This window comes from Rhodamnia argentea, chromosome 1, assembly GCF_020921035.1.
Source record: "Rhodamnia argentea isolate NSW1041297 chromosome 1, ASM2092103v1, whole genome shotgun sequence".
Lineage (NCBI taxonomy): Eukaryota > Viridiplantae > Streptophyta > Magnoliopsida > Myrtales > Myrtaceae > Rhodamnia > Rhodamnia argentea.
Window position 1 is genome coordinate 2,197,949 of NC_063150.1, and position 69,257 is coordinate 2,267,205.

The 69,257-nt window shown below is 40.2% G+C and overlaps 7 protein-coding genes and 1 pseudogene across 12 annotated transcripts; 3 read left to right on the forward strand and 5 right to left on the reverse strand.

Moving 5' to 3' along the window:
* Positions 1-669: 669 nt before the first annotated feature.
* LOC115743291 (cellulose synthase-like protein D1) lies at positions 670-5,061 on the reverse strand. Its single transcript, XM_030678014.2, has 6 exons — positions 4,238-5,061; positions 3,447-3,876; positions 2,960-3,340; positions 2,501-2,876; positions 1,988-2,387; positions 670-1,817 (listed from the first exon to the last, which is right to left on the reverse strand). The coding sequence occupies exons 1-6, from the start codon at positions 4,846-4,848 to the stop codon at positions 860-862; spliced, it is 3,156 nt and encodes a 1,051-aa protein (XP_030533874.2). The 5' UTR covers positions 4,849-5,061; the 3' UTR covers positions 670-859.
* On the forward strand, positions 4,918-7,707 carry LOC115743290 (annotated as a pseudogene).
* A 3,291-nt stretch (positions 7,708-10,998) lies between these two features.
* LOC115743413 (putative nuclease HARBI1) lies at positions 10,999-13,733 on the forward strand. 2 transcript variants are annotated; one of them, XM_048285004.1, is made up of 4 exons: positions 10,999-11,315; positions 12,206-12,732; positions 12,817-13,048; positions 13,227-13,733. In XM_048285004.1, the coding sequence occupies exons 1-4, from the start codon at positions 11,030-11,032 to the stop codon at positions 13,235-13,237; spliced, it is 1,056 nt and encodes a 351-aa protein (XP_048140961.1). In that variant the 5' UTR covers positions 10,999-11,029; the 3' UTR covers positions 13,238-13,733. The 2 variants fall into 2 exon arrangements, with proteins under 2 accessions (XP_048140961.1, XP_030534035.2); XM_030678175.2 differs by having other exon boundaries at positions 13,136-13,732.
* A 3,848-nt stretch (positions 13,734-17,581) lies between these two features.
* Positions 17,582-19,273, reverse strand: LOC115743414 (F-box protein PP2-B11-like). 2 transcript variants are annotated; one of them, XM_048285114.1, is made up of 3 exons: positions 18,970-19,273; positions 18,134-18,207; positions 17,582-18,049 (listed from the first exon to the last, which is right to left on the reverse strand). In XM_048285114.1, the coding sequence occupies exons 1-3, from the start codon at positions 19,207-19,209 to the stop codon at positions 17,656-17,658; spliced, it is 708 nt and encodes a 235-aa protein (XP_048141071.1). In that variant the 5' UTR covers positions 19,210-19,273; the 3' UTR covers positions 17,582-17,655. The 2 variants fall into 2 exon arrangements, with proteins under 2 accessions (XP_048141071.1, XP_030534037.1); XM_030678177.2 differs by having other exon boundaries at positions 17,604-18,049; positions 18,134-18,252.
* Positions 19,274-33,848: 14,575 nt separating this feature from the next.
* Positions 33,849-36,992, forward strand: LOC115743327 (putative vesicle-associated membrane protein 726). Its single transcript, XM_030678058.2, has 5 exons — positions 33,849-34,290; positions 35,676-35,817; positions 35,915-36,035; positions 36,168-36,230; positions 36,502-36,992. The coding sequence occupies exons 1-5, from the start codon at positions 34,101-34,103 to the stop codon at positions 36,643-36,645; spliced, it is 660 nt and encodes a 219-aa protein (XP_030533918.1). The 5' UTR covers positions 33,849-34,100; the 3' UTR covers positions 36,646-36,992.
* Positions 36,993-37,838: 846 nt separating this feature from the next.
* Positions 37,839-39,987, reverse strand: LOC115743326 (protein SULFUR DEFICIENCY-INDUCED 2). Of its 2 annotated transcripts, none has more exons than XM_030678057.2 (4): positions 39,800-39,987; positions 38,929-39,141; positions 38,425-38,580; positions 37,839-38,255 (listed from the first exon to the last, which is right to left on the reverse strand). In XM_030678057.2, the coding sequence occupies exons 1-4, from the start codon at positions 39,899-39,901 to the stop codon at positions 37,848-37,850; spliced, it is 879 nt and encodes a 292-aa protein (XP_030533917.1). In that variant the 5' UTR covers positions 39,902-39,987; the 3' UTR covers positions 37,839-37,847. The 2 variants fall into 2 exon arrangements, with proteins under 2 accessions (XP_030533917.1, XP_048141041.1); XM_048285084.1 differs by lacking the exon at positions 39,800-39,987 and adding an exon at positions 39,219-39,263.
* Positions 39,988-48,849: 8,862 nt separating this feature from the next.
* Positions 48,850-56,246, reverse strand: LOC115743325 (ubiquinone biosynthesis monooxygenase COQ6, mitochondrial). 3 transcript variants are annotated; one of them, XM_030678054.2, is made up of 10 exons: positions 56,184-56,246; positions 55,838-55,949; positions 55,618-55,714; positions 54,630-54,773; positions 54,084-54,142; positions 52,522-52,589; positions 52,385-52,436; positions 50,499-50,663; positions 49,775-50,374; positions 48,850-49,247 (listed from the first exon to the last, which is right to left on the reverse strand). In XM_030678054.2, exons 1-10 carry the CDS (start codon positions 56,189-56,191, stop codon positions 49,032-49,034), a joined length of 1,521 nt encoding a protein of 506 aa, XP_030533914.1. In that variant the 5' UTR covers positions 56,192-56,246; the 3' UTR covers positions 48,850-49,031. The 3 variants fall into 3 exon arrangements, with proteins under 3 accessions (XP_030533914.1, XP_030533915.1, XP_030533916.1); XM_030678055.2 differs by lacking the exon at positions 56,184-56,246 and adding an exon at positions 56,033-56,057; XM_030678056.2 differs by lacking the exon at positions 56,184-56,246 and having other exon boundaries at positions 55,861-55,949.
* A 3,253-nt stretch (positions 56,247-59,499) lies between these two features.
* Positions 59,500-61,337, reverse strand: LOC115743393 (chalcone synthase 2-like). The gene is made up of 2 exons (XM_030678152.2): positions 61,034-61,337; positions 59,500-60,564 (listed from the first exon to the last, which is right to left on the reverse strand). Exons 1-2 carry the CDS (start codon positions 61,209-61,211, stop codon positions 59,567-59,569), a joined length of 1,176 nt encoding a protein of 391 aa, XP_030534012.1. The 5' UTR covers positions 61,212-61,337; the 3' UTR covers positions 59,500-59,566.
* Between the last annotated feature and the right edge of the window lie 7,920 nt (positions 61,338-69,257).

The following is a 69,257-nucleotide window of genomic DNA, read 5'->3' on the forward strand; positions in this document are numbered from 1 at the left end:
GTTTTAACATTTAACCCACTTAGGACTTCCTTGCATAAACAGAGATGCATCACCACCGATCTTGGCCGGCAAGCAACCGAAGCACTTGTTGTCCAGCCTTGCTCACCCGTCTTCCCCTTACTCAGCTCTGATCTAAGTAAAGCCATCTCCATCTCTTTGTCTTCGTTTTTTTCCTTGTCTCGGTCTTCATCGTCTCCCTCTAGCCTCGACCGTGGATCCTCCCTGCCTTCTGCTTCAATGCCGTGCCTCTGCGACCTCGATTTGAGGCCAACCAAAGTGCTTGACCAACGAACGAGCTCGATTCATGGTCACCGGAGCCCAAAATAGGTTTGAGGTGCTTCGGTAGCCTCTGCGACCTTCCTTCATCTTCTTTTTTTTTTTAGTTGCAATTGATTTCTGCTTAACTTACAATCACAACAAAGGGAAGATTACAATGAATTCCAACAGATCAGGCGGCATATTAGCAAATATTTCGAAACAAAGGGGGTAAATTTGTAACTGTCCAACAAAGGCCAAAACTTGAGAAGGTGATTAGAATTCTGGGCCCTGTTCAGCATCTCCATACAGACCAGATGATATACCTCATCGTATATATACTGTTTATCTACTTCGACTACTTCATTTACACACCAAAGAGACGAAAGTTTTTTTTTTTTGGTAAGGACCAAAGAGACAAAAGTTGAACACTACATTTTGCTAAACAATGAATCATACAAATCCTCTCACTTCCGATCCGCCTCGGTCGCGATTGAGCCTCTTCCAATCGATCGCCGAGGACCCCATCCGAGAAATGCCCGTTCTTTCCGGTAATGTACAAGTAACTAAGTTTCAAATCCTTTCCTTTTCCTTCCTATTGCGACTAGATTTGTATATTACCACCAGAAGCAGTTGGTGAATTATCAGGAGGGTTGATTGAGATCCAGAGCAGGGAGACTGTGATTGAGACCAGGCCTGACCAGACATAGACAATGGTCGGGACTCGCCCTCTCCTGCCCATCAGCCCCTTGGCGAATGGATACATGTGAGCCAACACCCAGAAGCTGAAGAACACCCCTCCTAGGAGCTTGCTCCACTGCGGGATCTCGCTGTAGACCGTTCTCGAGAACCCGATCACAACCGACACGATATTGACCACCATGATGGTCAGGGGCATGATGAAGAGGCTTGTCCACTTGACGACGTAGAGGTCGGCATAGATGTCGTCCTCATCCTCGGCGGTGGATTTGCTTGTCAACGTGAAGGAGATCTCGATGCCGGCTACCACCTTGAGCAGGCCCTGGAGGACGGCGGCAAGGTGGGCGCTCGTGCCACCTATTACCCAGAACTGCTCATTCCGCCACCATTCCTCCAGGCCCACCCCAGACCACTTCACTTCGAGGAGGGAGATGAGGCAGAGTGTGATTGTGATGATGAGCAGATATGAGAGGAAAGAGATATTGAGGCTTTGGACAATGAATTGGCCCGAGAAGAGGGAAAGCGCGGGGAGGAAGCAATAGACCGAGAGGAAGACCGAGGTGAATGGGTATATGCCGACGTTTAGGTACGCAATGCGTTGCAGGAACTTGAGGCGGCGGCTCCCGAGCAAAGCATTGTTCCGAGAGAAGAAGATCTCTACGGATCCTGTGGCCCATCGGAGCACCTGGTGGAGGCGGTCCGTGAGGTTGATCGGTGCAGAGCCACGGAACGCGTCGCGCTTTGTGATGCAATACACGGACCGCCACCCGCGGTTGTGCATACGATATCCAGTGACCACGTCTTCCGTCACCGACCCGTAAATCCATCCTATCCTCGAACCCCATTCAGTCTTGTCTTCATACCTGTTAAAGCAAAAAGAGCAAGGTTACTACAAGAGGCAGATGACAGTAACAGTTTCTTAAAAAGTCAATTGGAATTGAGTCTTGACTTAAATACAGTTATTGCCTAGTTTCAGATTATTGGAAAGCTTATCACATTATTGCAATGACGAACCAATATTGAAAGCAACTACCAGCAGGAGATGACAGCCACTGCCTCAGCAACTGTAGGCGCGTCCAATGGCGGGCGAGGAAGGAGAAGGGCTCCAGGAGGCCTGCCGTTCTTTATCGAGATATGATCAGCGAGCGGTCGCCCCTGAAACTCCGCAATGGGAATCGATTCGGTGAGCATGGATGAGTTTCCAAATTTCTTCGGCAAACTTAAGTCGGGGTGCGACGTCAGGGGCTGCGTGTCGGAGTCCTCATCCTCACTTTGCATCTGAACATTCTGAGCCGGAGTCTTGATTTGTCCAAAGAGACCTTCATATTCGTTTGCTCTAGGAGGTAGAAACCCATAAAGTGCAAATCGCCGGAACATACAACCGGTTCCCACGTATACTGGCCCTTGGAGACCATCGAGCGCTCGCATATTACCTGTCACGGTCAAGATCAAAGATAAAACTTCACATGTAGATCTGCAGCAATGCTCATAGTTCGGTATGTCACTGGATTAAGTGATTCTGTCAACCCCACAAGACTGACATTACCATCAAAGAAGACGGTGTTGTGATTCGCATATCGATCCGATGGATCGATCCCTTCGAATCTCTGTGGAAACTGAATGTAGCAAATCCGATCTCCACCACGGTCCATCATGAAACACATGCCCTCCTTTATAGCTTTCGAATTGTAAATATAGTGGTCGCAATCCAAATTGAGTATGAAGGGTCCGTTGGATAGGATCGCGGAGGCTCTAACCAAGGCGTTCATGGCTCCAGCCTTCTTGTTGTGGTCGTACCCAGGTCTTTTCTCCCTCGACACATATGCAAACATTGGCAACCGAATGTCGATACCTGAGAAATCCAATTTCTTCTCGTCCGGATGGCCCAACACAGGTTCGTTCTCAGGGACCTTACTCATTATCTACATTGTGGGCAAGAAGAGAAATGGGAATTGTGTTCAGTGCTGAATCGAAATGCTCAGTGATTTGATAATTAGATCGTTACCTGCAATATCCCAGCATGGTCTCCTTTAGTGTGATCGGTGCCCGGATTGAACCATGTCCCTGGCCAATGAGTCCCGTCGGCCATCCAGGTAGCCTTGGTGACCTTGATCGGTTCCTCCGGCAAGACTCCTCCATTCTTTTCCCGGGCTAGCTGCTTCGCTTTTTTTTCTTCTCTCGAATTGTACGAATCGCAGCGTCTTCGTATCACCTCGGGAAGGCCATTGATTCTGACCTTAAATTCATCATACTCCCTCTTGATCCAACGGCGGTCTTTTACGAAATCGGACCGCTTCTTGTTTTTCGTGGGGTCGGATTTCAAACTGAAGTAACTTTCTGGATTTCTAGGCTCGATGTTGTGCTTTCTGCAAAAGGGCACCCATACCTGTTGCATTGGGAAAAAATGGGGGACACAATGTTCTGTAACTTTGTCTTACTTCATTGAATGGATTTGAGCACTGTCGAAATAGTTTATCCAAGTAGAGAAGTACCTGAGCGAAGTTGATGGCTTCAGCCATTGCCTCGAAGGTGAGAATCGCCCCACCGTCATCTGAAATGTAGCATGAAAGCTTCTCGACGGGATAATCAACTGCGAGAATGGAGAGGATCGTGTTGGCGGTGACAAGAGGCGGTTCTTTTTCTGGGTCGGCTGTTGAAACCATCACGTCGACGCCGGGCAAGTCCGACCGGCCATGGGGATTGGACGGGGAAGGCCTATCGAACTTATCGGTGAGGGCCGCGAGATCGGTCGCTCGGTTTATGGGATTGAACTTCGGCAATATGTCCAACAGCCATGAGAAGGCGAACCAAAGCTCGCAGACGATGGACATGCCCCATAGCCACATCGCGTCTTGATTCGGATTCGCGACTCTCCAGTAAAGAAACAGCGACAATGCCACCATCCGCAGCACTATCAGTAGCCTGTTTCCAAACACAGAAAATGGCACAACTCATATTGCATGATCTTCATCTTGATCAACTCTAGCCGAGACATCCAGGAATATCCAGAAATGCATTAGGGGGAAGATCAGATGTACCGTGCTACGGAAAGTGGGGATCTTTTTCTATGTTAGCTATCGGGAATGGGCTCTAACTAGTAGTCGAAAGTGTATATCATGATTTTTCTGCCTATCAGTAAAATAATATGGTGTCGCGACTCATGTTGCTTGCTAGTATGCTTCTGTTGAGATCTCTTCAGGACTAACGAAGCGACATTTCTAGAGCTACCTATGATGTTTCAAAATATGAGTTCATGTCTGAGAGTTTCAGTAAGCATATGAACCTGTAAGGGCTAAGAACGCCTGGTGGAACCTTGACCTTCCTGGTGAGAGGCTTCCAAGGTTTGTCCATGAAGTCCTCCATGCTCATCCCACCATCATACTCATCCTCCAGGTCCTCTTGCCAGTATGCATTCCCAATTCCATACTTCCCTTTGCTTTCAAACAGCCACCGCGTGTGGTCGAAGTCCGAGGTCTGGCTCCTCAGGAGCATTGACTTGTTGTTCGACTTCATCAGGGACAGCCCGCGGTCAATTTTCGCCCCGCCGCTCCCCCCGCCCCCGCCGCCCCCGTCTCCCGGCCGCTGAGTGTCGGAGCCGAACCGGGTCGATTTGTACCCCCTCGAGGTGTCCCTTTTGGAGTCCGCGGACGTGCTCGGCCCCGTCGACTCCGCCATCGGCTGGTTGTCCGGCGTGGGCGGCATGAGCACCGTGTAGTTGATGTAATCGTTCTGGCCCGAGAACTCGCCGGACATGTCCAGCTCGTCGTCCCGGGACAGGCTGACGATGCGACCGCTGGACGTCCGTCTCGAGAACTTGACCGCCTGGGGCGGTCGGCCCGCGGCCGGTGACGATATGGAGGACGATCTTTTCGTGGGACTTGTCGGGGTTGCCATCGTCTGGTTCGCCTCGCCTTTGTTTATTCAATCTTCATCGGTGTGAATGCAAGCCATCTGTGGGATTTCATGGGGATTGTAAGGAGCAATACAAAGTCCTGGGTCATGAAAGTTGTTTCAGTTGCTAAAAGAATTGTGTTGAATGGATGGAAAGGAAGAGTGAGAAGGCCAAGTTTGTTTCCCAATTTAGTGGCTTGCATCTTGTTACTATACTTAGGTTCCTTTAAGAGAAGTTTTCTACCTGATTTCAAGGTTGGCCTCTCTTTTACATTGCCATCATCAACCTCCCTTAAGATTACACTTTTAAGTGCTCCAATCATCTCCCGTTTTCGCTGCAGGGCCACCCCATCTCGAACTTTAACCATCCGCTGCCTCGCTTGAGGACTGCTCGGGGCTCAATCGGCGCTTGAGCTCGCTCATAGTGTCGGGTGGCGTCGAGCAGGTCGGAGGCAGTGCCAGTAATCCTGGGCCGATCGGCGTTAGTAATGGCGATATAACTCAACCAGCACTGAAAGAGCTGAACCACTTGATCAAAACCCGTAGAAAGAAGAGTGATGGAAAAGTGCCGGGAGAAAGATAGTTCATAGAACATGGAGGGTATCCATGTAGAAAGAGGGGTGAAAAATAAAAATTGATGGAACCCGCAGAGGAATTATGAAATGAGGTGAAAGGAATGCGGCAAAATTCTTTCTAAAGATTCCCTTGCTTCAAGAAAAATGAATAATTTGAATGATCACTAATATCGATTGAAATAATTGATCAATGAAGATTGTCAACGAAAATTTATGTCTAAAGGTTTTCAAAAACATTATGAAAATTGTCTGCCTTAGAGCCGACCGCACCATGTAGGGCGGCACCTGCGCACATCAGCAGTTTGCTGTTAAAATTGGCCGAGATAATTATATTGACAAAATTGTAAAAAAGCTTTTGACTAGAATGGCCTCTTCGTAAGACTCGCACAAGCAGTTATTCGAATACACAACCGATCTGTACACCCCGTGTTCGAACCGAGCTTGACATGTTTCAATTGCTGTCGCCGGAGATCAGATGATCGCGGAGATGGAGATAGAGGGTCTTCTTCGGTGATATTTGCAGGTCGAGGATTACTGTAGTCAAGTGGCAAGAAACTGAGCCCCCATACTTGATCTGAATCTGCAATTGATCTGAAGCGGGTTGAGGCCGATGATATCCTAACAAGCATCTTGTGCTGTTGTGAGAGAGATGATTATTGGGAGATGAAATCTCCGGGCAACCTTGAAAGTTGCCATCTTTTGTGTCGCTCTTTGATTTTTCTTTTCCTTGCCATGGCTGTCTTTAACTTAGAAAGTTCAATTGTTTATGCTTGCCAATAGAGCAAGAGGCAGCATTTGACAATGGAAATCCAGCTTGATCGCTCGAGATCGGTCACCATAATGATCTCTTAGTGAGCGCCTGTGGCTGATCACTGTCTTCATGACGGCGAAGATATGATTATTCTTGGGATTCAAGGTAATGATCGTCCGTTCAAACCACGTAAATCTGGTGTCCACAAACCTAGTGCTTACATTGCATTCACGGGTGAAAGAGTAACTGAATAAACATCGAATAAGAAGGTGGCGAAGCTGGTTTCGACGTCGATTGAGGAGAATTCGACTACTTGGAAGGAGAAGAAATGGGGGAATGTTCCTAGAATAGTTTTGGTGGTGACCAAGATTGATTTGTTGCCCAGTAGCATATCTCCCACCAGCTTCGAGCATTGGGTGAGGCAGAGAGCGAGAGAAAATGGGGTGATCAAAATCACAAGTTTGCATTTGGTGAGCGCAGTGAGGAATTGGGGGTTAAAGAATCTTGTAGATGATGTCATTGCTTTGGCTGGGGCTAGAGGGAATGTCTGGGCGATCGGCGTGCAAAATGCAGGGAAGAGCACCTTGATTAATGCAATCGGGAAGCATGTAGAAGGGGGCGAAAGTTACCCACTTGACAGAGGCACCGGTGCCCGGTACCACGCTGGGAATAATTAGTGTCGAGGGGATTTTGCCGGGTAAGGCGAAGTTGCTTGATACGCCAGGGCTTTTGAATCCGCATCAGATCACGCCGAGGCTGATCAGGGAAGAGCAGAAGCTTGTTTATGTCAGTAAGTAGCTCAGGCCAAGGACTTACAGAACTAAGGTAAGCGTGCTTAGACAGGTAGTATTATGCGGCTCGTGCTAGATTTCATTCTCTGCAGTGAGAAGGAAACAAGTAGGATTATGTAGCTACTGCTAGATTTCATTCTCTCTGCAATGAGAAGGAAACATGCATCCATGTGAATGCGAACATATTCTCGCAGCAATCAACTAAGTGGTCAGGCAAGTGTCAACCCTCATTCTGGATAATGTTAGGTTGGGAATTCTTTTGAGCTTCTTTAAAGGGCTGGTTACTAAGGTCGATGTTTGCTACGTTGGAGAAGTCAGTGTAGCGTGATGAATCTACCCTTTTTCACCCATACGAATTTAATTTTTTTGTCAACTGGTTGAAGGTGCCGGTGGGATAATGCTTACCCTTGTCGTTGCCGATTGATTGAAGGTGCTTAGGATTTCTGCGCCATTGAATTAAACAAAGTAAGCAGAAACAATCCGCTTACTCGGGGCCGAGGCATGACACTCGATCAAGTTTGCGTCGTGCGTGTAAGCTTCACGCGTTCCTCTTTTGTCATGACAGGCAGGTCATTCGATTCATATTGCGGGGCTCATGAGGCTGGACATTGAAGAATCATCCGTGGATTCAGTTTAGGTTGCTGTATGGCCGTCTCCCTATCTCCCATTGCACATGGGGAAAACAGAAAATGCGTGTATGATGGTGGAACGCCATTTAGGTCTTGCTGGCCCGACTGCAAATTGAAAAATTGTCAGATGGTTTCAGAAGCAGAGCTCTTAGAGCCAGTTTAAACGTGTCCGGATTTGATTTGTTCGGACTATTATCGTCTTCTTCGTCTTTGCTTCCTTGTTTGAAACAAAAATCACACGAACGAGTTTAAGCCCATTTTAATCTGACCTCGCTTCATGTTCTTTGCATTTTGGCTAGATTGCTTCGAATTCTTCATCTCAGCCCATACATCTTCCGTTATCTCGTTATCATATTGCAGAGGCAATGTTGATTTTCGTCTTTGAGTGCACTGTTTGTTTTGGAAATATAATGAACTCAGAGTCTGTTTTCCTCTTGCCTACCTCGCATGCTAGTGTCAAGCTCATGTGGCAGCAGCAGCTCCAGTATTTTGGACGAGGGATCCTCTACGCACCACGGCGCTCCCACGGATGCCCCGGTGTATCTCAACCATCGATGCATATCTATGTTTGCATACATCAATGATCGAGAATTGGTTGAGATGCCAATGGGAGCGCCGTGCGCGACCAGTCTATGAATAAGTCGAAGAGTCAGAGTGAAAAGAAAGCGAAACCAAGTGATCCTGAAAAGGCTGTTCCTGTTGAGTTATCATCATCGACCACCGATACCATCTCAAATGCTCACGGTAAGTTAGTGTAACAGCAAACTTTTTTGAAAGGTTTTGGAAGGACCAGCTGAGAATACTTTCTCGACCTGGGGTCTTCAAGCAGGGACATAGGCTCAAGCAGCCCAGCAAGACTCGGGTCGCCGGAGTTCAGTTGTGTCTTCTCACTCGAAGTGGCATTTGTGGTGAATAGAAGCGAATTTCGCAGAGAATTCAATGTCAGCGGAATAGAGGAATCCGCTGTTTCAACAGACGTATCGTGCCGCTTTAACTTGTTGGCTGAAGCAACCTGCCGATAGAAAATCCATTCATGAAGTCAATGGCCAACTGCCGGTAAGATCAATGCTTCGACCGAAGTCGGCACCGTCTGGTCGAGCAGCAAAGGCGCTCTTCTGATGCATCTGTTTCGTTTCGAGGACTTGTGTGACGGAAATTACAAGTACATATAGAAGGACAATCTTCTTGTTTCTTCAAAACGATAACCTTTTCGTTTCTTCTGCGCAAGCTTGGTTTTTAGGTGATTCGGTTTTGTTTGATTTGCCTGCCAATCCAAACGGATCAGGCAAAAAACAAGTTTGGTACTTTTCCTTATGTCGGACCGTGTAAAACAGGATTTGCCTGGAAAGTACCAAACACATGAAATAATGAAAAGACTTCATTTAACATTTGAATTAAGACAATCAACGTCCGTGTCGTTGATTAAGCCCTTCTTGCCTAGACAAGATTGTAGCATCCCTTCAATCTGTTTTTAAAAAGAAAGTGTAATAGCCACTTGGACGGAACTGCATTACACTTCTAAGATTACGATCATAACAAAATAATGGATAATAATGATACAAATGGTCTCCGACGTGTAATGTGATCCGTAAACTTTAAATTTATTCAATGCGGTCCATAAATTTTAACCTAATTCGCAATATTGTTCCTAAACTTTTTAATCGTCTCAACGCGATTCCTGTGTTTTTTTGTACATTTTTAATTTAGTTCCCGGACTGTATGAAAATATTCAATGTTATCCATGAACTTGAATTGATGGAATGGCAACATTGAACGGTTTCATACAATCGATGGATTAAATCGAACATATATCAAAAGTCCAAATATCATATTGAACAAATTAAAAGTTCAATGATAACATTACACATTGGCTAAACTTCATGGGCCACATCAAACAAATTTAAAGTTCAGGAATCACATGGCACATTGGGCAAAATCTCAAAGACTACTTGTGTCGGTTTGCGTAAATTCGGTGTGGGATATTTTTTTTTTTTCAAGAAATGTACGTGAAAGGTTAAAATGATGCAACTTCTCCATTCCATCAAACTCACCAAGCCAACCGTGCAAGAAGCCACCCTCAAAACGATCACTTATTCATCGACAAGCAACAAGGCTCTTCAATGATATAAGATTGTTTGTTATTGATGTGTGTTTTTACTACCCATAATTTACTAGTTTTACCTAAGAACGAGCGGCTTTTACTAGAGCAATAGGCAACCCGGCCGGCAGGCCATAAAATGAACGGTCCAGATTGCTTGTAAAATTTTGCAGCGGTAAAAGATTTAACTGTATGGTTAGAACCCTCCACCGTACAAGTTTCCTATTGGCCATTAGACGAACGGCGGTGTGTAAAACTACGGTAACTCGCGAAAATTACCACAACATAATAAAGCCGGGAAAATTAATCGTGAGGCGGAAAAGTAAAACCCCAACAGTAAAAAGACATGTTAATCAAATCTATTCTGTTGGTGAAAGTATTGTTACCTCCTTTCTGGCATGCGACAATTGAGATTAGCACGTTTAAACGTCCAATTTGCACCGGTATGTCACAAGAGTCGTGATTTTCTTTTTATGTTCAAGGGACTTGAAGAATGCTGAAAATGTAAGCAGTAAATTTTTAAATGCTGATAACCTTAAGCGCTGAAAATAGATACAAAAAAAAGTCGTTCGATGATAATTGCGTATTAATAGTTGAATATTAATATGTTTTTTTTTTTTTTGCCAAAGATAGGAGAATGATTAGTATCATCGATTTTTAACATATTGACAAAACCTATCGATAATGATCCTTTTCTAGATTTGGTAAGAAATTGACAATATTCAACTATCAATTTTTAATATCATCGAAATGGCTTCTTAATTCTATTTTCGACGCCTAAGATTGTTCATGCACAATGTCCGGTATTTAGATTTCCAGCACTTAATTTTCAATTTTGCTAAATAGGGCCTAACGCTACATGCCGATTAAGGTTATGAAAGAGGTTTAATATCGCTAATTGATGAATTTTCAATTTTAAGCAATTAATCGGGCCCTTAATTTTGGCTAACTTAAGTTATATAATTTTTTTAATCAAATCTTTAATATATATTGGAAAGATAGCTGTGGTTGAGTAACGGGATATATGTTCTTCTTAGTTTGAAGTTCATTGGATTTTTCAGTCGAATAACCAAAAATAATTAAATGAAATTAATTAGAATTTTCTCAATCCTAATTTTAGATAAATCTACAAAAAAAAAAAAATTCCACAGCTGGCCCCACCAACCAGTTCCCTCCTCCCGGGAAAGAATTTTCGGATTCCCGCTCATCTTTCAAACTCGCCTGAGATTTCACCAAAATTGAGAACGGAGAAGAAATCCCTTTCCTCGTCCCTTCCTGCATCGCTTCCGCTCGCCACCCGATTTCTCTCTGTCTCGCGTCCGTCCTGTTCACCCGAGGTGATGCCCAGCAAGCGGAAATCTGGGGCCGGAGCAGCTTCCGCCTCCGCCCAGAGGGGGAAGGCAAAGAAGCCGAAGGAGGCGCCCGCGGAGGCGCAGGAGCAGCAGCTCAATAGTGAGTTCAGCGAGAGATTAAGTGATGCCTCATCCAATAATGTCGTCCCTTCGAATAGGGCCTGTGCTGGCGACAGGAGACGACGAGGAGCCGGAGTGCCGGTTCGTCGGGGCTCCGATCACCAGGGAGGAAGCTCGCCGGAAATGGCCAAGACGGTATCTGGGTTTGGGCAAGGTAGTCTTTCGTGTCTTTTTTTTTTCCTTTTCTTTTTAGTCATTTTCTCTCGAATATGATTAAGCTCAGTGACTTGTCATTGGGTTTTGGGGCTGGTTTATTTTGCTTGTTAAAAAGTGCTGCTTTAGGCAGAATTTGGTTTTAGTTAGCTTGATGTGAACTGTCATGTGACTCGCAATGGTAGATGAGTTCTTTGCACATAGGGTGGGTTTGGGAATTATTGGTAGGTCCATTGGAGTGAGCAGAGCTTTATGGATGTTTCGAGCTGAGTTCATTGGGAAACTAATGGGTATCTACACCAAGTCTTGTTTAGAAATGCTGTCGATCTAATTGTGAATAAAAGACATGTGGGTTGAGTTAGAAATGATAACACTGCAGCTAATACCTTGAGCTCAATGTAGTGCCTGGAAGTGAGCATTTTTTTTGTTGCAAGTGTGTTGGAGACTTACCTACAGCCATATCCTTTTGGTTCGTACTAGTGAAAATAGCAGAGATAGATAAGGGAAATGTGTCCAAATCAGTAGCTAGAGTTTTTGCTTGAGCCTCAATGGTACTAGTGGTTGCCGTCCTAAATGGCATGCTTGACTGGAAGCAGAATCTGTACAACAAAGCTGTGAACCAACCATGCCTTAATGCCACTTGCATAGAGGCTTTCATCATATCTCTACCTAAAAGGAGACGCAGACTGCTTGAATCTCTTTAAGTAGATTTTAGGAAACATGCTATGGATTTATAGTTGGCTTAATTTCACTCTATGACTTTTGTATTTGAGACTGTGGTTTTTTGTTTTATGATGCAACTATGATGACGTTGTGGCTATTGTTGGTTGTTATTGGATTCCTTACTTATCCGTTGTGTTTATGTTTTTTTCTTTTCGTGTGATGTCATAGGTAATATGGAGGGGGATGAAAGTGGCGTATATAATTGTCGGGTAACACCAGTTGAACAAGACTTTGATGATTTTCATCTTGATATACTGATAGCATGGTTGTGCATTGTTATGCTGGATATGTCCATGCACACGAGAGAACCTATTAGGGACAATGTATTGTCGGGACCCGAATGGGTAAGGGAGGTTCTTTATGGACATCCTCGTAGGGTATATGAAGCTTTTCGAATGGAGAGGCATGTCTTTCTCAATCTCTGTGATTTGATGAAGGCGAGAGGTTGGTTGAAAGATAGTCGATATATTCGGGTAGATGAACAAATTGGGATCTTCTTATCTATGATTTGTCACAAGAACTCCAATAGAGATTTATGTGAGAGATTTCAACGTTCGGGACAAACTATTAGCAAGTACTTCACTATAGTGTTGAAAGCAGTTGTCAAACCGGCAAAAGAGGTTATTGTACCACCTTCCTTTGATGTTGTCCCAAAGGAGATTCTTATGGATCCTAACCATACACGTTACTTCAAGGTAGGATTTTCGTACGTTCCTTTATACCATCGGTTTCATTTTGTCGATAATCTTGTATAATACTAGTTTTTGATAAAATGACGGGGTTGCATAGGTGCTATTGATGGCACCCATGTTCCTACTTCTGTACCTGTGTCAAAGCAGATTCCATTTACAAGCAAGAAAGGAATTACCACTCAAAATGTGATGTGCGTTTGTTCATTTGATATGACATTTTCTTTTGTGTATGCTGGTTGGGAAGGATGCGCCAACGATCGTCGGGTGCTCTCGACAGCACTCGAGACTCCTCGCTTGAAATTTCCTCGACCACCACTAGGTATTTGCTTGTTCTATGAAGAATAACTTACCTTAAGATTGTATCGCAGTTACATATCATGACCAATTTATGAATACCTTATTATAGGCAAATACTACTTGGCAGATTCTGGTTATGCAGCAATTCCGGGATTTTTAACTCCTTTTAAAGATGAACGGTATCTTCTAAGCGATTATAGGGGTAGATTGATACAGCCAAGAACAACAAAAGAATTGTTCAACTATAGGCATTCTTCACTAAGGAATGTCATTGAGAGATCATTTGCCGCATTAAAGAATCGTTTCTTCATTTTGAGACACATGCCTTCTTTTACTATTCGAAAGCAAGCATTTATTGTAATTGCATGTTGTGCTATCCATAATTACATCCGTAATCAAGATAGGAGGGATAAGAACTTTTCCCTTTATGAAGATCTGGAGGATTTGTTTGGACCTACACAAGATGAAGTTACAAACGATACATTGACTGAGGAGGGTACCGAGATGAATATGCTTAGGAAAAGTATTGCCAACATGATGGCGAAGGATCACAATATGCCGGAGATTCCCTGAAATAGTGTTTTTGACTTTTGTAATGTATTTCCGTTTTTTGTATTTGAGGATTTCCTATGTTGGCTCTTGTAATGTGATGTTGTACTTGAGGATTTCCATTATATGCATTTGTGGACTTCCTATTAGTTTCAAAAGATCATTTGCGGTATTAAAGAATTGTTTCTTAAGGGTCGCATATCTTTTGGTGCTGATCTTTTGCAGTGTTGTTGGATGGTATAGTCAAGCAAGGAAGTGGAATTAGGTATTGAATGCAATTCTCTGTTTGGCATTATCATCTCTTTTTTATCTACAAATTAATCCATTTTCCATCAAACGAATTTTTATTCCAAGAAATAGAAATTTTATGTTGTTGTCAAACGAATTTATGTTTTGGGAATAGAAATTTGTGTCGATATCAAATGTATTTCTCTGCTCAGAAACTCGTCCAGGAAATAGAAATAGAAAAAGAAAAATCTATTTCTAGCTAGAAATTGTTTCGGGGAACAGAATGGTTATCATTTGTGCCCTTAGATTCTGCACCTTCAAAATGTGATGTCCTTATCTTTTGGTCACTAGCACTTGTTTTTTTAGTATTTCAAAGTAGGCTCAAATTGACTTGATCATTTTTCAGAATGCTCTCATTTATAGTTAATTAAACTGTTAAGACTCGAATCATTAGACGTACAAGGCACCTATCATTTGTGGGAGGTATTGAAGCTTATTTTTCTATGAAGTTTTGTGCTCCTAAGTAGTTCATTAAGGTGCTTACTCATCAGTTCTTTGGTGCAAGTATTGATCCTTTAATTTGGAAGATAATTATCTAAACTAAACTAGCTAATTAAGTGATGGCATTTGTTCATGGCTGGAGAGTCAGTGAAGACAGAAAACGTTTGCACTTGTTTTAGAAATAATTAGTCTCAAGCCAATGACTTTTACCATGTCGAGTTCACATTCCAGCTCTCTAGTGTGTGGACAAATAATGCAAACGTCATACAAGTTCATCTACTTAAAGGCAATGAACCCTTACTACCATTCTACATTATCGCACATGAGATTATTGACATGCAGTTTCTTTTGTTGCTTTGAATATCCTCTTGTGCTCCCTTTCCTATCTTGCAGAAGCAAAAGGTGGTCAATGGAAACAATAATAAATAGTAAGATTAGATTTGAATATCTGCTTATTTTTTTAGAGATAGGTTCATCTTCTTTTCCTTGTAAACAATATTATTTCCCAGACATTCTAGTACAACATTTCATCTGTAGAGGGGATAACTCTAAAGAAATTATCCAAGCCAAGCGCCACTACACGAAGGCTAGTGTGGATGGGGAGCTTGCTATGATATTGGTGATGATGCCTATGTGAAGGTTAGTTATTAAGATTTTTCTGTCCAAAATTGAAACTATACATATTTTTGCAAATATAAAACATCAGGCCAACGGGATAAAAGGTTTATCTATAGAAGTGAATTTTGATCTAGCACTGGTGTTATTATAGCTTCAATGACTACTTATTTCTTGCTAGTTTAAAATGGCACTATTGTGAAATGATTTAAAGGATTCTACTTATGGTCGTATTGTATAACTTGAAATATGCTTGAACATTTTATGCACCAATCCCATACTTGATACGCATGTAAGTAATGTGGTTTAGTTTGAAGAGTCATTCAAATATCATCTGAATCAAGGGAGTAATATGGCAAACTTTGTGACAATTGACATGACGATCAGGGTGTGCTAGTCTTATGCAAAGATGAGGTAGATCTCTAGTATAACATAGATTACCACCATCATCCCAGTAGCATGAAGCTTGCATACTCTAAATCTAAATTGTCAAGATTGTATTCCATTTTTTGTGTTATTTGTACCATGAAAGACGAGATATAGCACTTTTGTTTGGTGTAAACCTTTCAACGCATGTTGCTCGTACTTTTCTTTTTCGGGATAAATAAAAGGGTGGGAGGGGGGGGTGACCAGTGTGTGTTGCTCATGCTTAATCTCTATTAATAGGTATGCAACATCAAAATCCCAAGTTTGTTCATAGGTGACCTAAGCTTTTCAGTAAAATTATATTTTGATGTGATTAGAGTGTTTGAAAGGTACTTATCTAAATTGTCTCATGAATTGTACAAGACGTATGGTAACATATGGAAAAAAAAAGTGTGAATGCCACATGGCTATGATGATTTCTTGTCTGTGTTTCTACTTTGGCTAATTAAAGTGTAAGGCTCCACAATCCTTTGGCTTGGAAGATGATGTACTTTCTAGTTGAAGATCTATCTAGGTTTTGACTGTCTTTCTTCCTCATCATTTTCCCTTGGATTTTGTTAAGGAGGCTAGAATCTAAGGACTGTCTCACATACTTGGGGAGTTAGGCAGTTGCGAAGTCGTTTTCTAGCTCTTGTTGAGCTGAATGTCACCATTGAAGTGCATTAAACTTCCAAGCGCTTAGCCGTGATTATAGTACACGTTTCTTGATACTCCGATTCCATTTTCCAGGAATGTATTGTTTTGTATGAATTTCAAATTGCGATTGTTAATTTATTTGTCAGAATATTTCATGTATTCTTTATATTTTGGTGCATTTGAGGGAGCTTTAAACCAAGGTACTCCAACTATGTGAAAAAATGTCGTGATTGACAATTTACTAGACAATGGCTTCACAACTAATTGTGAATCGCCATTTATGAATTGCGATGGGACCATATGAACTTCATTGATCACCTTTTTGCCCACTCAAGGGCTGGGGAAGGGGAGGACAACTGTAATTGTAAGATCGTGGAATTGTTTGAGGCAGTTGGCGGCTTAAATTAAGTTTTTGCGCAATGGGATTACAGAGCTCAAGACTGTAAATATGTTAAAGTATGTTCATAATATTTGTTATGCTCTTATCAGCTTTACGATTATCTTATGCTAAGTTCTCTATTTGTCTGTTGACACTGAACAGCAGAATAGTAGTGGCTCGGGACAAGGTTACAATATATACTTATGTGTACCCATCATTTTTCTTGTTAGCACAAGAAGTTTGGATCAGATTATCACACTTAATGTAGGTGGTCTAGGAATGCAAGCAGGCATTCCACTAGAAAAAAGTCTTAGTGATGATCTACTTCACAATTATATGTCCATCTGAGTATTTCTACGTTTCTGCTCTTTCATTTATTCTCCGACATTTACCAGATACATTCAAGTTTGGAAATGCAGTTACAGTTCCTACAGCTAGAGCTTTGGAATGCGCATTGGCTCAAGCTTTCCAAAAAAGTGCCGATGAAGATCCATTGTTTCGGTTGTATGATATATTAGTCTACAAATCTGAGCAACATTCTTCTGCATGTCGTAGAAGTGAACTGTAGGTTTTTGAGAATAAATCACAATGCTTTGGAGTGGAAGCTTTACTCCCAGCTAAAGAGGTGTTATCCTTGAAGAGACTGCAAAGCTGAGGTCGAAGGATTGGTTGTTCGGCACCACGACTTGGAGTGGCGCTCGAGTGCTATCATCCAAGATACAGGAAAAAAAGCTGCACATGAATTAGCTTTTAGAAACCCTTATGTGATTAATTAGCTCTGTACTCTTATGCGGTCGGAGGGTGTGTCTCAGCTTTCTTTTTTGGTTGCTTATGTGAGGACCCTCCGCAGAGTCTTGGCTGTATTTTGTTTGGAAGTACTTCAATGAATGACTTAGTCTACACAGCAAGAATCAAGGTTCTTGCACCCAACTCCTCTTCAATGTATTATTTCCCCTTGTCTCAGTAAATTTCGTCAACGTTCTTGGAGAATAACATTTGGACATTAGGAGGCAACAAGTTGGCCCGCACTTGACCTGAATCTGCAATTGATCTGAAGGAGGTAGAGACCGATGACATGGTGCAAGCATCTTGTAGAGTTGTAACCAAGGATCTAACAGAGTAAATGACAAAACTTGTAGTGCAATTTTTGGTATGATTCCTTAGGATTCTTTAGATAGATTACCTTGGATCGGAGCGAAGCCAGTGTATATTGTTGATACAAGTATACACCTAAATGACTAGCATCAATAAATACGACATCCATGCAACAAAAAGACCCGTGTTTGTCCGGTGATCTAGCGTGTTTCTTTAGGCCTAAGTTCGATCCCTTCAACAATGAGGCCGCTCTTGGGTCTGACAACCTCCCTGAGACTACACACCAGTGTTCCATCATCCCCATTTTCATTGTGGAACTCCCCCATCTCGATCTCCATCCATCCGTCTGCACGCTCGCGGATTGCCCTAGCCTCTCCTCCTCCAGGATCCAGCGTCACGGATCGCCCTTCATCGAGCTCGTCGCTGTCGATGCAGACGTGGGACTTTACCGGCCAATTGAACCCGTCCCCTTGGCCATCGAACCGGAATACGAAATAAGCTGCATAATTTGTTCCGGATGAGAGCATAAAGGTCTCAATTCTTCCTATGATGTGAAACCACCACACGTACTGGAGCCGAGCTACTTCGTCAAACCTGTCGAAAGATTTATCGTTAGGATTATGTTAACGAGTGTCCCAAAACAACTTCTGAGTCGATTTCCGAAAAGCAATATAAGACCTGGATTCTGGTGTAGCCATCCATCTCCAATATCTCCGGTCATCTCCCCATGCGATTGTCAGGTCTCTTGCTCCCAACATAAAACATTTCTTTCCACTCTTCTTATCCAATGAAAGACTCTACTTGACAAATGAACGAATTCACAGATTACTCACTTGCAAGTTGCAAATTTGTTCAATCCCACCATTTGTCTGAAACCAACCTCCACTGTGGATATACTTCATGATACAAAATTAACTTTCCTATCTACTGAATGAAAATTGAGCTTATGCTATATGTCGACAATCGACATCAGGACATGCTACATACAAATCAATTTTGCTTTACAATTCCATCGAACAGAAGTTACGCAAACACGCTCTGTACTTGGCCGGTGAAATTCAATGGAGAATCCTTATCTTACATTGTGAGTATTTTTGTATGAACCCTAGTTCGATTGAGGCCTCATCAATATTCGTCGATCGGTCTTCTTCTTAAACTAGATTTCTCAAAAAAGAAAAAGAAAAACTAGACTTCTCAAGTGTCTGCTAAAATCTATGACATGGTCAATGATGTTTGAACTACTACATTGCTCAATTCATCGTCGATATGGCGACTTCATGGCCTTTACTTTGATAGTTGATCAAATCAAATGGCACCAGTCAGACCACACCACACTCCAATTCTCTGAGAAACCAGAGAAGAATAAAATGACCCACTTAGACTTATACCAGGTAGAAATTTCTCCAAACTTTTTTCTATGCAAAATCATTCAAAAATCGAATAGTTCGACTACGGTAACCAACAATAACACGCTAGGTGCACACGAGCCGTCAATCTCTTGAAACCGAGCTTACCATGTTCCGGCCATCGATCGGGACCGGATGATCGCAGAGATAGCGATAGAGAGACTTCTTGGGTGATATCTGAGGGATCAAGTTCTCGCAGCCAGGAGGCAAGAAATTGGACCACACTTGATCAGAATCTGCAATCGATCTGCAGTTGGTGGAGACGGAGGACATGGTGCAAGCATCTTGCGGAGTGGTGAGAGAGATGATTTGAGCGATCACATCTCCGGACAACATTGTAAACGCCATCTGCTTTTGCTGTTGGTTTTCTCTTCCCTACCCTCGGCCTTGAACGACTTTCTCGAGGGAAAAAGTAAAGCAGCCGTTTGAGGCTGCGTTTGGAACCGCCTTCCCAAGTGGTTTTAGACACCCACAGTCTTTTGGGTCAAGGATAAGATGTTTGGTAAAATTTTTGAAAATATCTTTGGCTCAAAGTGAACCTTCACAAGGCTGAAAGCCCAAGGTAGCTTGAAGGCTGCCTTGGCATTTCAACATTTTCGGCAAGCAACAGTACCGGGTAAGTAAAAAATATTTTTTCGAAACTATCCTCATCTATTTTTTTGATTTTCCGATTTTGGCCTTGTCTATCACTGTTCATCATCTTCTTCGCTTACACCTTGGCCGGAGTGGCCGTGAGGGGACGACCGACCGACCGATCGGAGGGGGGCCGGCGTTGTCATGCAACCTAGCAACCTCGCATGGGCTTGCACGACCGCCACAAGGGGCCATGCGACCCAAGCGAGGGCCGGTCACGCGGCTAGCGTGAAACCCGAGCAAGGCGGCCGTTGTTTTGGGTCCTCGGCGCAGATCCGGGTCGCCGACGCGAAACCTAGGAGAGGTGGCCCTCTTCGGTGGTCAAATCTGGGTCGCCGACACAAAACCCAGGCGAGGTGGCCCTTTGCGATGGTCAAATTTAGGTTCTCGGCGCAGATCGGGGGGGTCGACGCAAAACCCAAGCGAGGCGGCCGACCGGCGGTGGAATGATGGTGGACTTGACGCCGTAGGAGGAGAGGGCGTTGTTAGGGGCCGACCCGAGTCCCGGTCGCGGGTGACGGAGCATTGGAAGGAGAGGGCGTTGTTAGGTGGCAACAATGGTGGACTTGACGTCGTGGGAGGCGAAGAGGCGAGCAACGTCAATCATGGGCTTGCAAGGTCGACCGGGCGGCGGCAACGAGGTCGAGCCCCACCATGGCCGGACGAGGCTCGGCCTCGCCAGCTGCTCCCCTGGCTAATCGCCGGACGGGCTGGAGGTAGGGGAGGGGTTGGGGGAGGAAAAAGAAAAAGAAAAGAAACAAATAAAAATTATACAAAAATCATTAAAAAAAAATACTAAAATACTCAGCCAAAGGTATTTGTCAATTTATGTTTACTAAACAGCATTTTCCCAAATTTTCTTTTGAAGGCACTTTTTAATTACAATTTACCAAATAGCTTTTGAATTTTACAAAATCCTTTCAGACCAAAAGTATTTACATTTTTTCAAAGGCTTTCTCCAAAAGCCTTTCCAAATGCAGCTTGAGTCCATGTCAAAGAAATTGGAAGAACCAGGCCGAGGTCGAGCCAGCCAATCATGGGGGAGGGCTCCTTTCTTTCCTACGGGTCTTTACTACCCAATCTGTAACGCTATTGGAGGAACTGTTACAATAGGCAAATTTTTGAAGCGGCCCACGGGCCTCAATGATAAGTTCTCGGTCTTCCCACGGTAACTGATCTAAAGTCTTCAAGCTGTTAACTAAGTTAAGACTATCTGGCTCAACCAAGAGTCTTTCAGAGTTTCTACCAAAGCCAAGGTTTCCCGCTTGCTCGGCCGAAGAGACGAGGACTGTCTTCGCAAACCCATCTATTAGATTTCCAGAGGAGTTTCGGCACACACAAGCAATTGATCCCTCGTTTGAGCCTGGTACATACGCAGCATCTGTGTTTACATTGAGTTCTCCTTGTTCTGGTGGAACCCAACATCCCTTCGCCTCTGTCCTTAAAGTTGTATTCTTTTTGCTCTGGTCACCCCCATTTAGCAAAATTTCTGAGCATTCCTTTCGCTTTATCCGCGAGGGAATTTGGGTCAAGGTTACATCTTTCTGAAGACGAGGTGATTTCTCGAGTTCCAAATGTTGTGGAACACTGTTGACACTAGTTCAAGATTTGGTGCGCTCTGTTCTTTCCTTATGAACTTACTTAGCCACCTATCAATTCTGGAGACTCGGTATTCTGAGATTTTTACTTTGAGCGCAGGATCCTCCCACACTGGCTTCACCCACTGACAAAGAAGGAATAAGGTTGCATTTGGTCGTCCGGATTTCTAGTCATGATAGAATTGGATAGGATATGATATGAAATTCAAAGATTGTGGCATATCCTATCCACTATTTGATGAATCACAGTAATAAAGCTGGATATGATCATATCCTATATTGTTTATTGTTCGGTATTTACGAAATATCGATATAAATGAATATGAAAATTCATAGACGAAGACTATAAGAATCTCTTATAGTTCATTCTTGAACCTAGTGAGAGAGAAAATATAATCATTTACATTTGCAATTATGAAAAGTTTTGCATCCCTCGCTACTCTCGTTAAACTTCAACATGAACCACAAAACTATGAAGAAGAAGGAGTTTTGACTCTCTTTCTGCTTTCATAGACTTTTGACGTAAACCAAAAAGCTAAGAAGGATAATAAGTTTCGACTCTCTCACTATTTCGTAGAGTTTTGTCGAGAATTAAAAATCTATAAAAGAGTCATGAAACTTCAACATACTCTAGAGATATAGATTAGAAGGAGATAGAGATGCTAGTGTTTTTTTTTTTTTTAGAAATTTCATTACCCCTCATTTTTCGAGAATTAGAAAGATCATTTTCAAGTTTGAATATGTTCACTTAAAATCTAGGTTCTTTAGCTTCATATTTTTTCATTTAAAATATTTTTTTATCATTATTTTTATTCCCTTCCACAATTTCTTAATAAATTTTTTATTAAGTAATAAACTATACCATTGTACTTAAAATAAGTAATGTATATAGACACTAGGGGTGGGTGTGTGTGTGTGTGTGTGTGTGTATGTATGTATGTATGTATGTATGTATGAACTATATATTATAAAGTAGAAATAAATTAATATATAAATTAAAAATAGAATAAATAAAAATGAATATTTTTTATTTTGAGTTTTTTTTTTACATTAGAATTCAAATATAATTTAAATATAATTATTAGTCTAATTTTCCAATTCAAGAAGTTTGTTATCTAGAAAAATAGTTTTTATACCAAGAAGAGAATAAATCATATCCACCTCTATCCCACCTCCCCCGTGAGATAATTTAGCCAAGCTATATCCCCTTTATATCCCACTTTATCATGTCCTGGGTAGGTACCAAATACGGGATAGGATAATTTATCATGATTTTTTTATCCCGACTATCAAACATAACTTAAGTGTTCTGGGGTTCGACATGTACTCCGCAAGCTGGACACACAGGATCAGGTGTGATCTTTCTTCTGAAGAGGTTCTCCTTACTTGGGAGCGCGTTTTGGCATACGCTCCAAATAAAGTTTCAGACTTTGTGGGGGGTATTCATACTCCATATCCTATTCCATAGTTTTCTTGGAGTCTGATATGATGAGGAGCCTGATCAATTTCTGGCTCGCTTGCTATATCTTGGTTATACCAACTCTTTACTAAGTATTGCCCTATTTTTGTTCCAGTCCAGACTAATTGGTCCTTCATCAATTGTGGTCTTATATGGATAGTAAGGATTTCTCTGACAAGTTCTTCGTCAAACATGCACCACAAGGTTGGCTTTTTCCAGGAGTTCTCTTCTCGATTTATCAATTCGGACACTTTTGTTGGTTCGCCTCTATTTTCTGGTCCCCCAATTAGCCCCCTCTTCAGCCATTTATCCTTTCTAATGTCAATGTTTTCACCTTTTCCCACCGACTACTTCACTGAGTCTGCTATTGATGCTTTCCCCATTAAGATACTCTGCCATCCCCAAGAAGGTCCGGATCCCCTCTCTGCTTTCCTCAAGCTTGTGTGAGGATAGTAGATTCCTTTTAAAATCTGACTTCAAAGGTTAGATGGGAGTTGTGCTGGCCTCCAGGCTTGTTTGCCAAGCATGGCCTTGTTAAAGGTAATCAAATCTCTGAATCCGAGGCCTTCCTTATCTTTTCTGTGCTTTAGCATCTCCCACTTCTTCCAGTGTACTCCTGTTTTGGAGCTTTGGTTTTTACACCATAATGCTGCTATTCTTTTCTCAATTGCTTGACAAACAGAAACTGGGATCTTAAAAATGGGCATCACATATTGTGGTAAGGCTTGAACCCCTGTTTTTATGAGGATCTCTTTTCCTGCCTTAGACATTAGGTTTTCTTTCCAGCCTTCCAACTTCATGTTTACCCTTGCCAATATCCAGGCAAACATTTGCTTCTTAGATGCTCTCCAATCAAAGGGAATGCCCAAGTACTTCCCTGTCTTGTCTATTTCCAGGACTCTTAGTTCGTTGGCCATGTTTCTTCGTAAAGTGCTTGGGCAGTTGTGATAGACTGGATCTTCGTCAGTCTGTTTAGTAAATAAGATGGATTATGTAATAAAACTTATGTTTGGAATATGAGATATATGAATTTAAGCGAAGTATTGCTTGATGTCCAGTTCGAAGGTTTGAATTATTGAGGTTTCGATCAGTTAAGTTGGTCTTGGGCTTTGAGCGTGAATGGAACTCCACACCCTTTGACCGACCCCCTCACCCCCTATATAAACCCCCTCTCTCTCTCTCTCCCTCTCTCTCTCATGCGAGACATCCTCCCCATCTCCCTCATTGGTTCCGCCCGCAAGACCACGCTGCGATATCGCTTCCTCCGCTCATTCGAGCTCTTTGATGGCGACAACGGCGGCCACCACTCTTCGAGCTCACTCCCTTGGCCCTCGCTCTCGCTCGATCTCACTTTGGCACCACTTGTTTCCCTCTCTTGCGCTCTCGGTGCTGCACGACAAGGACGAAGACCCAAGCCCATTTTGACGCGATTTGACTCCGGTTTTCTTTGTACGTCGACTCTTAAGCAATTGAAGCCTCTAACTCTTCTGCTTGCTTCCCGATTTGTCGCTGGTTGGGTGCGACTCGATGTTTTGGTTTATGGGAATGAACGAGCATAGATCGTCTTGCATGAGCTAGAAAATGGGTTTGCATGTACGATCCATTGCTTGAATCGAAGTTTGTGAGTCTTGGTGTGTCAATTCTGTGGGCTGATCGTGTTGGTTGTCGTCGAAATGGCGTGAAATTGAATGGTCTTACCTATGGGTTTCGGTCGAGAGGCCCTTATGTGCGTGAGGAGTTGGGTGCTTTGTGAATTGTTTTTTGTCAAAGGAAATCCTGAACTGTGGCTAAGATAGTTAGGTCGAGGTGTGGGTTTGCATTGCATCTAAGATGTAAGCACGAGTTGCGTCTCTGGATTGAAAAGAGGCGTTGAGTTTGGATGGATGAGTTGTCTTGTCTAATTACGTATGGCTGAGTTTGGTCGGGGTGGTTGTCCTGCCTATCGAGTTCTGAGTCGGTTGGTCTGCATTTGAATCTAAGTAATGAATTGAATATTCGTAGGCCAGCATCCCGACATGATTAATTGATATCCGCCTGTTTCCGGATGGTACCCCCTAGGAGCATGAGTGGAAATCGAGAAGCCATCAGCCTGTGTCCTATTGAAATGGAATGCCTGAGGCATGTGTCCCTCAGAAGCCCTGGAGTAGGGGAGAATTGAGATCTATATCCTTCATTAATCTTATGGTCGGTGTTCTATGGACGAAAAGCTGAGGTATTTATCCCTCGGAATCGAGGCCTGTGACCCTTGGAGACGAAATTGAGGCCCGTGTCCTCAAGAATTGGAAAATAATTGAAAACTGAAAAGTACACATCAAGTCTTATGCATGCCCATGTGCTTGTGTGTTTGTGTTATGTGGAGTTGTCATCGAGTTTCATTCTTGCATATTCTGGATGTCGAGTCCTGCTTGATTGAGTGATGAATTGCTAGTTAGCTATTGAGTTAATTGTTTAACTACCGAGCTATTAGCTCACTTTTGTGGTTAAACTGTTTTTCAGATAGCTAGGTATGTCGATTTCTCTTGCCATTCCCACCATTTGTTATGGTGAACCTATTGACTTTGTACATACATGGGAAGAGTATTATGATCATAGACGTAGAGTTGCCCGAGGTGTTGATTCCGCTACGTTTTGTATCACTGATCATGATGGACTCATCCGGTCATCTGTCTTGTCCGTTGCCGTTTGTGCCCCGATGACGACAGTGACAACCACCATGGAGTGGAGCAATGGAGTTATTGGACGGCGAGTTTGTACAGGCAGGTTTTTGGCGGTAGTGTTGTGGTAGACACTTTTTGGTTTGGCCGCTGAATAGTATGGTTATGGATGGGGGTAATGGCGGTGGAGGAAGTAGTTAGTGTTGAGTGATGGTTATCTTTTGCTAGTATCCCAGTTGTTCTCGGAAAACTTTGATGTAAATATAAATGGGATATACATATATATATATACATATATACATATATACATATACTGTATATATATGTATACTTGTTATATATACAGTATATATATGTGTAGATGTTATAATAGCATGACATGTGTGTAGTAAACCCTAAAAGGGCCTAACCTTGTGGTGTGCGTGCTTGCGTTTGATTGTATTGTATTGTTCTGTAGGGATGCTTTCCACGGCGTTTCTCGCATGCGCCTTTGATTCTACACTTAATATCTTCTTAAAGTGGAACCCATTAGAAATACGACGGCATGGGACGTCGTGGGGCCCTCATAGCAGTAAGTGAATGAAACGTGATGATCTGATTGTGGACACTGTATTTTCTCAATATGAATGAAAGGTGATGTGTTTAGACCAAAAAAAAATAAAAACATTGGAAGAAGATTAATTAATTTGCTACGCACCTATTTCTAGATTTTGTAATACATTTCAAGGCTATTCCTTTGCGCCGGCTAACGGTTCTAGAGTTTTCAAGGGAAGGACCGTATTGAAGAAAAGAACCAAAAAAAAAAAAGTCATAAACATATTGTATTTGAGCCAATTCATTCATACAAATATTAAAATACTCTTAAAATTTATCTACATCATCGCTGACTGTGCCATGTAGGACTGTCGGCATTCACATCAACGTTTTATGCCAAAAATGGCCGCATGAATTTAATTGAAAAAATGTGAAAAGATTTAGGACTCAATTGACAAAATTGGCTAGTTAGACTCAATTGACAAAATGTAAAAATATTTATGACTCAATTGGCAAAATTAAAAGATTTAAGATTGAATTGATAAAAGTGCAATGGATTTAGGATTTTTTGGACAACTTCTTGTAAATGTATATTTTAAAATCCGTTGACGGTGACGAAATATTCCTCATATCAACGTCACTCGAAACGAAATAACATTTGCGTTTGTCAATTAATGATGAGAAATAGATGGTTTTGTCGTTAAGGAGGTTTTTCCAACATCATGATATCCTACAAGCATCTTGTGAGAGATGACATGAGAGAATAAATATCTTGGCAAACTTGGAAGTCATTTTTTTAGGAAAAATTACACAAATGATCTCTGAATTTTGATCCAAAGTGTAAAGTTATCCCTAAACTTTTAATTTATTCATTATAGTCCTTAAACTTTAGCACAATGTGTAATATGATATTTGAACTTTTAATTTATTCAATGTATTCCTGAATTTCTGGTGCTTGTTCAATTTAGTCCCTAAACTATAAGAAAATATTCAATATTGTCCCCGGTCTTAAATTAATGGAATGACTATATTAAATATTTCGATATTGTTTGGGGACTACATTGAATATGCACAAAAAATTTAAGGCATATATTGAACAAATTAAAGGTTCAAAGACTAAATCGAACAATAGGTTAGGATTTAAGAACCTCATTGAATAAATTAAAAGTATAGGGCACATTGGATCAAAATTTAGAGATTATTTATGTCATTATCTCTCGTTTTTACATTTCCTTTGATTTTCTCTTCCTTGCCTTGGCTTCTCTAACTTTCTTGACAAGATCAAGGTGATAAGTCAATTGTTTATGCTTGCTCTAGCTCTCTAAGATGTAGTGTGATTGGCAAAACCAATTAACATATGTCGGGAAAAGTACACTAGAAGTACCATAACTTTTGTACAGCGTTCACTTGAGTCTCATAACTTTCAAAACGTTCATTTAAGTGCCATAACTTTCAAAAATCGTTCACTTAAGTACCAATGCTTACGTGGATGCCGGAAAAGCTGACGTGAAAGTCGAAAAAGCTAATGTGGCACCGGCAAACCAATTTTTTGAATATTTTAATGTACATAATGGAAATTTTCATTAGTTTTTATTTTTTTTTACAGATTTTATTTTTCTGGATTTTTTTAATTATTGAATATTTTCAAAAAAAAAAAAAAAGGCAAAACCCTTGCTTTCTATATGGTAGCCGGCGAGGGTCACCACCGGCTAGCCCAAGGGCCAGGGTCGGCTTGCCTTGGGCCGGTGCGGCCACGATGGCTATGGGCAATGGCCATCATGGCCTCGGATCGCCGCGAGCCGGGCGCGTAGCCCTCGCCGGATTTGGGTGAGGGTCTCGCGACCTCGCCGGCCAAAGGCCCCCCACAACAACCGAGGTTGCGAGGGCTGTCGCTCGGGGCCGGGGTTGGCTCGCCTTGGGCCGACGGGGCCCGGACGATCGTCGCAGCCTCGGTTGCCTCGGGGGGCCTTTGGTCGGTGGGGCGCGAGGCCCTCACCCACATCTGGTGAGGGCTTCACGCCCTCGCTCGCGGCAAGCGTCGCCCGGGGCTGTCGTGGCCTCGCCGACCTAGGACGAGCCGACCCCGGCCCCTAGGCTAGTCGGTGGTGGTCGGCGGCGACCCTCGCCGGCCACCACCAAGAAACCGAAGGGTTTTCTCTTGTTTTTTTTTTTTTTGAAATATTAAATAACTAAAATTAAAATAAAAACATTAAAATGAATAAAAAATTTAAAGAAACTTTTAGAAAATATTAAAAAATGTAAAGAAAATTCACATGACACCGATAATTTAACAAAATAATATTGAAAAGTCCATGTCAGCTTTTCCGGCAAAAATAGCACCCAAGTGAATGTTTTTACTCCGATATGGCACTCAAGTGAACGTTTTGAAAGTTATGGCACTCAAGTGAACGTCGTACAAAAGTTATGACACTTCTAGTGTACTTTTCCTAACATATGTCTATCATATATATGAGTGTTGTTCATGCTACATCAGGTACAATCAAATTCACATCATTTCCATTGAATTCCAAAAGGAAATTCCGGCGCTTTGGTTAGGATTTAGCCTAAGGGTCCTAAAATTTTGACTTAAGACCACTCTCATGTGGATTTTAGTAGGGTCAAAGTCAATCGATTTAAAAGCTTAAACTAATAAATGAAAAAATGATTCACTATTCTAATGCTGCAACACTTAAGAAGTGAGTCATTCTTGGTTTTGCAAGAAAGAAGCAAATCTTGAGTTATCTTCCAATATTTTGCAATGAGATCAAGAGAAACCTGGTAGACTCACACAATCGGATCGCGAGAATGGAAATTTTCGATAGATATCTAGTCATCGTACAATATTTTCTTTGTCAAAATCATGCCATAGTTGACTTACTTAGAAATGTCACATTTGATTGCATATGTTAGTTTGTCTACTTGTAATAGGGTATAAGTTGAAAAATATAGAAGCCGGAGACAAAGTTGGAGAAAACCTTAGACTAGAGAATTTGGGATAATTTTCAAAAAAATTTTAAATTAATTGTATGGATATCAATTCAATTTAGTTGAAAATCTTTTGATAATTTGCTAATGTAATCATTCTGGCTAATTTTGGCCGGAAATAATGAACATTGACATCGGCTATCCTATGTGACACGGTCGGTGTTGACGTGAACAATTTTTACAATCTTTTAATAATTTTTATGAGTTTTTTTCCTTTTTTTTTTATTGAGGGCCGGCAACCTTCCCCGGCACTAAGCAAGGGCGTCGTGGCCCTTGCCTAATCTTGCAAGGGCTTAGGCGAGGGTGGGTGAGGGCATCCCAGCCACCGTCAAGGCTACGAACCGGCGGAGAGAAATAAAGAAAAAGGAAGAAAAAGAGAAAAAAATCAGAAAATTTTGTAAAAATTAATCACGTCAATACCGGTCATGCCAGGTAGAATGGTTGGTTTTCACACCAGCAATTTTAGGCTAAAATTGACCAGTATGACATTGGAAAATCTTTAAAAGGCTTAGGACTAAGTTCGTCATCTTGAAAGATTTACGACCGAATTGGCATCCGTACAATATGCTTATCACTTTTTTGGTAATTTTCCCTAAGAGAATTCTTTTTGTGTAATCAAACAGTGAATCAATGATAATAGAGTCAAATGCAAACTTTTTATTACAATTTAGTGTGATTATCCAAGATTCTTCACACATAGATTAGCATGTATCAAAGCTCAGCCATTGAATATTTGTTGATACAAGGGCACTCATAAAAGACTTGCATCAACAATCACCACAGCCCTCCGGCAATGTGATGTAGTACATTTTCTCGTCTAAGTTCGATCCCTTCAACAATAAGACCATATTTGCATCGGACAACATCCCCAAGACAGACACACCAATGCTCCATCATCTCCATTTTTACTGTAGAACTCTCCCGTCTCAATCTCCAACCATCCCGTATGCCTTTCGCTAGTTGTTCTAGTCTTGCCTTCTTTAGGGTCTAGCGTCGCGGTTCGCCGTTCGTCAAGCTCGTCGTTTCCGGTATAGACACGCATCTTTACCGGCCGATCAAATCTGTCCTTGTCGCCTCCAAACTGGAATACGAAATGAGCCGCGTACTTTGTTAGGGATAAGAGCATAAAGGTCTCGATTCTTCGTATGACGTGAAGCCACCACATCACTCGGAGCTGAGACATTGCATTAAACCTGTCCAAGAATTTCTCGTCTCGAAATATGTTTCGATCTGAACTATACTAAGAACAATTATTGAGGTTAAGAGAAACTGCTTCATCTTGGCAAATGATTTTACTCATTTTCTTTGGCCTGGGCACCAGTTTAGCATTGCCTGGATTTTGGTGTAACAATCGGTTTCGAATACCTCTGGTCATCTCCCAATGCTTTCCGCTCTTCTTATTCAAAAGACTCCACTTGACAACATAAAAAAAATTTACAAATGACTCACTCGCAAGTGGCAAATAAATTCGATTTCACCCTTTACCTTACTCTTAAGCTCTGTTTGTTTCGCAAAAAATATAACATTTCTGATCAAGATTTGCTGGAATGATTAAGATATTATTTAAAAAAAATCCATATCGGTGCCGGTTGTGCCACATATGATGGTCAACATCCACTTGAACAATTTTCAATCAAAATTGACCGGATAAACTGAATTGACATAAATGCAAAAAGTTAAGAGTAAATTGGCACTATATATATATTCTATCCGCAACACGGAACTTTCCAAAGCGATTAGTATGTTTTTTTATTTTATTTTATAGAATGTACTGATTAGTATGTTTCGCAAACCAAAATTAATTTCCACTTATTCATGTGCTTTTGTTTTGGCCAAATAAATTAATTTTCATGTTGCAAAAGTGAATTTTGTACTTATTTGTGACTATGGTTTTTCAAGATGACTATTCAGTAAATTTCAATGAGGAGAAGTAAGATCCCATAGTTAATAACGTACTTACAAAAAAGTAAGTTTTAATATGCTAAATAATTAGAAGGGTCAATATCACGAAAAATCCAAAACCGGTACACACGTGACAAATTTTTTGAACTAATTTTTTGACCACCAAAATCCCAAACTGGTACATACGTGACAAAATTACGGCACGTTAATTTCCGCTAAATTGAGTCTAATATCACGAAAAATTTCAAACTAATATAGCGTTGACAAATGAAGGGTAAAAATCTTAAATTGGTACACCCATAAACTATCACGTGTAATCTAATTCAGCAATTTGATGGTAAAATTTAACGAAAATTAACAGAGTGTAAATTTGTGCATACAGGTTTAGGATTTTTGATGGTCAAAAATTAACTTTGAATAAATTTATCACAGGCATATCAATCTGAGATTTTCGGTAATATTAGCCTTAATTAGAATAAGTGGCTTTCAAGTAAAATCAGTTAACCATACTACTTTTTAAGCCGGAGATTTTTAATCTGGTGTCATAACAGATGCAGCTCTTGACAAATCATTTTCAATATCAATTTTGCAGAGAGAAAAGATTGCCTACCAGCGCCATCTCTCTTAAAAAAAAGAGACAATGCCTTTCTTTGCCTTTAGATTCTCGAAGGAAATCGAGGAAAATCTTTCTTATTGAGATTTTGATTAATCCCATTGTGAGATTCCTTAAGTGAGAATATATGCAATTGAATATTTCCTCAAATGGTCCATTTAGATTTCATGAATGGTTGAGCAAACGTCAAGCATACCTGCGTCCCTTTTGAATTGTTGGACAGCGTCCTCCGTGGAGAATGCTCACTCTTTGTTTCAAAATTGCAAAAGACGGCTCACGGGGAAGAGAAAAAAATGGAACCTTATCGGCAATCCCATCTCGACTTTGGCGATCACAGGAGACGGCAACATACACGGTGCTCACTTGGAAGGATCGAACGAAGGGTCCGTCGCAGCTGTTTGTTGAGATGATCAAGGGCGCCTAATCGACGGTTTTCGGCGGTCAATTAAAGGTTCATCGGCGGCAATGGCGGAGGCAACAGCCTTGGTCGACACCCTAAGACACGTTCTCGCTTGTGCTGGAGAAGAATTGGATATAGAAACAGATCACTTAGATCCGGTACGTGGCCCTACAGATCAAGCTCAATTCAGCTAGAGTCTCCATGTGCTTATTAGCGAAGCCCATCTCCTTTGTGGGTCTTACTCGAAGCTAAAGATGGCTCATATCAATAGAGCATCAAATATGATGTATGATTGGGTTGCTACAGCCTAAAAGAAGAAATAGTCAATTTAGTAATTGAGTTAGTTATTCCCCGGGGTCTTTTGGATTTACCGTATTCCGAAGCCCATGGGTCTTGAACTTATTTTGATTAATTTAAAGAGCAATATTATGACCAAAAACAAATGATAACCAATTGATCGACCAAAAGCTCAAATCGAGCAACCATGGCCACAAGCTCGACAACCGGAAGCTCAAGTTGCCATGGCCGCCACGAGCTCAAAACTCGAGCGATCATGCGGCCTCAAGTTTCGTGGCTCATAAAGATCCCGTAGACATGACCACCGTGAGTTTCACAACTCGAAAAATCCCGCACCCGTGACTGTTGCGAGTTCAATGTGAGTGGTCGTGGCTCCAAGCTCGAGTGATTAAGTATGGCGTCCGCGAACTTGAGCTTGAACGTACATGATCGCCCCAAGCTAGAGCTTGAGCCTGCGATTATGGCAGCTGCAATGGATCCATCCATCTCTCTCTCTCTCTCTCTCAACGTTGTCTTCATTTATGTCTTTTTAATATGGCGCCTATTTGGCGTCTTATATAAGTTTGAGCGATTTCGACGTTTGTGTTAGCAATTTTGCAATATATGTCAACAAAACTCGACCAACAAGAAAAAAGTACAGCAAGAACTCAATCTTGCGTCGGCAATTCAGCACGACATCACCGTCATGTTAGCAGCACCTAGAGATGGCCAAAAAGAATCGTGGGCCCGGAATCGGCCCATTGACCGGCCCGTTGACCGAGCCCACAGTTCCGACCCGGTTTTAAAAAAAAAAAAAGAGGAGGCCCGGGGAAAAATAACCATTGGGCCTAGGAATAGGAACTAGCGGTTCCAAACCGGAATTGGAACCGGCGGTTCCAAGAAACCGGCCACCTATAGCAGCGCCCTTTGACAAAACCCTTCCTCTGCACTCCTTCACATAACCATCGTGCTTTTCCTTTCTCAATGCACATATTAATTTATGAAAGGAGTCAATCCTCTGTTGGTCTCCTTGCCAAAGTGGGGTTTACGCGGCCCGATCTTGGTAGGAGATTTATGTTTAAATATTTTCGTAATCATGAAAAATATTTTTCGTTCGTTTATCTTTTTGTAAACTATACAAAAATAATATTTTTCATATCGTTCGTTTTTCGCGAAATAAATGAAGCCAAAATTTTTCTAAATGGACTTCCTTTAATCATGTTCTTTATTGCTGCTTTAAAGATGGAAGTCCTTGCACGTTTTGAAATGAAATATCTCTTAAGAAAATTCCAAGCAATTTCCCCAAAGATTAAAGAAATAAAAAAAAATACGATGTGAAAATCGCTTTAAATCAAGAGATTCCCAACAACAACAAAAATTCGGAGGTCGCATGTTTAATCTCGCTAACTACGTGGAAACTGCTCTATACGAGAGCCGTTACGTATGGGCCAAAGATCTGAACTCGATCGGTTCACGAGGCTTGCATGACGGTGCTTGTTTTCGTTCTTTGTGATAAGGAGAAATGAGGCTCGCGGACCGCCACGAAGTCGAATTTCTACGCTCATGCCCTCGAAGTACCAAAAATCAAATGGCGAATGATGCAAACCTACTCGACATTTTTTTTTTCTGCCTAATATGACAATCAATTATCTTTGTTTCTTGAAAATGAATGATTTGATAAATACCGTCCGAAAATTGATCGGATTATTTAGTCAAAGGTTTGAAAAAATTGAAGAGGACCGCGTGAGCCTCACCTCATGGATGCTTCCTCCCCAAAGTGTGATTCCGTCCCCTCATTTTTCAATTCAAACCGACTAATTTTCAAACAAAAAATCAATAAAATAAAAGGATTCAAAGCCGAAAGTTTTTCCCTCTTCCCATTTTGCCCTCCAACTATAAATATCATGAATACCAGCCCCACCGTCCGCGTCGGTCTCTTTCTCTCTCTCTCTCTCTCTCCATTTCCGAGAGAAATCGTTTTCATTCTCGCCTGCCTCTCCCTCTGTTTCTCTCTCAGATCGAACCAAAATCTCTGCTCAATTCGTCTCCGATCCAATCGCGCGTTCACCTTCGAAAGGGCTTCCATCTTCTCTTCCGCCGCGGGACTACCGGCGATCGGCTTTGGGGCGCGCATTTGGCTAGGGTTCTTGCTGAGGCGATCTGTGGGATTGGATTCGCGAGGATCATGGGTCAACAGTCGCTGATCTACAGCTTCGTGGCTCGAGGGACGGTGATCCTCGCCGAGTACACGGAGTTCACCGGGAATTTCACCTCCATCGCCTCCCAGTGCCTCCAGAAGCTCCCCGCCACCAACAACAAGTTCACCTACAACTGCGATGGCCACACCTTCAACTACCTCGTCGAGAACGGTTTCAGTACGTCTCCCCCTTTTACCTGTTGCGTCTCGTGGCGTCGCGTGTTTGGATCGTCCCTCCCGTGTCTAGTTACGGCGGATTGGTGATGCTGTCGGTTTTGGTTGGTTAGATTGAGGCTTTGACAGGGGGATCTGTGTGTGATCTGACGGTTTTTTAAGGTTTCCGGTGTCTGGATACGGGTCTCGAGGTTGATCTCGCGGGGTTTTTTGTGATTTGACTCGGATTCGGCAGCTGATTCTCTTTGATCCGTTGTGCGCCGCCGGATCTTTGGAATTTGGTTGTTTTTTTTTTTTTTTCTGTCTGGAGTTCAAATTTGGATGGAGTGGTCCGAGGTGTGATCTTTTCATTTGTTTTGAGAGAAGAAGTTGATGCCTACGTTTTGTTGTGTTTTGTGTTTTGGCTGTTTTGAATTCAAAAGATCGAAAAATTGTTCAAATAAGACGATAACCTAGGTTGATTTTTATGTTAATACCATATGGCTCGTGCTCCTACTGGCTAAACCTCGAGACAGCTTTAAAGTAATATTGGGAAATGAATCTCGATTTCAATATGGAAGGAAATTTACTGAAATTAAATTGCATGTAAAATGCCTTTGTTTGAACTGGTATTTCTGCAAGGCATTGATAAAAGTGAAAACGGGGCCGAGGGAGGAAATTTGGAATGGAGAGGTTTAGATTCTAGCCAATAAAAATGATCCTGCCATGAGGAAACCAAGATGACATAGAATACTAGTTTAATAATCTCTTAATTTTCCTTTTTTAGCTGCATACTGTATGTATTACAAATTGACTGCTGGATCAAGACAACATAAATGCAACTTTTGTATTGCCTTAATGACAATACTTGTAGATTAATTATTTTTCTGTTTGACATTTGAGGATTATAGCCTTTACTCTTTCTGGATTTTTCTTTTGTTTTCCTTCTGGATTGCGCTTTTTGTTCCCTTTTTTTTTTTTTTTTTTTTTTTGGGGGGGGGGAAGCTGATTTGCAGCCTCTGGGTTGTCAAGTTTTTTTTCCACTTTTTTTCCACAGATATAGCAAAATGATGCTTAATTGTTGGAGAAGCTGCTTTACCTAGTGTCCGAGGGTGAAAATTTTCAAATTTAAGCTAGTATATTCATGTGTTCTCTCCTATTCTGTGTGAATTATAATGTGATTTTTTTTTTAATATTCTATTATCTTTGCTTATGAACTTGCTATATTCTGTCAGAATCTGTACTGGTGTTATACTGTTCTGGATCTTATTTTCTGCAAGTCTCGTTTAACTAAAGTTTGTAGGATTTCTGGACATAGCTTCTTATATTCTCATAGAAGCTGCGACATCTACATAATCCTATATTGTGCTATTAATCTTTGTAAATTAACTTTTATGTGGGTACTTGCAGCTTATTGTGTAGTTGCTGCTGAATCTGCTGGCAGACAGATTCCCATTGCTTTTTTGGAAAGAGTCAAGGATGACTTCAACAAAAGATATGGTGGGGGAAAAGCTGCAACAGCTGCTGCCAACAGCCTGAAGAGAGAATTTGGGTATGCACTTCTATCTTGCTTTCTTTAAATTTAGAAATTTGGTTTTTGACCTTCTTGTGTGATTAGATGTACTTCTTACCCAATGATACCTTCTCAGTCCCAAGTTGAAGGAGCACATGCAATACTGTGTTGATCATCCTGAAGAAATCAGCAAGCTTGCGAAAGTGAAAGCTCAAGTTTCTGAAGTTAAAGGTGTTATGATGGAAAATATCGAAAAGGCATGGAGCTTCTATTTGTTTGCGAAGAAAAATTAATCGGATGCTTTTTGCCTCTTTGATGGTAATATCTTAGGTGATGGTCTGATGATTAATTTTGGTGATTTGATGTTCGTAAATCATTATTTGTTTCAGGTTCTTGACCGGGGTGAGAAGATTGAGCTGCTGGTTGATAAAACTGAGAACCTTCGCTCTCAGGTTAGTAGGATCGAATTTATGGCTTGTGTTTATATTTTGCAGAAGCGATCCCTGTGTTTGTGTGGCCTCTAGATGTTGTGGGGTTCCGTTTGGAGGTAACTTTTGTTGGTGTTCTGAAGAATGCCGGCAAACAGAGGGCTTCGTCATATGGTTGTGTTTGCTTTGTCTGCATGTCCCATTATTTGCTATTCTTTGGGTGCAAAGTTAACTGCTGTTTCCTATTAAAAAAATGATTCCATGTTTGCGTATTCTAATGATGGATGTGATGCAGGCACAAGATTTCAGGCAACAGGGAACAAAGATAAGGAGGAAGATGTGGATCCAGAATATGAAGATTAAGTTGATCGTCTTGGGGATCATCATTGCCTTGATACTCATCATTATCCTGTCCGTTTGCCATGGATTCAAATGTTAGTCTCCAGAATTTCACGGGTACTTCCCATCTTGCTGATTATGGCTGTTTCTGGTTTGACTGCGCTTCACTTGCTGAGGTCATGGGCCATCTCGTTCGCTCTGCTTCCCTCCCTCTCGCTCACTCTCAATTTTTGGTTTTTTTTTATCCTTCTGTCTTTTTTGCTCTTTAGCCTTTCTCCCTTTGCCCCAATGGTAGCCTTTTCTTCTGGGGTAAGGTCTTGTATCGTGGATTTGGTTGTAAGTGGCAGTAGTTGATTTCAGGTAGATAATTTCCTACATATGGACATATTCTCCTCAACTTTTATTTCGTGTAGTAATTGAAAATCTTGAAATGCTTTGATGATCGGACACTGTTTGTCCATAGCGAAGCTCCTCTTTTTGCCTCATCACTGTTACCTATTGGTTGGGATTTCTTAATGAATAGCTCGGCTACGCATGAATGATACTTTTTTTCTATGTAAAATCTCTTTTCTCTTAAGCGTCGTCTGCTCCTGCAAACTAGAGGTTGCTATCCAATTTGCGCTTGTTTAAATTGGTGGAGTACCACCCCTGTCAAGGCGGAAGCTGCATGTCAAGATAAACTGAACACAAGTAGAATTGCGCCATTTTGAGGTGGCTTGGCTTGGTAGTTTGTCCCAACTGGTTAGGTTTTTCCTCTTGTCAATGAGTCACCGGTTCGACCAAAAAAAAAATATGAGTCGCCTGTACCTAATAGCTTTTAAGTGGGGCCAATAATGAGCAGCCAAAGGGACAATCTTAGGTAAGATGCGGCTCTCTTGACACCAAGGTAATTAATTCCTGCGGTTTTGTAGATATTGGTCCGTTCTATGTAGAATGTTCACCCTGAGAATTGTGTCGATGGCAAGAAGCTCAGACCAAAGGCTTAGGCCAGGGCAAAGAGCTGTTCTAGTAGGATCATTGCAAGGCTTTGGCTACTGACAATAATTTCATCTGCAACCGTATACCCCTTTTAAAGCACTGATTTTCCTTGACCCTCTGGAAAATAATGCAATCAAGCAATGCAGGCTTTTCTAGCGCCAGCAGAGAAATGTAGAAAGAAAGAAGCTATGATTCACTAATGACAGGTAACCTCTGCACATTTTATTTAGACTGAGCGTCATTCCCATCATATGCATTTCAAAAGAGAGAAAAAAGAGGGGGTGGTGGTGGTTGGGGTTGGTGGTGTTTAAGTACAATATGAAATCAGCACGCCACCTGATCCCGAAAGGGAGAGATCTCTTCGAAGACAGGAAGTCTCTTCGACCGAAATGGTGTCCACTGTTTCATCAAATGGTCCAGCCCCTGCACGAGAGCTTCTTCTACGCTTGATGCCGACTCTTGTGCAGACAAAGGCGATACGTGCGATGATTCTAGTTCTATGAGTAGTTCTTGAGCTTGGGCTTTTGACTTGGGATCATTGGATCCAACCATGTCGCCCTGCAATATGGTGCTCAAGATTGAACGTGCCTCGGTGGTTCGTGTTTGCTTGATCAGGCAATGGCACAAGTTGCAGGCCTTGTTGGCGTCGGGGTCGATGATTTGAGCTTTACGGTAGACGACTTCGGCTGCCATATAATTCCCTCGCTGCATGTAGGCCCAGCCCAAGTTCCCCTGCATTGAAGCAGAGCATGTAGCGTGCAGAGCATTACTAGGAGACCAACGTGGAATGAATGCAATCACCAAGAACGAACAAGTTCCCCTGCATTGCCTGTGGGAAGAGTTCTTTTCGCACTAAATCGGAAACAAAAGTCCGAGGGAAATGAATGGAAAAGTTGAATACCAGTATCCTGGAGATCTCTTGCTTGATGGTGACCTGAAACTTCTTTCCATGAGAACGTGCGGTCTTTGTCGGCTTCCCGTTAAAGGCCTCTCCGTGGTATATTGTCCAAAGCTTTTGCTTAAATAGTTCTATCTGCTCTTCGAGTCTTCCGCATTTCTGGTGGAATTGTCATGGTTAACTTTAGAAAGCGAAGAATCGAGAAAGGGAATGCAATGGAAAGGCAGATGGTCCACAGAAGATCAGCTGTGAAGATAAGAGCTAATTCATAGTTTAATATGAACTTGAAGTTTGCCCCAAAAATCTCACTTTTAAAAGTAACGGAGAGAACGCAGTCGAACGAGTGACACTATTCGAGAAGCACTTTGACTGTAGAGATCTAGAGGAGAAAAATATTAGCTCTGCAAAACTCTAGTAACACTATCCCAGGTCTTGGAAAATGCGCGATCTAGCGACTTAATTCCACCAGCCAATGCACAGTTTATGCATCGGATCGGTCTAAAGTACCTTGTACAAGTCGATGAGAATGTTGTCCAGTGACTCTTGAGCTTGTTCCGAACACCGGCCTCTACAAGATTTGATCGCTTCAATGGCTTCTTCTGTTCGATCTTGCTGTTTCATCACAACTGCCATGTCCTTAAGAGCGCTATCGACCCTGTCTCCTTCATTGATAGCCTTCCAGAACAAAGCGATCGCCGCATCCGGATCTTTCTCCACCAACTGTTCAGCAGATATGAAAAAACCGGTAAATGCGAAATTATCAATCCAAGAACAATAGCTTCACATGCTCATCCAACAATTTCAACATTAGCAATAGTAATAGCTTCAACCATTCTCGAATGACATGGCATAACAATAGATAACAGACAATGCAGTCGACTCATCAAGTGATTTACAAGGGTGCTCAACAAATTTCCGTAAGTTGCACAGTTCTAGTAGAACTGTAATTACACTTATAACTTCGAGGATCGGCTGAGTGGCTAAGAAATTAACTTTCGGATGCGGAGATCACATGCTCGAATCATTGCGTCTCCCGTCTCCCACTCGAAGTAACCTTGAGGTCTATGTCCACCCCTTTGCAGGTGCCGCCTAACTCGATCCTCCGTCTCGATGGGGTGATTCACATTTCGTCGGCAAAGATTAGTAAACTCCAAGGTTTGGATATCCATATTGCAAAAAATATATGTCATCATAAGCTACGCTCGAGTTTGGATCTTTCAGGTTTTGAATTCACAGAGTTATTTCAACAGGAAAAAATTCATGAAAAGATCAAGCACACGACCGCGCTAAGTGATTCCAATCGCTGGGAAGGCGAAAACGACGAATCCCAGGATTCGAAAGAAGGAAGAGAAGGAAGAAACGACACACGAAGACGGACCTGGACGTGCTTGGCTCGGACGTAAGGAGTGTCGCCAGGAGGGAGCTTGTGAATCACGTGGTATGGAGGTTGTTCTTGCTTCTCGCCTTTGCGTCGCCCCATTCTCTGAAACTCTGTTTCCGGGCAGAGCTTTCTTCTTCGATCTTCAATGGAGGGGGAGGAGAGAGAGAGGGGTTGACGACGAACATGAACCAGAAGAAAGGCTCCATTGGAGATGAAATGAACCTGGACATCGTGGTTGACCAGGTTCATCGACCGGATCCGACGGGGGTTTCGCTTGGCTTTGCTCATCTACACAAAAACGTCATGCCGTTGACACGTGGCTCGACCTTATTCCACTTCCACGCTTGGCGTCGTTTTTAGAGGTGGCAGATGAGCCAACGCGGCGCGACAATGTGAGCTTGAATTCCTCGCGGCCGTTAATTAGTCCTGGGTCCCTTACACAATCCAACGGCTGACATGATGTTGGAACTCCGTGTGTATTGACCAATGCAGGTTTGCGGTGGGCAGCTACGAGATGATCATTGGTTGATGGTGGTCACGGGTGGCGATGGGCGGTGGCAAGCAATGGTCAATGGTGGGTGGCGGCGGAGGCTGGCGATGTAAAAAAGAGGATGAGGCGAGAAGAAGTAACTTTTTTTAACTTCTCAAATTGAGGAAAAAATAACTTTAGAAGTGAAAATTCACTTCAGAAGTAGAAATTTTTTTCAAAAGTAAATGGTTTTACCAAATGGATTTCTATTTCGGAAGTTAAATTACCAAACGGATTTTTACTCCAGAATTGCTTACGGTGTTGAAATCCACTTCCATAAGTGTTATCATGTGCACCCTTAAGCTCCGTCTGATTCATGAATTTTTTTTATTTCTATTTTTTGATGTTTGGTTCTTTGAAAATATTTTCTTAATTAACAGAAAACTTTTTTCTACCAAAACTTGAACTCAGGAAATTGATTTCTTCTATAAAAAAATCAAATTTTATTTTTAAAAATATGAATAGGTATCAAAGCATGGACGTTGAGGAAAACTCTCTCTTTCTCCCATTTAGCTCTCTCGCCGCTAAAATGTTTGGGTTTTTTTTTTTTTTTTTGGAAATAACGCCCTCCCTCACTCCCCACTGCAATCTTTCGGGTATTTTCCTTCTTTTTAACTCCTCATTCATCAAAGCATTTGTACCTTGCACCCTCCAGCCCCCTTGCTTGCTTCCGCTGCCACCCCCTCACCTGCTTCCTCACTATCATGTTCAACTCCAATCAAATATACAGTGCAGTGTCCGCCATTGTTATCCAACAAATTGTCGGAGTGGCAAGTAATGACGTCCAAATTGATTTTGGATCGCATTTACTCTTCTATAATTCCACCAAGTTTAGAGCCAATATCGGGGTCGCCCTTCGAGATAACCAAGATATATGGTACGGTTATGTAACGATCCTCCACCAATCCTCCTTCCTATAGCAATTGAGTCATTAACCCGTAATGGCTTTAATATTGTTTAACAACATTATTAAAAAGAGACATGGATTGAAGATGAGCAATGAATAACCTATAATTATAACAAAGGGAGCATTAAGCGAGTGAGAGTTACCTAATCTTGAATGACTCATGCTTCATATTCTCAAATTGAATCATGCAAGTTGAGATATTTCTTTAAATGTGATGTACCTGTTTTCATTGGGGATAAGACAGACCAAATAGTCTCCAGTAGAAATAGAAAATATGGAATGACAGGGTAAGGTCAGATGAAGATGAAGGGTTTGGGGCTTGCCTTATTTTGGTTGCCGGATGGTTGTTTTTCACATGGATTATTTGATTTGCTACATTTTGTACAAGCTGAATCGGACTATATGCCCTTCGTGAAAATTGTCGAGCATGATCTTGTTTATAACATATTAAAATTTCGTTGAATTTTTAAATTAATTTACTTGAGTAATAGTCACGATTTCGATCGATACTTAAAACTGTTTCCGTAAGTAAGAGTTAGTTTAGGAAATTGGTTGAAACTTCCCTTTCTGTATGTCTAATGAAAATAGTTCTTTAAGGAAAGTTGTTCCTCACATCAAGAACTACTATCTTCATGTTTACACAACTTTTCATGTCCGTTTAGTAATTTTGCTTACTGCTCGAATTTGTGTAGTAATATGTCATGTTTTATATGAAGATTGAAAATGGGAGATTACATTCGTTACTAGTGTGAAGTTAGTAAGAAATTATTGTACTTACTTATTTGAAGTGCATGAAACACATATCTAAAATTTTGAAGTAATTTGTTTGATATCGAAGTGGGTGTGAGTATGTGATACTAATGTGTTGGGGGCAAAAATGTTAGATCACCTCCTCTCGCAAAAATAAACACGTAACTTGCTGAATAAGCTCTTTCCGATTTAAGTCTTTCTTTATCTCCATTTAGAAAAACTCTCTGCTCACTGAGGAAAACTCTTTCTTTCTCTTATTTTTCTCTATCGCCTCTCTCTCACCCTTGCAACATTGAGGATTTTTTTTTCAAAAATACCACCCCCTCCCTCCTCTACAAAGCACCCTCCGATTGTCGCTTCCCCTCGCTTGCCTCCGCCACCAACCCCGCTCCTACCTCTTTACCTCCCTGTTCTTTTTAACTCCAATCAAATATACAGTATAGCGTCCACCATTGTTGCCCAACAAATTGTCGAAGCGACAAGTGTTGATGTCCAAATTGATTTTGGATCGCATTTTCTCGTCTCTAATTTCACAAAGTTTAGAGTCAATATCACGATCGCCCTCCGAGTTGATCGAGATACAAGGCACGGTCATGTAACGATCCTCCAAATTGCGTACCCAATCCTCCATCTTGTAGCGGTTGAGTCATTAATCTGTAATGATTTTAATATTGTTTAACAACAATATTAAATAGAGACATGGACTTAAGATGAGCAATTAATAACTTATAATTACAATAGAGGAGCCAGCTTTCATGATCAAAGAGAGCATTAAGCGAGTGAGAGTTACCTAATCCTAAATGACTCATGCTTCATATTCGAAAATTGAATTATGTAAGTTGAGATGTTTCTTTAAATATGATGTACTTATTTTCATTGGGGATAAGGTAGGTCAAATAGTCTCCAGTAGAGATAAGAAACATCGAATGGTAGGTAAGGCGAGATGAAGATGAAGAGTTCGGGGTTGCCTTATTTTGGTTAACTATTTTTTACTCGGATTGTTTGATTTGTTGCGCTCTGTACAAGCCAAGTTAGACTTTATACCCTTCGTGAAAATTGTCGAGTATGATCTTCTTTATATCATATTAAATTTTGTGAATTTTTAAATTGATTTACTTGGGTAATAATCACGATTTCAATCAATACTCAAAGTCATTTTCGTAAGAGTCGGTTTAGGAAATCGGTTAAAATTTCTCTTTCTGTATTTCAAATGAAAATAATTCCTTCGGGAAAGTTGTTCCTCACATCATGAATTACTGATTTTCGTGTTTGTACAATTGTTCATATTCATTTAGTAATTTTGCTTAGTGCTTGAATTTGGATAGTAATATGTCTTGTTTTGTATGAAGATTGAAAACGTAAGATTACCGTCATTCGTTACTCGTGTGAAGTTTGTAAGAATTCATTATGCTTGGTGAATTGAAGTGGTATTGTGTGAAACACGTGTCTAAAACTTTTAAGTATTTTGCTTGATATCAGGTTGGGTGTGAGTATGCCACACTAAAGTGTTCAGGGTAAGAATGTTAGATCACCTCCTCTTGCAAAACAAGTAAGTAACTTGTTGAACAAGCACTTTTCGATTTAGGTTTTTTTTTTCTCTCCTTTCATAAAAACTTTCTATCGGTTAAGAAAACTTTCTCTTTCTCTTAATTTCCTTTCTCTTCTCTCTCGCCACTGCAATGTTTGGGATTTTTTTTTTCCGAAAATACCTCCCCTCTCTCCTCTACTACGCACCCTCCAGCATCCACCCCCTTGCTTGCCTCTTACATTAACGTCCTATAAAACTCCAATCAAATATACAGTACAATATCCATCATTGTTGCCCAACAAATTGTCGGAGCGGCAAGTAATGACGTCCAAATTGATTTTGGATTACATTTCCTCTTCTATAATTCCAGTAAGTGTAGAGTTAATATCACGGTCGCCCTCCTAAATAACCAAGATATAAGGCACGGTCATGTAATGATACTCCAATTTGAGCTCCCAATCGTCCTTCTTGCAACATTTGAGTCATTAACCCGTAATGACATTAATATTGTTTAATGACAATATTAAACAAAGGCATGGACTAAAGAGGAGCAATTAATAATCTATAATTATAATAAAGGAGCCAGCTTTCATAGTCAAAGAGAGCATTAAGCGGGTGAGAGGGACCTAATCCTACATAAATCATGCTTCATATTCAAAAATTAAATCGTGCAAGTTGAGATGTTTATTTAAATGTGATGTACTTATTTTCATTGGAGAAAAGATAGATCAAATAGTTTTCAATAGAGATAGGAAACATCCGATGACAGGGTAAGTCCGGATGAAGATGAAGAGGGTTATCTTATTTTAGTTACCGGATGGTTGTTTTTCACTCAAATTGTTCGTTTTGTTGCGTTACGTACTAGTCAAATCAGACTTTATGCACTTCGTGAAAATTGCCGAGCATGATCTTATTTATAACATATTAAAATTTCATGAGTTTTTAAATTAACTTACTTGGGTAATAGTCATAATTTCAATCGAAACTCAAAGCTGTTTCTGTAAGAGTCAATTTAGGAAATCGGTTAAAATGTCCCTTCTGTATATCTAATGAAAATAGTTCCTTTTGGAAAAGTTGTTCCCCACATCATGAACTACTGATCTTCGTGTTTACACAATTTTTCTTATTTGTTCAGTAATTTTGCTTTGTGCTCGAATTTGGTTAGTAAAATGTCTTGTTTTGCGTGAACATTGAAAACGGGAGATTACCATCGTTCATTACTCATGTGAAATTAGTAAGAAATCATTATACTTGCTAAGTTAAAGTGGTCTTGTGTGAAACATGTATAAAAATTTTGTTAAGTATTTTGCTTGATATTAGGTTGGGTGTGAATATGCCACACTTGTTGGAGGCAAAAATGTTTGATCATCTCATCTTGTAAAAACAAGCAAGTAACTTGTTGAATAAGCTCTTTCCAATTTACATTTTTCTTTTTCTCTATTTAGAAAAACTCTCTACCTGCTAAGGAAAACTCTCTCTTTCAGCCGTTTTCCTCTCTTGTCCCTCTCTCACTACTGCAAATGTTTGGAATTTTTTTTCCGAAAATACCGTCCCCTCCCTCCTCTACTACACACCCTCCAGCATTTGGCCCCCTCACGTACGTACGCCAACACCCCATCACTTGCCTCTTTACCTCGATGTCCTGTTCGACTCCAATCAAATATATTGTTCATCGTCCATCATGGTTGCCCAATAAATTGTCGGAGCGGCAAGTAATGACGTCCAAATTGATTTTGAATCTCATTTCCTCTTCTATAATTCCTCTAAGTATAGAGTCAATATCACCGCCGCTCTCGAGATGAGCCGAGATATAAGGCACGATCATGTAACAATCCTCCAAATTGCGCTCATAATCCTTCTTCCTGCAGCATTTGAGTCATTAACCTGTAATGACTTTAATATTGTTTAACGACAATATTAAACAGAAATATGAACTGAAGATGAGCAATTAATAACCTATAATTACAACAGAGGAGTCAACTTCCATAATCAAAAAGAGTATTAAGCGAGTGAGAATTACATAATCTTGAATAACTCATGCTTCATATTTGACAATTAAATCATTCAAGTTGAGATATTTCTTTAAATGTGATGTACTTGTTTTAATTGGGGATGAGATAGATCAAATAGTTTTCAGTAGAGATAAGAAACATCGAACATTAGGGTAAGGTCATATGAAGATGAAGAGTTTGGGAGTTGCCTTATTTTGATTAGGGGATGGTTGTTTTTCACTCAAATTGTTTGATTTGCTGTGTTCTGTACAAGCCAAATCAAACTTTATAAACTCAGTGAAAATTGTAGAGCATGATTTTGTTTAAGACATATAAAATTTATCGAATTTTTAAATTGATTTACTTAGGTAATAGTCACGATTTCGATCGATACTCAAAACTATTTCCATAAGAGTCGGTTTAGGAAATCGGTTAAAATTTCATTTTCTTTATGTCTAATAAAAATAGTTTCTTCTGAAAAGTTGTTCCTCATATCATGAACAATTGATCTTCGTGTTTGTACAATTTTTCATGTCCATTCAGTAATTTTCCTTAGTGCTCGAATTTGGATAGTAATATGTAATTTTTGCATGAAGATTGAAAAATGGAGATTCCCATAGTTCGTTACTCGTGTGAAGTTAGTAAGAAATTATTATACTTGCTGAGTTGAAGTAGTTTTGTGTGAAGCACGTAGCTAAAGTCTTAATTATTTTGTTTGATATCAAGTTCGAGTGTGAGTATGCCACATTGAAGTGTTAAAGGCCAAAAATGTTAAATCACCTCCTCTTGCAAAAACAACCAAGTAACTTGCTGAACAAGCTCTTTTTGATTTAGGCCTTTCTTGCTTTCCATTTAGGAAAAGTCTTTGTCTGCTGAGAAAAACTCTCTCTTTCTCTCATTTTCCTCTCTCACCACTATAATGTTTGAGATTTTTTTCAAGAAATGCGGCCCGCTCCCTCCTCTGCTACGCACCCTTTAGCGTTTGCCCCTCGCTTGCCTCCACCACCACCCCTTGCCTACCTCCTTACCTTGTTGTCATGTTCAACTCCAATCAAATATATAGTACAACGTCTGCCATGGTTGCCCAACAAATTGTTGGAGCGGTAAGTAATGACGTCCAAATTGATTTTGGATTGCATTTTCTCTTCTATAATTCCACCAAGTCTAGAGTCCATATCACGATCACCACCCTCCGAGATGACTGAGTTGTAAGGCACGGTCATGTAACAATTCTTCAAATTGTGCTTCCAATTCTCCTTCCTACAGCAGTTGAGTCATTAACCCATATTGACTTTAATATTGTTTAATAACAATATTAAACAAAGACATGGACGGAAGAGAAGCAACTAATAACCTATAGTTGCAATAGAGGAGCCGACTTCGACGATCAAATATAGCATTAAGCGAGTGAGAGTTACCTAATCCTAAATGATTCATGCTTCATATTCAAAAATTGAATCATGCAAGTTGAGATGTTTATTTACATATGATGTACTTATATTCATTAAGGATAAGATAGATCAAATAGCTTCCAGTAGAGATATGAAACATCAAATGGCGGGGTAAGGCCGGATGAAGATGAAGAGCTTTGGGGTTGTCATGAGTGTGTAAGAAGTGCTTGATGAACCCTAAAAAAAGTACCTGGAGCAGGCTCTGATAAAAAAGAACCTAGAATGATTTGAGTTATCACACCATATTAAAAGTGGAAAGAGCTAATGCATTAATTCATGAATGTTGCGGCTAATCATTAGAGGATATAAATAGGACTAACAAATCAAATATTGACACAATGATATGATGATAATGATAGTACCGAATCAGAACTTTCTATTTATATCTTTAAATGTGATGTACTTATTTTCATGGGGATAAGATAGATCAAATAATCTCCAGTAGAGATAGGAAACATCGAATGGCGGGTAAAGCCAGATGAAGATGAAGAATTTGGGGATTGCCATGAGTGTATAAGAAGTTCTCGATGGACCCTAAAAAGAAGAACCTGAAGTGGGCTCTAATACAATAAAAGAAAATGTTAAATGCAGCCCTAAGATTTTTGTTGAGAGCCATTAATTATGTCTTTAAGACATAAAACTTGTCTATTTAAAGCACATGTGTTTACAAATATGTTCATTTTCAATTTTTCAAAAGGTAATGAACACAAATTGTTTGTGGACAGAAGGGGTAATGGAGGGATCAATCGCATGCATTTGTCGCGACTCGAGTGGCTTATTAGTTGCTGGGTTCGCGAAACAGGTTTAGTGGTCCTCGGTTGTGCTCGCAGAAGCCCTAGCCATGAAGAACTCGATATTGTACTTGCAAATGAGAAGTGATCTGCGGAAAAATGGTGAGCTGAGCTTGGAGTTGGAGTTAGATAACTTATCACTTGTGAATTTGATCCAGTCGGTCCATGATTCCAAGGACATTCGGTCTGGTCCACGGTTCTAGAAATTGAGAACTGGTACCAACAGTCTAGTCCAAGGTTCTTGAGAGAATCGGACCAATCTGGACCATGCTCACCTCTAGCGTTGGCCGACCAAATGGACTGAATTGACACAATTACATAAGTTAAGACTTAATAGCAAAAAAAATAAAAAGAGACTGAATTGGCATAATTGCAATATATTTATGATTTTTTGAGTAATTTTCCCCATATTAAGTGAGCCCGATGAAAGTTTGTCTCTCTCTTTGAGCTCGCAATACAGAAGTGAGCCAAGCTATATATGCAGAAAATTTCGAAGAGGTGAACACTGGTAGCTGAGGTGAGACCGTACCGTGACATGGACCTAACTTGTTATCCAAATCCGTCCATCACCAACATATTTGAGTGGGCGGGTCTGATGGGGTCTCCACTAAGGCCGGACTTCTATCTAAACTGCCTTGTCCGAACCCGCCCGCCCTTGATGCTCGTCAAGTCTATATGGCCTGAATTGACCATCGGCTGCTCCGCCATGATCAAGAGTGTAGGTAGAGTCTATCGATAAGAAATGGTTCACTGCCCTTGCACCAAAGAGATCCAAGCGGGCAGTCAATCTTCCTTCAAATTGAATATATATAAATAGCTAAATAGAACAGATGAAGGGTTGGTTTGTCTGGATTTCTAAGAAGCCAAAAGTAACTTCCCTACCAAACTATATGATAATTCTTCAATTTCAAAATATTCAGAGAAATTTATGTGTATATTCACATCTCAATACAAAAGAATTTCAAGTATTTCACATTGAAAAGAGTTGGAAATTGCACTCCACAAGATTATAATAAGCCGCTGGAGAGTTATATGTGCACCTATCAAAAAGTATTTTTCAAGATAGCAAATAAGTTGGCATCCGACTTGTCAAGAGAATATTGGCCACAAGAAATTTGGCTTCCGAAGCATTATATATACACCGAAGGAGAGTTGCACAACCGTTGTTAAGAAACTGAGAAAAAATTTTAAGCCTATCTCAGACTTGCAGTGACTGATAAGAGGAGGGATTTCTGGTACTCACAGAAGTTAAAAATGTATCTTTTCAAAAACAGCTTAAGCCTCATGTGAAAAGCGGCAGTCTTTGCTCGCCCGAGGCATATGATATAATGCTCCTTTTGAGAGGTGAGATATAGTTGGCAGCATGGAAACCAGCAGCTCGTAGTATGTTTAAAGGTCCAAAATCAACAGAGTAAGCCTTTTGAAACCCATCAAGGATCGCCATCATAGCAATGTTAGCTGGCTTCCTCTCTGCTTCATATTTCTTTAACAAAGACGCCTGCAAGATATTTAACCCTACCAATCAAATTTGCCTTAACCAATATCAGTTCACTCTTATCTGCAAATTTCGCACGCCCATGCACAGATGAAAATCCCAATTTTCAGCCAAAGAGGAGCAGATTAACAGCAACACTTTTCCACTGTCTATGCATGAGATCTCAGCACTAGAACCCTGTTTACTGGTGCTATAAAACAAGAAATTTTGTGATATCCATGAGAGCAATTCTAACTCATGCATCAGAAAAGATTACTTTTTGGTGGACCAAGGTGGGTAATAACATCAACACAAGGGAATGAATTTATCAATGGAATTTTTCATACTCCCTGTAAGTATGAGCATTGGCTTGTTCTGACTGCTAAAGAAGCAATGAGCATAATAAGCTAAATGAGGTCGACAGTTTTTTCTTATGCCATTCATTCCGAAAAATGAGATGCTCGATTGAATTTCGTGCAGGATGTTCAAGAAAGGTCTTCCCAAAGATGAAGCAAAACTTTTAAGCAACAATTGAGCAAGAGATTACTAACCTCCCCTATGTCCATACCAACAGCAATGGCCTCGCCAATTACTCTTGAAAGAGCAAATGCATCTCCAAAGCCCAAATTGACTCCCTGACCAGCCAAAGGATGAACAGTATGTGCTGCATCTCCAATTAAAGCAACATGCTTTGACACATAGTCATTAGCATGCCTCAGGGACAAAGGGAACACCATTCTTTCAGATGCCAACTTGACCACTTTCGGGGGAATTTCAAATCCCCCATTGCCAGATGTGGGCACACCTGCTCCGAACCAAGAAAATATATTTCCTTTCCCTAACAAGCTTGATGTGGGGTGAGGACCAAATCCATGATCAAGAGCATGATTCACTGTCTTCACAAAATCAATTTCAGTCATTGATTTTCGATCCAAGGCTTCTTTTGGGTTCATGGTCCATACAATATTGCTAAAATTATCGCCCATTGGCAAAAGGGCAATTGGACCAGCAGGAAGAAACCTTTGCCAAGCACATTGGTTTTCTGAAGCATGTTCTACTGTACAGATGACTGCATTTTGTGAGTAATTCCAACCAGTAGTCTTAAATCCAGCTAATTCCCGCACTTGTGACTTGGACCCATCAGCACCAACCTGCAGTCAATGTCATTTAACTTGATCAATCTGTAGATGCCTACATATCCCAATAACTAATCATTTGGACAGTACTTAAACTATTCTGATAAAATATATTATAAAAGATGACAACTAATATTACCACCAACTTCGCATATAGGCAAGTTCCATCACTCAAATGCAGCTTTGCGAGGTCCGCCCTAGAAATCTCTGAAGAGATACCATCCATCTGTTTAGACTTCAAACCTGGATTTAAGCTCATCGAAACTAGTCTGGAAGGAAAGATTCTCTTCTGAAAATCTGCATTCTGCCATGCTTTATCTCTTAGTTTCGCGTGCCAAACATAAAATATTATTCTAAATTGCATTTAAGGATATAAAATTGACAGCAACTCTGATTCATCTTCTGATTTATCCACTTAAAGTAAAATGACTGGTCAACTTCAAATATGTTACCAGGTGCGCCAAAAAGTCAATTAAAAGCTCAATTTTACATATAAGGAGATAATAAGCTGGTCTTCTAGAAAGGCAGACCCAAGGAAGATAAGAAAGATCCCAATAACTGGAAGCGCTAATCCAACAACTGAGATATGAGTCACTAAAAGAAAGGACTAAATTACATGACATTAAGCTGGTCTTTTAGAAAGGCAGACCGAAGGAAGATAAGAAAGATCCCGATAACTGGAAGCGCTAATCCAACAACTGAAATATGAGTCACTAAAAGAAAGGACTAAATTACATGACATTCTTGACAAGCCAATGATTGTGCCAGTAGCATGTGCCATTCTTTTGAGATTGGTTTCAGGACAAGCGAAGTAACTGATTCACTCCCTCTCAGAATTCCCTAAAATCAGTCAATTAACAAATTAGCACTCATAAGTTGGATCTTACGTGTATTCACCGTACTGTACTTTGACCAAACTATTATTTTAGTGCAATACATGATATTACGAACTTCAATATAACCTTGATTGGCTATAGTGTATGAGTAAGCATCACATATGATATTACATATAAAACGTGACAGGTGAACACTATCACAGTCTAAGACGCAAAAAAAAAAAAAAAAAAAAAAAAACACTCTCACAGTCATCCTATACGAGATTACATCTAATTTTCTAACATGACATTTCAAGGATGGTAAAAACTATCAATGCATTGGGTCCCTGCCTCTTTCTATGTGTCCAATCAAGTCCTTTTCTCTCGAGCTATTTACTTTTAACACCTGCGATGTAGCATTTATGACGTGGCAAATTCTCACACTGTCACACATATCCCAATACGGCACCTGCTGCCTAGTGGGTGTATATAGAAAATGAGTTAGGAGATTGAAAGTGTGCTTAAACCATTTTATATTCATTGTTGTATATGGACATAGATCAGTTGTACAAGTGAACATCATTCAGTGCATCTCTTTAATATGGTTAATGGCGCTGGCATGTGACATATATTGAATAATAGTTTTGTCATTATTTAAGGTTCCCAACATTAATATGGGTTCGACCAAAAACAAAAAGAAAAAAACATTAGTCTGGGTTGAAGGCATTACAGTGCTTACTGAGATTATACTAATGTAAAGGGACATTGGATAGCTAACTAAGGTGTTACTGCGCATACATAGAACAGCTAATCAAGACATTACCCCAAAATTATGATTACCAGCATGTATTTAATTCCTCAACTTACAACAAACGATTGTTAATCATTAGAGTAATAAAGAGGTCTCATAAATGGGATAGAGCACCAAACAATATGATCTCCAATACCAAACAATTCATGCAAAATAAGTATGCAAATAGTAGGAGAATTTATCTGTTCTGGTTTTCTGGTAATAGTCCACTAAAGAATGGTTTTTCTTTAATTTTTTTTTTAGTAAAAGAATTTTGAATTAGTAGATACGAAGGTGTAACAACCCATCAATGTGAAAGCTCTCAACTCTCTCTCTCTCTCTCTCTCAGTTTAGGGTATACAGTAGACACATGTGAGTGAGAGTAACTTGAATTCTAAGAGCAGTGATGGTGGTGAGTACCTGTATACACAGCAGTAGAGAACTTTGAAGCACCTTATTCTCAACCACGCACCTGTCATTCATAAAAGCAGCAGCATCAACTAAATTGTCTCTGAAAAACAAAATGTCGCAGCTCACTATATACACTTGATGCTCACCCTAGTGAATCTTTATCCACATCTCTTGCATGGTATCGAGTATATCCCAAGCCAGTATAATCCCATACCTAAGGAAAAAGCAGGGCATTAGCCCAGAAGCATGAATTTTCATGCAACAAGCGGCATAGTTTACAAAAAAGCAATGCCAATATCAACGTGAAAATGAAATGGCAAGCCATAATTCGTAGTTCATTTAACATACTACAACTACAAGAACCACCAACACCACCAAGCCTTATCCCACTAAGGGGTCGACTATAGTACAGGTTTGACTCAGATTTAAGTATTCCTCAATTGACACGAGAATATTATGACAATAAGGAAAAGGAGAAACCCAAAAGTCAAAGTATAGTGAAGAGATCAACAGGTTGAAGAAGTTTCTTGGACAAGAGCTCGAGAGAAAATATCTTGGGAAGCTTCAATACTTTCTTGGGATTGAAGTTGCCGGATCTTCAAAAGGAATTATTCTATCCCAAAGGAATTATGTCCTTGATCTTTTGACTGAAGTTGGATTATTGGGATATCATCGGAGGGATGACACCTATCGAGGCCAATGCTCGTCTTCAAGCAAAGGAGGATGATCCAGTGGATAAGGGTCGTTATTAGCAATTATTGGGCAAGTTGATTTATTTGTCTCACACCCGACCCGATATTGCTTTTCTTGAGTCCGGTGAATTAGTTTATGCATGATCCATATTCTACTCATATGGATGTTGTACGTCATATCCTTCAATTTTTGAAGTCTACTCCTAGGAAAGGGATTACTCTGTCTCTTCATCATGGCTTGAAAGTTGAAGCCTATACAAATGCTAATTGGGTTGGATCTCTTGATCGGAAGTCTATTTCAGCGTAATATACTTTCTTAGGAAGGGATCTTGTGACTTGGCGCGTCAAAAAGTAGAATGTGGTCGCTCGATCTAGTTGGTCCGGGGAGTTTGTGAGCTATTATGGGTTAAAAGACTACTTGAAGATCTTGGTGCATTTTTTCCTATTCCTATGATGCTATCTTGTGATAGGAAGGCCGCCATTAGTAATGCTCATAATCCTACACACCACGACCGTACAAAACATGTGGAGATTGAAAAGCACTTTATCAATGAGAAGTTGGAGAGTAGTTTAATTTGTACGCCCTTTGTTCAGTCTAGTGATCAACTTGTCGATTTGTTTAGTAAAGGATTAAGGGGTAAATCGTTTCATTATGTTTTAGTCAAGTTGGGCATGTGTGACATCTATGCTCCAACTTGAGGGGGAGTATTGAGATTATATGGCCGTTGAGGCTATTTATCTATTTCCTTTACTACTTCATATATGGCAGCAATAAGGGTGATATTGTAATTTTGGCCTCTTGGCTTTATACACATTGACCCAACCAAGCACGCAGTTCAGTTTTTTTGTCTCTCAACACATAGCTTACTGATTCATAGCAAGATAAAAGGAAAACAAAAAAATTGCAAGAAAATAGGTGAAATAATAGAGTGAGCACATCATTATATCAATTAACTGCAGGAAATCTTTGAAATGCCACGGGAGAAGGGGTTTTACAAATAAAGTAGGAGAAATACCTGCATTTGATCAAAATATGCATGTCGATATGGCTGAAGATATTGCCAAGCACCAATATCTACAAAGTTCACCATGTTACTAACGTATACATATCTTACAATGGCATTATCGCCTTCAAAAAGAACTATAACCTCTTCCTTGTTCACCCCATAATAAAAGGTAGAATTAGATATTCACTGACTCATCTACAGCATGAGAAATTAAAGCACATTATTAGTATGACAACTCCAGAAAACGAGGAAAACTTCCGATCATAACACTCATCTATCTGGCTCTATCTCAAGCCCTAATCCAATATAAAACAGCTTTGCTTTGCATGAGCAGGAAAGGAAGAAACTCCTATACAACAAACAAAACAAGAGAAAAGTTCGACCAATACTGACCAAAAGAATAGACAGAGTAACAAGCTTGACCGAGGGACTCCTACTTGACATCATTAAGCAAAAGTGATGGTAGATAGACAGAAGGACCAAAGAAATGAAGCGCGAAAGATGAGAATGAGAAACCTGCAAAAGATCCTAAATTTTACAGCAATATTACTCTACCTCTGAACATTGATGTTGTTGCAGGCGTTATTGTACTGACCCTAGGATCTGGAGGATCCTGTTTGTTGATGCGAATTCCATTGACCAATGCTGGATTGCTATCAATGATGGCAACATTTAAATGCTTTGTCAATGGCATGCTTGCTGCAGATAATCAACATTGACTGCATGAAGTCAGTTGAATGTACAGACAGGGAGGGTCACTAAACATAGATGAGCAAATGGTTTTCTTTTCCCGTGTATATGCCACAAACATTTCAGGATTGTGACATCTTGAACGGATGACATAAGTAGATTTGTCATCATTCTTCACCACCATCAGCCTTCAATACCAAAAATATATTAACGATCTAAAACTAAGACTCAAATAGTCTGTGGAGAAATACATGTCAAAATCCATTTTCCAAATTTTCCAAGGCCTGAAAGATTGGAAAAGACAGGTCAACAAGAATTATGTTTAATTCAGATTAACAAAAAAGGCATACTGAAATTTTGAAAGTCACCTCATTTTTACCCAAGAAAGAAAAACATAACACGTTTTTCAGACTTAACGTAGGACTGCAAATCCACCAACTCATTCAACCACACCATCACCTTCAGCTACGACTGAGAAGCACCACCTTCAACCTTTGCCACGTTCAAGGATCCCACTTTCACTACCACTAGTGCCACCAACCACCTCCACCTCAAAGACACCGTCCCTATTGCTGCACAGCACTGCCTCTACCACATCACTTAGTAAACAAATTCAATAGATGAGTCTTAGCATATCTACCCTCATCATACATAGAATTGGCGAACAGAAAGCTAAGTCATAGGGACAACAATCTTGAAAAACTGTGGGCCCAGATATCAATACTCCACTGGCCGAAATATATATAGCTTAACACTGTAACATCAATAGGCTCAGACTCAGATTATCTGTCTAGCGCTACAAAAATCGGGATACAGACATAAACTCAAGAAGATTAAACAAGCCAAAGCTCACCTAAGGAACAAGCAAGAGACATGCCAACCATTCCCCCTCCAACAATAGCGATGTCATATTGGGCAATGCTGGTTCCACTACATTGCTGCTCTTGACCCTAGAATTTTCAAGCACATTCCAGCACCAAGCATCATAAACAAGCTAGAAACAAAGAGGCATGCCGTTGAACTAAAAGAAAAAAAAAACCCACAAATATGGCTAAAGAAAAAGAAACAAATACATGATTGGATTGGCGAATCGAACCGGATGGGCCAGCAGCGGCAGCTCCACACAGGCATCTCGATCGGACTCGTATGCCACCTAAATTTACAGCAAAGCTCTTCCGAATGAACCTGAGACCCAGCCGCACGAGAAATCAAAGCAAACCCTTAATCGAGCAATGCCCAGAATCATCGGAAACGGTTAATTCAAGGACATTTTAGCGTGACGCAGCAGCCAGAATCAACAGAAACAGATTGATCGAGCAGACATTTCTGTGACATCTCTAGGGACAACATTACTTGACAAGTATCAGAATGGCGAGCGAAAATGAGTGATTCGATTTCAAGGGAGATGAGGAATGATACCTGTTCATGCTTAGAGTGCAGGACGCGCGCTGAGAGAGGGACTCCGTTCCCCTTCATTTTCTAGTTTTGTGTACGTACTGCGCAGCAGTGACGATTGTGAGGCACGTGCAATACGCGTGCGTGGCCGTGGGAAGGTGAAATGGTCTATCCCGCCCTCACTACCACTAGATCATTTTCTGAGCTAAATTTATCGCGGATGTATCAATTTAAAATTTTTCGTGGTATTAATCCTTAAAAAATAATTTATTTGTACCAAAAAATATACAATGAGAGCCACCAAAATTACATTATAAAGTTAAAATAGAGATAACAATAGCAAGAGAGTTATAATGACGTTTACTTGAATGTCATAATTTTTTCCTCTCACTTAAATATAACAAATTTGAAAAAAAAAAATTGACCAGTTAAGGGTCATCGCCAATTTGCCTTGCTGGAAAATCCGAAATGCACGTTGGTCATCCTACGTTACACCGGTAGCGTTGACGTAGATAATTTTTGTATATTTTTCTCAATTTGAATTATTCTATTATTTTTTAGTTTTTCATTTTCCTCGTTTTCTATGCTGGCGACGGTCAATGGCGACCCTCGCTGGTTGCAAAGGCCTCGCCCACCACTACTTGGGCTGTGAGGCCCTTACCGACAATCGCCCAAGGCCTCTGCGGCCCCGCATATCGAGGGCAAAGCGGCCCTCGCCTAGTTTGAGCAAGGCCTTCACTACTAGCGAGAGTCGCTGGTGACTCTCAATGGCACAGAATAAACAAAGAAAAATGACGTTGTTTAATGTTAGACAAAAATTTCTATATAGAATTTTCGTTTATTTTTCAAAATTTCATGTCATAATGGGAAATTTAGTAAAAAAAATCCACATGGAATGGTTTGCCAAAAATGGCACTCAAAAGATCAATTTCACTATAATATGGCACTCAAGTGAGCAAAAAAAAAAAATATTATTACACTCAAGTAAGCGTTATACAAGAACTATGATATTCCTAATGTTCTTATCTTAAAATACAAGCAAAAGGTGTTTGTAATTGATGGGTTTTATGGGTTACGGTGGGCCGCCCATGTTGGGTTAACCCAGCCCAAGCCCACAGCCTGCACAAGTAGTTACATGGTTTTTTTTTTTTTTTTTGGGTCTAATAGTTACATGGTTTTGAACATGATAAATTTCACACGTTTGTACTTCTTCAAAAGAAGTTCTTCTCTGATTGAGAAAAAGAACAGAAGGAAAACAGAACGTTTCCTCTTGCAAAAACAGAAGACGAAAACTCTCTTGAGGCTGCGAAGGAAAGCATTTAATATGTGGAAATCAAGATAAGTTCCGTCACGTGATATACTTGTTTCAATCGGTGATTCAAGATGTTCCTGGACATGTTTTTCATACTTTCTTCTGTTGTTTCGGGAATTCATTTCCAACAATAATAATTCAATAAAGGATAATATCAACATTGCCCTACGTATGTTTCATACTCATTAACTGTTTTTTGAAGTTTTACATTTTAAAGTTCGGATGAAGCGGTTTAAGAACTTACTTAGGTCCAATTTACATGACGTTTACATGTCGTAATGTAATTCGTGATATTCTGGTAAAATGGTCGGCACAACACGCGGGATCATCAGTTTTATTTTGCTGTAAAGTTTATCGTCTATGAATCTTCCTCTTTTTATGTGTTCGGAGTCCAAACTTTGGACCGAGAGAAGCGAAAGGTAATGAGTGGATGGTAACAACTTTAAAAGAATATTCCCTTCATTGATATTATATATCCACACTGTTAGTTAAAATTATGCAAAAAAAAAAAGTTCCATAAAATAATCATACATGCATTTAAAATTTAATAAATTTAATACCATTAAAAACCCAAACTGGTACATTTATATCGTATTTACCTCAAACTAATTAGTGTGTTGCAAAAACTTACTAACTAGTACACCCATATCACATTTATCTCAAATTAATTTCTTCTATTCAAAAAAGTCTCAAAGCGATACACACGTGCTAGATTTTCCCTAAATTATGATAAATCTTGACTTTTATTGAGGTAAACATGACACGGGTATATCATTTTGGTGCAAATGCGCCACATGCATACCAATTTGGGATTTTTTGTGACACGAGAATTAATTTGGGATGAAAATGGCACAAATGTAGTAGTTCGGGAGTTTTTGTGACATAAAAACTAATTTTGGGTAAATGCGACACGAGTGTAATAATTTGAGATTTTTTTTATGGTATTAATCCAATATAATATGATCGGGCAAACCCCGTAGGTCAATATAATCGTAATTTATGGAAAACTAATCATTGAATCTTTTACATGTAAACTTGATTTTAAAAGTAATTTTCAACTATTTCATAAATAACTCATCTTTCGACTTACGATTATTTATCATTTGTAAAACGACAACGGATATTTCATAAATAACTTGATTTTTAAAATGGTTTTCATGCATTTCATAAATAATCAGTGAATTTGTTACCGACACTTTGCATTCCCAAATCAGATCGCAAGCCGCGATCTCCTCGATTCTTGTCGTGCATTAAAAAAGGTTAGACGTTTTCTCATTGATTAAGTCCAATGGAATTGTATATACTTTTTATATTCATACGTTCTCCCTTCATCCAATAACATAAGCGTTTGGACTGGATTTTCTCACATGGTATTAAAAAAAAGATGTAGAGTTTAAATCCTTTACATATTTAAATTTTTAGAAGAGTGGAAAGTTGTATTTTATGTGCGTCCTAACTTAAGTTTTTGTGCTTGACTATCTAACCTCTTTGTTTCAGCTTTTAAGTCCGATTTTTTGTTTTCTATTTTCCTCTCCTTGCTGTAGTTTTATTTTCACAAGGACTAATCCCCTTCCTAACTTGTGCTTTTTGCCCTCGATCTCGGAGCGAGCCTCGCCGCATGGTGCGTGTCGCCACCATGCGTGATCTGCTGTAAACGAGGCCTATGTATCGATCAATCTATAGTCTATAGCATGAAACAATGTAGAGAGACGCAATAGAGAAGATAATATAGACTATGCCAATTAGTTTACTCTTAAGGAGGATTTAGGATGCGCTTGTTTAGTGGGAAATCAATGATTTAGAAAATATTATCTTAAGAATGATGTCTTTTCTTTCAATAGGAATCATCCGAGTTCCCATTCGTGAGAAACGAAAACATTAGAATCATGCTCGCGATGTGATAGAAATAAGTTCAATGTTATATGGAAAAGTATTATTTCGTGGCGAATATGGACTCTCGGTTGATACATAAGCGCGTTGATAATTAAAGTTGGGGTGCTACTTGCAACGTAAAACACTCACCCCCAATGCATCATAAGGTGGAAATAGGAATAGATGGAGAAAGCCAAGCGAGGTTGGATCCGACCCGAAAGCCCTAAGCCGACAAGCCCACGCTATGGAGGACGACGGTCTCGACGGTGAGGCCGGGACCGAATCCAAAGAGCACGCCCCATTCGAGCCCCTCTCCGGTGGTCTTAAGCCCTTCCTTGGCCGATTTCTTCCTCATCTCGTCCATTACGAAGAAAGCGCATGCACTAGACATGTTGCCGTACTCGCCGAGCACATACCTCGAGCGGTCCATCTTCTCAGGCTTGAGCTTCAACTTGGCCTCGACGTCGTCGAGGATTGCGGGCCCGCCGGGGTGCACGATGTAGAAGAGAGAGTTCCAGTCCGTGATGCCCAGCGGCTGGAACGCCTCGGCCATGCTCTTTTCGATGTTCTTGGAGATGAGGCCCGGCACGTCCTTGAGGAGATGGATGGTGAGTCCAATCTGGCGGACGTGCCCGGCGATGGCGCCCTCGCTGTTGGGGAGGACGGTCTGGTACGCGGAGATGATCTCGTACAGGGGCCTCTCCACCCCCGGGACGGGATCGGAGCCCACGATGAGCGCGGAGGCGCCGTCGCCGAACAGGGCCTGGCCCACGAGGTTGTCCAGGTGGGCCTCGGTGGGCCCTCGGAAGGTGGCGACAGTGATCTCGGCGCAGACGACGAGGACGCGGGCCCCCTTGTTGTTCTCGGCGATGTCCTTGGCAAGGCGGAGGACGAGGCCGCCGCCGTAGCAACCCACCTGGTACATCATGTACCGCTTGACGGATGGACGGAGGCCCAAGAGCTTGGTGAGCTGGTAGTCGCAGCCCGGCATGTCCACGCAGCTGGTGGTGCAAAACACCAGGTGGGTGATCTTGGACTTGGGCTGACCCCATTCCTTGATGGCGTTGGCCGCCGCCTCTTTCCCTAGCTTTGGCACTTCCACCAGCAAAATGTCGTGCCTCGCATCCAGGGAGGGTTCCGTGAACGAACACAGCTGCGGGTGCTCTTTCAATATCTCCTCCGTCATGTGCAGGTACCTCTTCTTGATCATGGATCGTTCACCTAAACATTTACACCAAACACAGATTTATGTCGTGGACCGCTGCGACAGCGACGCTTTATCTGTAGTCTTCTTCTTTATGGACCGATTGGACTTCCAAACGAATATTTTACAAGAAGCCGATAAGAAATTCTATCAATAACCGGTCAATTTGACCCTTTGGAACAACATGATGACGATGAAGGATGCAATCTTTTCAATGACCCCGCAAGTTATCGCCGGAAAAAAATAAAAAACCGGTCCCGGCATCGAAAACTTCCGTGAAAAAAATGGTTGATTTGCTTTGACTCTCTCTCCCTAATTTCGTATCTAAGCATTTATACGCTAATCTTTAGTCCCTGCTGTCTACGGTGTTTGAAACTGCCATGCACAGAAAGGTCAAGCCACTCAAATTCCTAGATGAGGGCACCCAAAAAAAAAAAAAAACGATTGAAAGTGCATCAATGTAGGTATGGTTTCAACTATACGTACACATGCGCTTGAACTTGTTTTTCAGCTCTGTCTTGTGCTCGCTCTTGGTGACTCGAAATAAAAAATCCGGGTATGTGCTCTGGTCGACAACGTTCGGGGGGGTCGCTGTTCCAATGGCCAGGATCGTGGCAGGACCTTGTGATTTCTGGGCGCGGCAGAGTTCCTCGACGCTCACCATTTTTTTTTTCTTGTCGGGGGTTTTAAATAAAATGGGAGACGGCGAGGGTCGCTGAGCGGTCGCGACGGAGGAGAGGCAGTGGTGGACTGGGGTTGCTAGTGAATCTTTGCGGTGTGGTGCACAAGTGAACTTCGGGAGAGAGTAGGATTTATATGCAAGAGAGGCCATGAGATGGTGGTTGGGCTTCACGTGCGTGTCTCGTGATATGACTTCGGGGACCTAGCTGTCGCGTGACACGCTCGTGTTCGTAATTACTTGTCCATCACAAACCAAAGTATCAACCCCTCCTAATATCATGACAAATGACATTCTCTATGATGAACAAAAAGTTCTTGACGATACACCACTCATTGCCATCTCTATACACGAGCGAAATCGAGTCAAATTACTCGCGAGAGCTTGGCTCGGCAAGATGTCTACTCGAGATCGACTCACTTAATTTCGATTTGAGATGGAGTTCAAACTACTTGAGTATCTGAGTTCGAGTTGGTCAGTCTTCAACTCAGTAGGCTCCCAGCCCTAATTGGATTTTCATTATCTTATCGATATATTATATTATTATAAGAATGGGCAAAATACTTGAAATAACATTTGAGCTTATAAAACTAGAATTTTCATATATAAGTTGACTACAATTAAATCCAATGGAGTTGAGTTCGAGTATCTGGATTTTCTAATGGAATCAATCTCGAGTAAAATTATCTATACTCAATCAAGCCCGATTCTAGCTTCAAGAACCAAGTATGTGAGTCGAGTCAAATTGAGCTCGAACTTGGTAGTATATCAACCCTACTCGGCTCGATTATACACCTATACATATGATTCAATTGGGGGAAATTTTAAAAAAATTATGAACCTATTTTATTGGTATCAATTTACTCCTAACCATTTCAATTGGACTAATTTAGTCCTAAATATTTTCATATTTTGCCAATTGAGTCCATCTAGCAAATTTTGACAAGAAATCACCGATGTGAACAGTTTTTACAATTTAAAAAACAATTTTTTTTCATTATTTTTTTTCCTGCGAGGGTTGCCAGCGACCCTCACCCATATTTTGGGGGAAGGCCTTTGAGACCATAACCCTCGCTAGCCAAAAGAAAAGGAAAAAAAAAAGAATGAAAAAACAATACAAAAAAAAAAATGAAAGAACAAAAAAATAAGTAAATAATTATTAAAAATGACTACGTCGGTGTCAAACGTGTAATGTAGATGGTTGGTATTCATATCAACGATTTCTTGCCACTTGGATGGACTCATTCGGTAAAATATGAAAATGTATATGGCTAAATTGGTCTAATTAAAAAGTTTAGAACTGAATTGATACCAATAAAATAGTTTTAGAACTTTTTGGTACTTTCCCCTATTCAATTGTGATTAGAATCGTGCTATCCCCTGTCTTTGTTTTTTTTTTTTTTTCCTCCTAATGAAATACTTAATTTGTATGACTGAGGTGAGACTATACTTTCTGTGTTGCTAAGATATAAAGTACATTGATCGCACAATATTCTAATAGTTTAAACTCTTAGAATAAGCAGCTGAGCGTGCAACTTCAAGTTGGTACTAAAGCTTGAGGTCTAGAAAGGTATGGACACTCTAGCTAAGAGAGGTCGGCAAGGAGAAAACCCCATTAGGATCTAGAGAACTATTCCCCGACTTAAGCGAGGGTGATTTCCTAATCACTAACAAGAGGAAAAAGCATCATGAACATAAGTAATAAACGATTGCATATATGTAACTTCAAATCGCACATGGATGGTTATGTGCGGATGCTAAATCAACGAGCGGGTCGGTAATATTAGTCGCGACCCAAAATTCGGACTAAACACCATGGGAATGTGTTTTGACTTACATTTTTCAGTTGATTGGGACAAATTAACAGAATACCTTGAGTCCATTGGCATGCATGATATATGAATATAAAGCCGGTTTATACAACTCCCTAAGATGGATTTGAAAAATGAAGGTCTATACGGTGCACCTCTTATTCCGATTTTGTCCAATGATCTTGACAAGAGACGTCGACAACGAAAAATGATATCAGATCTTTCCTTAGGTTTAGATTGGCTGAGTCGTCATTTTGGTTAATTTATTGAAAGCGATACGACTAAAATTGGGTGCCTAACTTTATAGTCTCTCCGAGTTCGAGTCGGGCAATGCCAGACACAATTCATTTGCACGAAACACGAAATGCAAATTACGGATAAAAAACTCGAATACAACTTGACATGGAATGGACTCCGGCCATCATATGTGGCATAGCCGGTGTTGATATGGACAATCTTTAAAATTTTCTTTTTAATTTTTTTGAACTTTTTAATTTTATTTTTTTGTTCTTTTTTTTTTTCCAACTTTGGGCCGCCGATGGTCGAATGGATCCGGGCAAGGGCTCAACATCCTCGTGGGGCCTTGCTTGTGGCTGGCGAGGGTCGGTCGATGACCTTGCCAACCCAAAGTGAGGGGAAAAAAGAAAGAAAAGGAAAAAAAAAAAATTTTATGCACTTCTTTTAAAAATATTATAAAAATTATTCATATCAGCATTGGCAAGAACGGCCGTCATCCACATTAACGATTTTTTTATCAACATTGATCGGAAGAACTACATTGGCAAATCCTTAAAATGTTTATAATTGAATGGACATAATCGAAAGGTTTAAAATTGAATTGGTCGCCGTATTTTAGATATAAGATTTTTTTTTCACACATGATCATGACACCTAACTCGATTCACCAGCTTCAGTCCTTCACCCAAAGACAAAATAAAAAATAGCTTATAGATATATGATATGTCTGCACCTACCTATGGCGTAGCTGGTGGCTGCCCACATCGCCTCCGTAATTCATGAGTTGCGGTCCTTCACTGACAATGAAAATAATCATTCAAGTAACATCGATTAGCCTCAGTAATTGGAAAGTCCTGATAGATGTTTCTCATTCCTAGTGGGAAGGAACCAATTGAAACTGCCCTTTCCACTGTAGTAAATCTGAGAGTGTGTTGGGAGAGGATTTTGCTTTTTAGCATCGAGGACTGGATATTTAGGATCATTTGCAATCATGTCTATTTGTTTCTCATAATTAGATAAAATATTTTTTTTGCTCTTTTTATAAAAAATAAAAAGCTTGACGAGACCCGAAAGACGGGATAAGTGAAGAATCGGGATGTAAGGTTTTAGCCGCTGCTCAATTGAGAATCGAAAGTTATTGTTTTGTTGAAGACCTAAGATTTTCAAAAATTCTGAATCAGGCCTCGAGCTCGTTGTGAGTACGAATCAGCAGTTGAAAATCCGATATGGCTATCGCGTGGAATGTTTAGTCATTTGCCTTTTTTTTTTAGTTTTCGAGTTCTGAACTCCAACGATGGCGAGTTTGACACTTGATTATGGTTTTTGGCAAAATCTTAAGTCCTCGATAAACCACATTAATCGAGGGATAAAATCTTAACTCATGGATCCACACTTTGTCCCCAAAAAGAACCGACTTGATGTGCATCAATTTGTGCATATAACAAGGAATCATAGCTTCGTCGTGTACCATCGGATCCCATCCGGGAGTTAAGAATACAAAAGTTAGTATACGAATATAATTTAGAATTGAGAAAATTTCAAATAAAGGCTCGAAATATTCTCATTTTCTCAAATAAGAGTATGAAGTAAATATTATTTCAAACAAAGACTTGAAGTGTCCTCATTTTCTCAAATAAAGATTTGAAGTGGACCTTATTTTAGACAAATGCCTGAAATGGCCATGTCAATCTTAAAAAGGGGCATGAAAAATGAAAAATTGAAACCTTGGCTCTGCTCGTGCCTGCTGCCCATTGCTGGTGGGGTCGCCAAGAACCCTCGCGAGAACCGGGAGAGGGCCGGGACCCTTTCCCAAATCTAGGTAGAGGATTGCAGCCCTCGCCAAGGCGCCGGTGACCATAGGCAAGCGAGTGCTTGGATTTTTTTTTAATTATTTAATTATTTAAGTTTTAACATTTTTTTCCTTTTTTGAAAAAAGGATAAAACAAAGAAAATATTCAAAAAAGTGTAAAGGACGAAAATGCCCTTAACCACCCGGTGAGATCAAGCCCTTTTTTTATATTGACATAACCACTTCATGCTCTTATTTGAAATAAGGTTTACTTCATGTTTTTATTTGAAAAAATGAAGCATTTCGATCTCTTATTTGGAATTTTTCCTTTAAAAAATAACGCGACTGATTTTAACTGATTTTTTTTTTATGGGATCCACTTATTAAAGCATTCTCTTGCAACTCATCCCATCACTTTATGAATCAGTTTCCAGAATCAATCTTTACTAACATTACGGACAAAAATTACCGTCAAGAAGGTCATGCACCCCCATGTTTTTACGTGGAATAGTTTCCAACTGCGACAACAAATTACCATAGTCCTCAAATTCTTCTCTTGTAATAAGGTTCTTGATGCATAATTTTCTTTAATATTTTCTATGATCTTAAGGATGATTTATTAGCTAGTATATCTCCATTTAGCTGGTACTTTGGGCTAGGAGTTACTTATGGTGTGCAAATGTTTTTGAATGCATCATGATGGGAAAGGCATGTAACCACCAAACTAATTAAGCTATTCGAGGGAGTTGGTCCCGGAGGAGAGGGGTCCAAAATCTCTTCATGTCAGTCTAAGTCACTTTTGAGCATACTCTCCCTTTCCCTATTCTACACAAAAGTTGGTGAAACGAAAATATGTAACTGTTTCCGACCACTATTTTACATTATGGTTAAAGTCAATGTCATCTTAACGGTGTAGTTGTTGGTACGATGCCCCCGACTAGGACAGTAATGATTTATATTGAAATTGTCATCTATAGGCATATATTTCGTGGTCACATGGCCTTTGCCTTTCCCCAAGTTATGGTTGAACTTTCCTTAGATGTCTCATGTATGTATAATCACGGCCTAATTTAGCCAATTTGGTTGTTGGCTGATTTTGGGCACTTAAGGTTTGAATTCTGAAAATCCCAATGGCCCAAACAAACACCCACACCAAACCCAAAAAAAAAAAAATATATTAAGACTAGAGGTCCGTTTTTTTATGAAAATTAATAATGTGGAAAATTTTTTTCCGAAAATAGTAGCTTACAACACTTACAAAAACAAATGAACAAAATTATGTCCATCGTTCCCGAAAACGTTTAGACATAAATTGTTATCGATAATGTAAATATTTTTATTTCAAGCGACTATTTTTAGGAAAATATTTTTCGAATCATCTATTCTTCGCAAAACAAACGAATATTAATTAAAATCTTGCAAGCAAAAATGATTATCACCAGGTGACTTATGAACTTTCCTTTATACTAGGGCGCAAATGATAACCGTTATGATTTTCTATTTATGTTCCAAAGCCATTTTTGAAACAGATTTGGAACAGAATCTGTTTGGTAACGCAATTTCATTTTTCTATTTCCGGAACAAATTTTATTTCAAAAATAGGTTTGAAACAGAAATGTAAAGTTAAGATTTTCAGCTTCTTTGTTTTTGGAATAGAAATGATCATTCTTCTTATCACTCAATCCCTCTCTCTCGCGTCCCAATTGTTGATCGCCGATTGCCGGTTTGCTATCTCCTAGTACGCCGGTTGCCGATCCGCCGATCGCAGCTCCATTGTCCCCCGGCTCGCCGGTGCGCTATCTGCCGGTGCATTGCCCGTGGCTCCCGGTCGCGGGGCCACCGTCCACTAGTCCCCGGTCGTCGATCGCCGGTTCGCCATCCACCAATCGCCAGCAACCCTAGCAATTTTATGTTGTTATCAAGTGGATTTCTTTTTTGGAAACAGGAATTTTGTACCGTTATCAAACGCGTTTATTTGCTCAGAAACTCGTCTAGAAACCGATTCTAAAAACAAAATGGTTATTATTCACGCCCTTAGTATCATGTCTAACTTTCCACAACCAAATAATATTTTGATTGGACTAATTTGCCCTTAAAACTCATGCATATTTTCACGAAGATTCTTGAAAATTATGATGACAAAATGCCCTTATACCAAATCAGTGAACAGTAGTTTTTAGGCCGCGCTAAATCCACCCATATTTTGGCTGCAAGTTCACGTTATTCTTACTTTTCCGGCTTCTACCAATTTTTTGTTTTTCACTTTTCGCTTATTTAGCCTTGTTGCAGTCTAAAAGTAACAATATCTATCTGTCTGAAAACTGCCATGAGAAGTTATCCGTAAAATATAAAACCCATATTTTGCAATTTCACTCTAAGTTATATACAAATTAGTCAAGTAAAAATCAATATCTATTGCATTTTCTTATTGAATTTATTTTTTAAAAAAGGAAGTATCTACATTAATGGATGTTTATTCACTTAAATTAAAAAATTTATTCTTGATATTATAAGTAATGTGTTGTGAATAATATTTATTTAGTCTTTTCCATTTTTTCCATGTAAGTTAAGTAGATAAGTCATTTTAATAGACTCATTCTAAAAGTAATTTGTTTTAGCAATTGAAAAGAATGCATTTAATAACTACAATCTAAGTCAATCAAGTAAGCCATATAAATTACAAATAAATGCTTTGGGAGAAGATAAGTTTTTGCTTTATTTGCAATTTTACTCTAGTGAGATACGTATTTCTAACTTTTTCTCAATGAGTGAATTCGATTGTTATCGCCGAAATTAAGAGAAATCTATTGCACTAAGGAAAAGCTATGCATTTAATGAAGTAAGGGACTCTTTTAATTAAATAATGAACTTATAAACTTTGTATGTTTCGATTGTTTACTTTTTCATCTTACTGTAATATCGATTAAATAAATTGCGACAAGCAATTTGCCTTAATCACTTCGTGGTTGCCTCGTACTGTCACATCATTGAGTGCAAAATAACACACAAATAAAGCAAAAGTGACAATTAAGTTGAGAAAAGAGGACACTTTAGAACGAAAAAGGAAAGTTGCTAAAAATGTTTTATGGAAGAAGAAACAAAAATAGGTCTATACTCTTTTGATAACATGTTCAGTTTGATAGAAGGGTGACTTTGTCTTTGTAATTGTTAGGAATAACTATGGAAATTAATTGTGGATGAGCTTTAAGGGCAAATCAATCAAACCAGAATAGAGGTTTCGCAACAGGCTATGGAGTAATTATGTTTTTTTGGTCGTGGAAAATATTATTTTCCTATCAATTTCCCACGTTATTAAACATCAAACCCGGCCCGAACATAAAATATTCGGACAGATTGGCTCTCCCTTGCCATCACCGCTTGAATAGGTTAATACATGAATTGTCAAGCTTGGGTTAGAGTTTTTATTCATGGACCAATACATGGAGCTGCTTAATGATAAACGGATAAATTGGTTTATGGTTTAAGCACACAATATAAATTCGATTTTCCCGTACCGTTAGAAACGGTTCCATGCTCGGATCATCTAGTGTATATCAAAAAAGTCATAAATCTATTGTATTTATGCCAATTTAGTCCTAAACCTTTCAATTGTGCCAATTCAGTCCTTAACCTTTTAACAACTTGCCAATTTTGTCTTAAAACTTTCAATTATATCAATTTAATCCTAAATTTTTTGAAATTTTGCTATTTTAGTCATAAATCTATTATTTGAGTAATTTGCAGGAATGACTAAATTGATAATTCATGAAAAGAATTAGGACTAGTTTGGTAAATCATTAAAGGGATTAGGATCAAATTGACATAATTAAAAGGTTTATGACTGAATTAGCAAGTTGTCAAAAGGATCGGGATTGAATTAGCATAATCGAAAAGTTTAAGATTGAATTGGCACAAATACAATAAATTTAGTACTTTTTTAGTAATTTTCCCTCGGATCATCAATAGGGGAAGGATAGATGTCTTGAATAGCTGGGGCTCTTATGCCCACTCGCTTCTATCGAAGTCATGATAAAAGTTCTAGGTTAAAAGGTCTTTTGCTCTTTTAAGTAATCTTACACTATTTCAACCTTCAAATTGAGTTTTGCCACTATTGAATTTCTTGCACTCACAAATAGATAAAAGTTAATAAACAATCTTAAATATGATCGTTATAGATTAAAGAAATACTAATTT

Bases quoted from the DNA above. Each gene is read 5' to 3' on its own strand.
- LOC115743327 (XM_030678058.2), top strand. From the start codon at position 34,101: ATGGGTCAACAGTCGCTGATCTACAGCTTCGTGGCTCGAGGGACGGTG. The intron at 34,291-35,675 runs GTACGTCTCCCC...GGGTACTTGCAG, and splicing joins CCTCGTCGAGAACGGTTTCA to CTTATTGTGTAGTTGCTGCT. The intron at 36,231-36,501 runs GTTAGTAGGATC...GATGTGATGCAG, and splicing joins CTGAGAACCTTCGCTCTCAG to GCACAAGATTTCAGGCAACA.
- LOC115743291 (XM_030678014.2), bottom strand. From the start codon at position 4,848: ATGGCAACCCCGACAAGTCCCACGAAAAGATCGTCCTCCATATCGTCA. The intron at 3,341-3,446 runs GTACTTCTCTAC...CCAATGCAACAG, and splicing joins AAGCCATCAACTTCGCTCAG to GTATGGGTGCCCTTTTGCAG. The intron at 2,877-2,959 runs GTAACGATCTAA...CCCACAATGTAG, and splicing joins ACCATGCTGGGATATTGCAG to ATAATGAGTAAGGTCCCTGA.
- LOC115743393 (XM_030678152.2), bottom strand. From the start codon at position 61,211: ATGGTGAGCGTCGAGGAACTCTGCCGCGCCCAGAAATCACAAGGTCCT. The intron at 60,565-61,033 runs GTACGTATAGTT...GTAAATGTTTAG, and splicing joins AAACAAGTTCAAGCGCATGT to GTGAACGATCCATGATCAAG.
- LOC115743414 (XM_030678177.2), bottom strand. From the start codon at position 19,209: ATGGCGTTTACAATGTTGTCCGGAGATGTGATCGCTCAAATCATCTCT. The intron at 18,253-18,969 runs GTAAGCTCGGTT...TTTGTCAAGTAG, and splicing joins CGATCGATGGCCGGAACATG to AGTCTTTCATTGGATAAGAA. The intron at 18,050-18,133 runs GTCTTATATTGC...ATCTTTCGACAG, and splicing joins ATGGCTACACCAGAATCCAG to GTTTGACGAAGTAGCTCGGC.
- LOC115743325 (XM_030678054.2), bottom strand. The intron at 52,437-52,521 runs GTGAGCATCAAG...TATGAATGACAG, and splicing joins GTGGATAAAGATTCACTAGG to GTGCGTGGTTGAGAATAAGG. The intron at 50,375-50,498 runs GTAATATTAGTT...CATTGACTGCAG, and splicing joins GCCTATATGCGAAGTTGGTG to GTTGGTGCTGATGGGTCCAA.
- LOC115743326 (XM_030678057.2), bottom strand. From the start codon at position 39,901: ATGGGGCGACGCAAAGGCGAGAAGCAAGAACAACCTCCATACCACGTG. The intron at 39,142-39,799 runs GTCCGTCTTCGT...TCTGCTGAACAG, and splicing joins TCCGAGCCAAGCACGTCCAG to TTGGTGGAGAAAGATCCGGA. The intron at 38,581-38,928 runs GTACTTTAGACC...CAATTCCACCAG, and splicing joins TTCTCATCGACTTGTACAAG to AAATGCGGAAGACTCGAAGA.
- LOC115743413 (XM_030678175.2), top strand. From the start codon at position 11,030: ATGCCCAGCAAGCGGAAATCTGGGGCCGGAGCAGCTTCCGCCTCCGCC. The intron at 11,316-12,205 runs GTAGTCTTTCGT...GTGATGTCATAG, and splicing joins GGTATCTGGGTTTGGGCAAG to GTAATATGGAGGGGGATGAA. The intron at 13,049-13,135 runs GTATTTGCTTGT...ACCTTATTATAG, and splicing joins ATTTCCTCGACCACCACTAG to GCAAATACTACTTGGCAGAT.